The 72089-nt window shown below is 43.8% G+C and overlaps 1 protein-coding gene across 1 annotated transcript; it reads right to left on the bottom strand.

The window, feature by feature from the left end:
* Positions 1-13900: 13900 nt before the first annotated feature.
* On the bottom strand, positions 13901-48820 carry LHFPL4 (LHFPL tetraspan subfamily member 4). The gene is made up of 4 exons (XM_044755004.2): positions 48468-48820; positions 47021-47518; positions 25071-25307; positions 13901-14153 (listed from the first exon to the last, which is right to left on the bottom strand). The coding sequence occupies exons 2-4, from the start codon at positions 47424-47426 to the stop codon at positions 14053-14055; spliced, it is 744 nt and encodes a 247-aa protein (XP_044610939.1). The 5' UTR covers positions 47427-47518; positions 48468-48820; the 3' UTR covers positions 13901-14052.
* Between the last annotated feature and the right edge of the window lie 23269 nt (positions 48821-72089).

The following is a 72089-nucleotide window of genomic DNA, read 5'->3' as shown; positions in this document are numbered from 1 at the left end:
TGTCATTAAGCGACGTACAACTGTATAAGGATATTAAAGAACTTGTTTTTTAATTCCTGAGAGAGACAAGTAGTCATAAAATGCTAAGCATATTCTGTGCTGAATTTAAACAGCTGTAGTTTGCACTGTCCATATTTTAACATTTTACATACCAAAAAAGTACTGTGGAACCTTGAAACTAAAAAAACTCATCATGCCTCCCTTCTAAAAGTGCAGAACAGCTAAGTTGTACAAATATTGGTAACAGAAAGAATCAAAGTCAAATCCCAAACAGTTATAAGAAAGTAAGGAGCAGAATAATATCCCCACAAACAATAAAAGCATGCTAAAGACGTGCAGATAAACATTTAAAATGACAGATATCTTCAGAACTAGGAATTGAGGGGAACTTCATCAAGTTGATAGAGAACAGCTACAAAAAACCTATAACTAACATAATAGGGAGAAACTAGAAGATTTCCCACTAAGATCAGGACCAAGAAAAGATGTCCACTCTCATCACTCTTACAACATTGTACTGGAAGTCTTAGCTAATACAATAGGACAAGAAAAGGAAATAAAAGGTATACATATTGGGAAGGAAGACATAATACTGTCTTTGTTCATAGATGATGTCATTTATTTTGTTGGAAATCCAAAAGCGTCGACAAAACCCCCCCCAAAAACCCTCAAACTAATAACCCATTTTAGCTAGGTTGCAGGACACGAGGTTAATATACACATTGCTTTCCTATATACCAACAACAAACAATTGGAATTTGGAAATACACAAAAACATTTCTATTAACACTCAAAGAAACAAAATAGATAGAAGTCTAACAAAATATGTACAAGACCTAAATGGGAAAACCCACAAAACTCATGAGGAAAATCAAAGAAGAACTAAATAAACAGAGGGATATTCCGTGGTCATGGGCAGGAAGACTCAAGATAGCAATTCTCAGCTTGATGTATAGATTCAGAATCCCAGCAAGTTATTTTGTGGATATCAGTAAACTGATCCTAAAGTTTGTATGGAGAAGCGAAAGACTCAGAATAGCCACACAGAATTCCAACATAATGTTGAAAGAGAAGAAAAGTCAGGACTAACACTACCTGACTTCAAGACTTATTATAAAGCTACAGAAGTAAAGGCAGTATGATACTAGGGTAAGAATAGGCAAATAATAGATCAATGGAACAGAACAGAGTGCCCAGAAATAGACCCACACAAATACAGTCAACTGATATTTGACAAATGAGTAAAGACAATACAGTGGAGAAAAGATAGTCTTTTCAACAAATTGTGCTAGAGCAACTGGATATCCACATGCAAAAATGAATCTAGACACAGATACCTTCACAAAAATTAACTCAAAATGGAACATGGACCTAAATACAGAAGTATTAAACACCTATAAGATAACATAGGAGAAAAATCTAGAAAACCTTGGATTTAGCAATGACTTTATTACAACACCAAAGCCCCCATCTGTGAAAGAAATGGTGAGCTGGACTTGATAAAAAATTAACTTCTGCTCTCCAAAAGACACTACCAAGGGAATGAGAAGACAATCCACAGACTGAGAGAAAATACTTGCAAAAGACATACCTGATAAAGGACTTATCCAAAATATACAAAGAATTTTAAAAACTCAACCATTAGAAAACAACCTACAGATTCAGTGCAATCTCTATAAAAATTCCACTGGCGTTTTGCACAGAAATAGAACAATCTTAAAGTTTGTATGGAACCACAAAAGACCCTAAATAACCAAAGCAATCTTGAGAAAGAACAACAAAGCTGGAGGCATCACACTTCCTAATTTCAAACTATATCACAAAGCCATAGTGACCAAAACAGTGTGGTGTTGACCTGAAAACAGACACATAGATCAATAGAAAAGAATAGAGAGCCCAGAAATAAACCCACAGGTATATGATCAATTAATTTAAGACAGAGGAGCCAAGAATATACAATGGGGAAAGGACAGTCTCTTCACTAAACGGTGTTGGGAAAACTAGACATCATATGCTAAAGAAAACAGGACCACTTTGTTATACCTTACACAAAAATTAACTCAAATGCATTAGACTTTAATGGAAGACCTCAAACCATAAAACTCGTAGGAGAAAACAGACAGTAAGCTCCTTGCTTTGGTCTTGGCAATGATTTTTTGGATTTGACACCAAAAGCAAAGGCAACAAAAGCAAAAATAAATGAGACTACATCAAACTAAAAAGTTTCTGCGCACGAAGGAAACCATCAAAATGAAAAGGCAACCTACTGAATGGGAGAAAATATTTGTAAATCATATCTGATAAGGGGTTGATACCCAAAATATGTAAAGAACTCATACAACTCAATAGCCGAAAACCCAAACTGGTAAGAAAAAAATGGACAGAGGACTTGAATAGACATTTTTCCAAAGAAGACATGCATATGACCAACAGGTACATGAAAAGATGCTCAGCATCTTTAATCATCAGGGAAATGCAAGTCAAAACCACAATGCGATACCACCTCGCACCTGTCAGAATGGCTGTTCTCAGGAAGACAACAAAGAAGTGTTGGTGAGGATATGGAGAAAAGGAACCCCTCATACACTGTTGATGGAAATATAAATTGGTGGAGCCACTATGGAAAACAGTATGGAGATTCCTCCAAAAGTTAAAAGTAGAACTACTTTATGATCCAGTAATTCCACTTCTGGGTATATATTTATCTGAAAAGTGAAAACTAACTCCAAAAGATACTTGCATCCCCAGGTTCATAACAGCATTATTTACAGTAGCCAGTTTATGGAAACAACCTAAGTGTCCATCAATGGGTGAATAGATAAGTAAAATGTATCTATACAATGGAATATTATTCAGCCATAAAAAAGAAGAAAATCCCTCCATTTGCAACAGCATGGATGGACCTTGAAGGCTTTATGCTGAGTGAAGTAGGTCAGACAGAGAAAGACAAATACCATATGATCTAACTTATATGTGGAATTTTAAAAGAAAAAGCAAAAACAGAACAAACTCATGGATACAGACAACATATTGGTGGTTGCCAGAGGTGGGAGATTGGGGGTGGGCAAAATGGGTGAAGGTGATCAAGAGGTCAAACTTGCAGTTATAAGTCATAGGGATGTAATGTAAAGCATGGTGAGGATAGTTGATACTGTATTGTATGTTTGCAAGTTGCTAAAGGAGTAGATCTTAAAAGTTCTCATCACAAGAAAAAAATTTGGTAACTGGTGATGGATGTTACAGACGTGGTGATCATTTCACAATATATACATGTATCACATCGTTATGTTGTACACCTGAAACTAATGTTACATGTCAATTATATCTCAATTTTTAAAAACACCAGTAAGATGAGAGGAGTGCAACAGCAGACATACATAGCCTTCATGTTTTAGGTCCAGCCTACACTTCTTGCCTTATTTCCTCTATTTAAACCTTTTATGTCAGCCAATATGACTGATTTCCTTAAGGTCAGGATTTTACTATGTTTATTCTTCACAGAGTCTTGCATACAGGATGTGCTTAATTTTTTGAGGAATTGAGAGAAGAGAGGTGAGAAGAAAAAAAGAGAGACATAAGCTATTAGAGAAATAAATGGATTTTCCTAATTTCTTAGAAGACCCACTAGATGAAATTGAGGTCATAAAGTACAAGTTAAAATTTCTACCTGAAGAAACTTGCAAAACAGAAACGGTGGTGAGGAAAAGGAATAGTCTTTCATTTACTAATAAAAAGTTTAGCAAGTCAATAGGGCATTGGTTTTTAAAGGCTCTGCTTCAAGATATGCATACATTTTAAGGTCTATTGGTGTTGATACCCACCAGTAAAGCCTACTAGAACTCCTCAATTCAAATAAAGCTTTATTTGTGGTTATCTGCAGAATGCTTTCCTATCATATTTTTGGCAAAAAATGGGAAAAAAAACGACCTGATTAAAAAAATGGGCAAAAAATCTGGACACTTCATATACAGATGGCAAATAAGCATCTGAAAAGATGCTCAACATCATATGTTATTAGGGAATTGCAAATTAAAATAATGAGATGTCACTGCATACCTATTAGAGTGGCCAAAATCCAAAACACAACACCAAATGCTGATGAGAATGTAGGACAACATAAGCTTTCGTTCATTGCCAGTGGGAATACAAAATGGTACAGCCACTTTGGAAGATAGTTTGGCAGTTTCTTACAAAACTGAACAAATTCTTACCATACAATTCAGTGATCGTGCTTGATAATTACCCAAAGAAGCTGAGAACTTATATGAACACAAAAAGCTGCACATGGATGTTTATAGCAGCTTTATTGATAATTACCAAAACTTAGAAGCGACCAAGCTGTCCTTCAGTAGGTGTATGGATAAAGAAGCTGGTACATCCAGAAAGTGGAATATTATTCAGCACTAAAATGAAATGAGCTATCAAACCATGAAAAAACATGGAGGTACCTTGAATGCATATTACTAGTAGTGAAAAAAGCCAGTCTGAAAAGGCTACATACTATATGATTCCAATTATGTGACATTCTAGAAAATGCAAAACTACAGAGACAGTAAAAAGATCAGGGGTTTGGAGAGAGAATGAATGGTCAGAGCACAGGATTTTTAGGGTAGTGAAACTACTTTGTATGATACTATAATGGTAAATACATGTCATTATGCATTTGCCCAAACCCATAGAATGTACAATGCCAAGAGTGAACCCTAATGTAAACTTATGGACTAATGGACTTTGAGTGAAAGTGGTGTGTCAATATAGGTCCATCAGTTGTAACAAATGTACCACTCTTGGTGGGGGATGTTGATAATGTGGGAGGCTATGCATGTGTGGGGCAGGGAAAATAAAGAAATCTATGTACCTTCTGCTCAGTGTTGCTGTGAACATAAAACTGCTCTAAAAAATAGTCCTTTTTTTTAAGTGACAAATATGGAAGACAGGCAAAAAAAAAAAACAACATGGGTGTAATAGGGGTTCCCAAAGATGACAAAGCAAGAGAATAGAACAAATACCAAAAGTTATAATTCAAGAAAACTTTTCTGAAATATTTTAAGCTACAATTGAAAGAGTATTACATACCTAGTAAATTCAACCCAGAATGATCAATATCAAGACATTTTAGTAAAATTGCTAGAGTTTAAAGAAAAGGAAAAAATCTTGAGTATCCAGGCCCTCCAAAATTTACTGATAATGGAAAGAAAATTAAGCATAGCACGTTTTTTGACAGCACCACTTTGTGGCAAAAAAAAAAATGGAATAATATATTTAAAATACTCAAAACTTTGAGCCAAGAATATCATACCAACTGAACTGACTTTCAAGGATAATAGCAGCAACTTCTCATCAGCATGCAAGGACTTGGGAAATTTATTTCTGTTAATTCCTTCTTAGGACTCTTTAGAGACTGAGCTTCAGACAACCAAACTGTCTTGAGAAACATCAACATAAAGTCTGGTAGTGAGCTCATTATCTACAGTTAACTACATGTAGAACTGAGACTAAATGAGGGTATGAGGAAAGTGTAGTGTGAAATGGTTTATGTGACCTCAGCAATGTAAATACAGTGCAACTATCAAAAAATACTCGGAAAATAATGTTTTTAGTAATCATATTTGTGGCAGTATATCTGAGGGCTTTAATGTGGGATAAAGCAAATGGATCCAGGGCCCTTGAGGACCAGGGTTCTCAGTGTCAGGGGAAAATGAGTTAGAGATGTTAAGATAGAAGATGTTAAGCAAAAACCTTCCATGTATCCATATTAACTTATGAGGTATTTTATCACAATAGATGGATTAGATAGCTAGATCCCATATCTATATATATGTAAGTTTTGTGTCTGTGTCTTAGACATGTCAACTGGAAAGGCTTAGAAACAGGGCTTGTTAGAGAAATGGTTGATTTTGGTCTGAGAGAAAATGTACAAGATGAGTCTGGACCATCTTGTCATACCAGATAGCAGGGATGCTATCAGAGATAATTAGGTTGGGTTTAAAAGACTCACACCAACTTTAGGAGGCCTCTTCTGACCAACAATGGGACATTTTAAGCATTAATTAGAATAATAAATATAATGGAACCAAATACATCAACTGTGTTTCAATCTATGAGTTCATAGTGGTATCAAAACAATAATTGTTCGTCTCAGGAGGATGTTTGGGAAGCAACTCTATTTTTGAAAACTGGTAAATAAAGGGAAAGACTCCAGCACTGGCTAAGTAGATCGTAAATGAGGATGTTTCCCTGTATGGAAGCATTCCTACAAATAACTGATGAGAGAATGATAGAATCAGAGCGTCAATATTTTGCAACCCCTAATGACAAAAACAATTCGACATTACATGTTTCTTGATGACAAAAGCAACTATGAAGCAGTCATTCAAATGTGCAAACACACACACTGAATAAGCATCTAGATCCAATTACCAGTTTGCTGGAGATAGAACAGAGGAACTTGTTCAACTACACCACAAGGACGAAGCCCACAAAATTCCAGCTGTGAAACTACATAACAAATGGTCCGGTTTCTTCAACAAATGGCAAGAAGGGATAAAAAGACATGAAGTGGGGAAAGACACATCAAAAACAAAGTCAAAGCTAAACTATTTTGTTTAAAATGCTCACTTGGGTGAAAAAAAAATGTAAATAAAAGTTGGGAAGTGATTAACCTAAAAATCAAATAGTGGTTACTCTCAGGAGGGGAGGAAGGGCGTAGTGTTTGGGAGCATGGGAAGCGCTTCTGGGGTCGGCTAGCAAAAGCCTATCTTTGGTTATGGCTAGAAGGGTATTTTATAATAATTCTTCCGTCTACCTGTACATTTGTTTAATGCTGCAACACATTTAACAAAACGAAAAACAATCTTGCCACTATAAACAGGCAAACAACCCTGCTACTAATTGGCCTGAGATAATTTGATCCTGGCAGTACCTGACCGAACAGGCATTTGATGAAGCTTCTGTTGAATGAACTTGAAGAAGCCTCCAACCCACCTAGGTTGAGTTCCTGCACCTACTTTGGCACCTAAATGGGCTTTCCAGCACCTCCAGATCTGCTCAGGTGCCAACAGCTGGCATCACCAGTCCTTGTGATCTGCCTAAGTAGCCCTGAAAGGGGTTTCAAACTAGAGCTCTGTTTGAAACTTTGAGTCTGGTGAATTCTACCAACTTCATGTTCCTATTCCCCTTAGTCCCCTCCCAAAATGAGAGTTCTCTGTGTCATCTTGCTTCCTAATGCTCTTTACTCTTACTGTACCACGTGGTTCTCTGTCCCATCCTCCTCTCCCAACCTCTGCCATTGCTTTCTGGTCACCTCTTTTCTTTGATAGGCCACTGGCTACCTCCCCCATCTTGTCTAGTGGCCTTTACTGAAATATGGTTCTCTCCTTGGGTCACCACCTCCTTTGCAGCCCTTTTAAGTGAGGCTGCTCCTTCTCTCAAAACCTATTGCATGGATGTTCTCCCCAAATGTTTCCAGACAAATACATCTTGTCCCTCAAATAAAAATCCCCTCTCCACTGACGCACATGACATCTGGTTATTGCACTTTTTAGCCCTCTTCATTGCTTTCATCTTTTAACCTTCCAACCACTTGCTTTGATTCTTGAACAATTTTGGCTCGTCTTCTCCACCCCAATTTCTGCCATTATCCTCACCTTTGGGTGGACATCCTAAGCAGGGTACCTCACATCAGGTCACTCCACTTTCTAACTATCCTCCCAGCTCTTTCAAGTAAATTTTAGTCCCTTAGTTCTTCCATTTTCTCCATATACGCCTCATTTCAGGCTCTCCTTTCCAATTCCCAGCCTAGATCTCGTGGTGGCTCTCCTAAACACTCTTTCAGGACACTTGGCTTATCTTGCACCTACCTCTCAATCCACAGTCTCCCTTCTCTGTGCCTGCCCTCCTGTCTGTCTGTGCCACCACAAATTCATGATTATCCATCAGTTCTTTTATTTATCCTTTGACAACTCCTTTAGCAACTGTTCCAAACTTTCACCACTCTTCTCAGACCCCCAGCTCAGTTCCCTTCTCCTTGAGTAAGCAATGTTGCCTCCTGCTTAACTGAGAAAATGGATGCTATCAGGCAAGCACTCCCTAAACCTTGCACTTCCCTGTACCCCAAAAAGGCTTCCTTGCCTCTTCCATTTGTCATCTTCTCTTTATCCTTAAACTCTTACTGGCCATGGCCTACAGTCAGAACTCTTCCATATTTCACGAAAGAGAGCTTCCAGATCCTCCTCTAGATTGCATGCTGACACTTGTTCGCTGTGTACTTAATAATTCCTGAATGAATTTCAGTCACTCACTTCTCCTCCTTATTCACACTTCTCCAAAAAAGTGATCCTCGCTCAGTCACCTCCCATCTTCTCCCTGAACAGACCTCGGTGTGGCTGTCCCCTGAACACTCCTCTGGACATGCTCTTACCAAATCCAACAGTGACCTGCTTGTTCCCAGATCCAGTGGACGCATTTTTCATTCCCTAATTCTGGACCTTTCTCCATCTGGCTAGTTGACCTTCCCCTTGAACTCTGAATCCCTGGTTTCCGTAACGCCACATTCTCACGGTTCTCCTCATAGCTCTGACTCTTCTACTATACTCTCCTTTTGGATGTCCATTTCTCTGACCTTCATCTGTTGGTGTTTTCCAGCATTCCATGCTCTTTTCACACCATAAAGTCACCCTGAACAAGCTCATCTGTGCTTTGCATTTTAACCAATACCTGTATGCTCATGTTTCTGGCCCAGATCTTTCTCTGGAGCTCCCAAATCCATATAAGTCAACTGACCACTGGACAACTCCACCAGGATGTTCCACATGCATCTTAAACTTAGCATTTCTCAAATTGAACTGATCATCTTGCTCCCCTGCTATACCGACAAATCTTTCTTGTCCCCAAGCAAAATATTTAAACATTATCCTTGATGCCACTCTTTATCACTTAAGCCCACAATTAGTTACCAAGCCTCCTCAATTCTACTTCCTAAATATTAAATTTCTTACCTCTCTTAGACCCCCTGCCAGCACCTTGCTTCAGGCCAGACTTCTGCTTTCCCTTTCATTAAAATTGTCTCCCTCTAATTGAGCTCCCTAACACCACAACCGGAGAGAGTTTTCTGGAATGCAAATCTAACTGTGTCCGTCTCCTACTTAAAAACTTTCCATGGTTCCCCGCTGCTCTTACGTCCAGACTCCTGCACACAGCCTCTGAGCTCGTTCATCATCCTGCCTTTGCCTGCCCCTCCAGACTAATCTGACCCGCCCTGACTGCGCAGCTCAGCATTACTAAATTGCTCTTAGTTCTCCAAAAGGACAGTGCTGTTTCTTACCTCAGTCTCTTTCCTAAAGCTGCCTTCTCTTACACGAATGGCTTTCCTGACTCTTGCCTGCCTGACTCCTATTCACCCGTCAGAAAAACTGTCCTCTGCTCTACCCACTCCACCAAAAGCCATGTAAGGTGTCCCTACCTGGGACACCCACGATACCCTGCACCTAGCAAATTTTGCATTACTTTGTTTTTACATATTCATCTGCCCAACCAGACAGACCCTTAAGACAAGGTTTCTGTTTTTGTTCTTTAAATGTTTAGCATATACTAAGTGCTCAAAATGTGTTGAAAGAAGACTCAATTCCCAAGTGCTTAAATTATAATCAACGTAGCTGACTCACGGGACACGTTGCAATGTGCCAGAAGCTGCAAAGCAATTCATATACATTCGTTCATTGGTTCCTTACAGCTTCCCTGAGATTACTGTCATCCCCGTTTGTTCCAGGAGATTTAGAGAGAGGTGAAGGGTCTTGTCCCAGGCCAGAGGCAGCAACGGGTGGAGCCTCGTTTGCTCTAGTCAAAGTCAAAGTCCAAAGTCAAGCCTGTGCAATCAGGAGTATGCAGAGACTGCTAGCTGCCCGCTCCACCTGTTCTCTGCTTTCTCCAGTTTTATTTGGGGTGGCAGTGTGCTCAGTTAACAGATCACAGTTCAGCTAGGTGTGCTATTTGACTCAGTCTTATGGGATTTCCAGAAGTCTCCTTCAAATAAAATGTGGACCATGTGACTAGAGCCCCAGCAGCCATCTTGAGCCATGAGATGTCCTTGAAGATGGAAACCAGGATTGAAAGTGGCACTGCAGAAAGAAGAGAGGCTGGGTTCCTGAAAACACTGGGCCGTATGGATCATGGTCTGTGATGGGAAAATAAACTATCTCGTTAAACCACAGTAGTAGAGCTCTGTTTATGCAGCCAAAACTGGTACAAAGGGTCAGGTTGAATCTCACCCCTCTGGATCCCCTGGGGGCCAACTCAGAGAAGAAGCCAGCATGGGTGATATAAAGTGTTTCTTTATTTGAACGTCATTCCACCTGCACTGAAGCTCAAATCCAGCAGCAGCAGAAGGGGTCAGGACCAAAATAAATGTTACCAAATTGGACAATGAGCAGCAAGGACACATTCAGACAGAACTTACTGATGGGGTGTAGACACCACCAAGCTATCCTAACGACACACAGCACAGGCCCTCTGAGGTCTGCTGGCCAGAGCTCTGGGAAGGACTGTGGCTCCCTTGTTCCCTTCTCAGGAAACTCCAGTCCCACCCAAAGGCTAGCCCTGAGCCAGGCAGGGGCCTACAGAAGTTTCTTGTGCTGGGAAGATCCCAGCTTTTCCAAAGAGAGGGTTTCCCTTTCTCAGTTCACGCTGGAAGCTGGAGAAGGGTGATCCCCTGTGCCCAAGAGGAATCTCAAAAGAAGGCCAAGTAGGTTTCCTCCACAGCCTGGTCTGAAAGCTCTCAACATCTTGGCTAGTCCAGGCCTGGAAAGGATCTTGATCCTATCCATAGTCGTCACCCCTCAGGAAAACAATGTCTTCCTCCCTGGCCACCCGTCCCCAAAGAGGAAAGTTCTCACATCCCGGAGACCGGGAAAGACTTGACCACCCGGTGCTCCAAACCACCTCTAGGTTGTGGCTGCTTTGGCTTGTCATGAAAGAGTCCCCAGACCAAGGCAGAGAAAACCAGATAGTGCCAGAGCCCTCTGATCCAGTCAACCTGGGGGAGGAGTGCCTCGGTGGGCCACTCAAGGCTCAGCTTCTTTCAAGGACCAAGGAACAGACCATCTGTCTTCAGTCTCCTCCCGAAGGCTAGAGCCAAATCACCTGCCTACAAACTGTCCCTTGCCATGATGGCTGCCATCTGGGCCTCAGGCTTGGTGATGCTTCGGCCTCAGCCGGGGCCCCTGGCTGCAGTATGTTACGCGCTCTGCTCCTGCCTCTGCTGAAGCCTCAGGGCCAGGGCTGCGGTTTGGCATGCACTCCAACCTCTTTCCCATCCCTCTGTTACCCTAGCGTCCCTTCAGCTCATCCAACCCTGCTTACTGGACCCCAAACTCCTGGCATCGCCAGGCTGCCCCTTCTTCAGCCAGGGCAGCAGCTGGCTGGGTGAGTGGTGACATGGAAACACTGTCAGTCTGCCCCAAAGGGAATTAACCTCCCTCTTCTCGACCACTAACCCACTCCAGTTGTGCTGACCCTCTCAGCAATCACTTGGGCTCAGTTCCCCTGATGTGGCGCCCCCTCCACAAGGGGTTGGGGGTTGGCTGCCTGGGCCCCGCACGTGGGCCTCGGCCTCTGAGGGGGGTAGGGTCTAACCTCCCCACCAGGGCACAGGGATCTGGCGGCTCCCTTGGGTGGTAGGCATCCTTGGGTGACAAGCTCTCCCCTTGCACATTGCACACACAGCAGCTGCCCCCACGATGCCTCGGGTCCCGTCTCCTCTATCCTCTCCTTCCCCTTTCTTTTGACCCCCGCATCCCAGTTTGGCCTCCCACAACCCGTCTCTCTCCATTTGCCTCCTTCCTTGTCCTATTCCTTCTTCCATCTTTCCAGCCACCTCCCCTCCCCCATCCCAAGTTCTCTGTCCATCTCAGTCCCCTCTGTTCACTCTTCATCTCTCTCCATTTCTGTGTCTCTCTCGGTGCCCCCTCCTCCTCCTCCTTGCTGTCTCGGTCCCTCTCCTCTCCGTCTCTTCCTCTCCCTGTCTCTGCACCTCCCTCTTCACCCTCTTTCTCCTCCCTCTGCCTTCTCCCCATTCCTGATCACTTGCTCCCAGCCCCTCCCCCTGCAGCCTTCCAACATTGGGCTTTGGTTTGGATCTTTGAGGAAATCACTTGTGCCCCCCACTCCCTCCCACAAGGCTGCCCTCACCCTCCCATTCGGCCTGGGACCCTGGTGTGCAGCCCACCCCCCGGGCAGCTGCTGGGGAAGGCGCCAGTCATGGGGCTGCAGTGTGGGGCTTGGGAGCAGGAGAGGGGGCAGCACAGTGCCGGGCCAGAGCACTGCTGGGAAGGTGTTTGCCCAAGAGGAGAGAGTCAAGGGTGGGGTCAGGACTTGGTAATTTCCAGGTTTCAGGATCCTACCAAGACCCAGCTTCTGATTCCAGTTAGGGTCCAGATGGGGGATTCAGGCAGAGGATTTCTAGGATCTGTCTTGGGAACCGTAAGTCTCAGGTCCAAGGCCTATAGAAATGAACACAGGGTTGGCAAATACATGGCACTCTCTGCTTTTCTCCCTTCCTTTGACTGAGGCCGACATAAGGAAGTGGTGACAACACGCTTCCCCATTGATCCTGCAGGGGCCTCACGCCCCTCAACGGGACCAGGCAGCAGGTACCAAAGACAGAAGTAGGCACACGAGATGAAGCCAACCTGCTGCCCAAACGGGCCAAAAGGGGTTGTCCACACCCCAGGCCAGATGGCTGTACCGCCAGGTCCACAAGGCAGTGCGAGGGTTCAGAAACACTTGGAGGCTCCCTCACTTGCACCCTGCCAAGGGGGAAGGAGATGCCCCCCAGTGGGAGGAGGGGGGAGAGAAGACTCCTCATCTGCCCCCATACACACACACGCACACACACACCCGCTCACACACGCACACACACTCATGCCTCGGCTCCAAGCACTGCCCGTTGGGCTGCAGACCCTGGGCATATCACAAGGCGAGAGGTGGGCAAGGAGGAGGAGGAGGTGGGGACAGGGTTACAAGGCCCAGGGATGGGGACAGGGGTACCCTGTTCAGAGGTGACCTGCAAGTTCAAGTTATGCAGAAAAGTATCAAAGAGGCAAGACAGTCTCTGCCCTTGTTAGATGCCCGGGGTAGGGGGGCATGAGAAGGGGCAGAGGGGGGATGCGTCCCCTAATTGCCCACTCTCGGGCTCCCCTCCCCAACCCCCAACCCTGACAACAGGGCCAAGAAGTCTGTGCTGTACAAAACAGGCCGGGGTCAAGGGTCCAGTCACTGGTGAGACATCCCAGCAGGGAGGAGACCAGGCCAGCCCCCCAGCCGCTTCCAGCCCCCGCTGCCATGGTCAGGTGCCACCAACACAGGAGCCAGAGTGCTTCCTCCTGCTGCCTCCAGAGTCTGTCTGTCCTTTCCAGACTCTGGGCTGAACAGGGCCCCCTCCAGCAGTTGACAGAGAGGCCCTGTGTTTTCTCCCTCGGTGCAGTTCAGACTCCTTTGGGAGAGCTGGGAGCAAGCTGGAGTGGGGACAGAGAGGCCCCAGGGAGGCTGGTGGCTCCTGGAGCTCTGTGACTATGTGATGGAACCATCGTTGGCAAAAAATAAATAAATAAAGTAGGAAAGAGTCTGATCTGCCCTGGGGCAGTGTCTTGAATAAGTTTCTGCAGGAGGCAGGGACCAGAGGTGAGGATGCAGCCAGGCAGCAGCCCTCCAGACTGAGGGAGCCTGAGAATGGGACCACAGTACCTGCTTCCCCTGGAGACTCTGCAGGGCCCCCAGGCCAGGCTAGAGAGGGAGGAGAAGCCCAAGGGACCGGGGTCAGGCTCCCCTAGGTCAGTTGAGGGACCAGCAGAACCAGGCCCTCCCAGGGTCTGCAGGGCTCTCCCCTCCCCCAGGCTGCATCCCAGCCCCATCTCTTCAAAGCCTGGAGCTCACAGGCAGGTAGCAGGTGAGAAGTCATCCGAGATCAGGGTCTTCCCTCGGAGCTTGAATGGAGGGATGACGGGGCAGGCGGCAGGACAAGCTGAGGGCAGGTCAATTCCTGGGCTGTGATCCTGGCCTTCAGGGTCCCTGTGAGTGAGCGACGGGACAGGGGAGGACTCCCCATCCGGAGACATCACCCCCTGGCCGCAACACGGAGCTTACTGTGGAGCCCACAAAATCTAAGAGAGAGAGAGAATTGGAGAAAGTCAGAGGGCATTGGGGGTCCCTTCGGCCACTCTTCAGGGTAAATCTGGGCAGAGGGGCTGGCTGCACAGGCTCTGGAATCCCAAGCAGGCCTCTGACTAGCTGGACGCCTTGCGTGGGCCATCTGACCTCTCTGAGCCCCCATTTCCTCATATAAAATGGGCGTAATAGCCTACTTCACAGGGTGATTTGGAGGGGTCAAAAAGACACAAAGAACGCCAGCCAAGGACTCTGCACGGTGTTTGGCACAGAGTAAAATGCTGGAAATGACAGCAATTCAGTTTATCTTTTACTTTCGCTCCAGAGGTCTTTGGCTCAGAACTGAGCTCTGCGGCTCACTCATCTTGAGCTCCCAGTGAGGGACGGAGACCCCCAGACGCTGCAGGAAGGCAAACTGGGGCTCCCTCCTGTCACTTTTAACACTGAGCTGTTAGGCTGCTTTGGGGAGGGAGGAGAAGACAGTGAGGGGCCCATCTCACAGTCACATCTCCAAGCCCCTTCTTCAGAAAGGCCAGACGCCTCTAACTCTGGCACTTCTGGAAGCTGCCACCAGAGGGCAGGCCCTGACCTCACACCAAGACAACAGAAACCGCTGGGGTGTCAGGATCTCTAGGGGCAGGAGCTTCAGAGAGGGACAGGTTAGCAGCCTAGCAGCCCGGGAGGGCCCCGAAAAGGGGGCAGGAGTGAGGAAGAGCTTGGCCTCTAGACTTGGGCCTGGGTTCAAATCCTAGCTCCACCACTTAGATGGCCTTGGGCACCTAAGTTACTGGACCTCTCCGGACCTTGGCTTTCTCACTTGTAAATTGGTGGCCATGATGCCTCCGTGGTGGGGAGTCAGGAGGAGTGAAGCTTTTACTGAGTATTCACCATGTGCCTCTTTACAGGCATAATCTTTCTTTCTTCCTCACAGCACAGCCCTGTAAGGTGGTACTATTCTCACCATCCTCATTTTATGAAGTGCAGGAAACTTAGGCTCAAGGAAGTGAAGGCATTTCTTAGTTCAGCCTGCTTCCCACATAGACGATCTGCCTTCACAGTCCAAGGGTTCCACCACAATACGGAACTACCTCCTGCCAAATGAGATAGTGACCCTCACCGCCATTATCCCCATTTTATAGATGAGGGCTCCAAGAGACAAATGGCAAGTGCTAAACAGAGACCCGGCACCTGCTAACAGTTCGAGGAAGGGTGTGACTACGGAAATGACTCCTATTTCTCAGAGCAGAGAACACACCCCCAGACAGACGGGGTGTCTGTCCACCGATGTGATGCAGTGTTTCCCCTCGCTCCAGGGGCAGAGTGGGGCCCTGGGTCATAAGATGGACCCTCTTTTAGAGAGCAATCTGGCACTATCATTACAATTAAGTGTGCAATTCCGCTTCTGGAAGTACACCAAGAAAACACTTGCGTATAAGAAAGCACAGACAAAGATGTTGACTGCAGCGTTATCAATAAGAGTAAAAACCTGGGGACCTCCCTAATAGCCCTGAACAGGAGAATGGTTAAGAAACTACGGTTCCGTCATCTTATGTAATGCTGAGCATTGGACAAAAAGGGCAAGATGGTTCTCCATAAAATGATAAAGAAAGAGCTTTAAGATACACTCTAGAGTCAAGCACAAAAAGCAGTCTGAGGAGGGGCTGGCCCCGTGGCCGAGTGGTTAAGTTCGCGCGCTCCGCTGCAGGCGGCCCAGTGTTTCGTTGGTTCGAATCCTGGGCGCGGACATGGCACTGCTCATCAGACCACGCTGAGGCAGCGTCTCACATGCCGCAACTAGAAGGACCCACAACGAAGAATATACAACTATGTACCGGGGGGCTTTGGGGAGAAAAAGGAAAAAATAAAATCTTAAAAAAAAAAAAAAAAGCAGTCTGAGGAGGGATTTGCTGAAGATGATGCATATCCCACATCACATTAGCACATAACACTATATTTTATAAAGGGTCATATAATGTGTGTAGATACCTACATAAGCATCTGATAGACCTGGTTACCCCTGAGTATCTGGCCTTATAGGTAAATTTTTTCTTTATTGTATTTTAATGTGACTTGATACATACTATTAAAAAGAAACGACAGGCCCAAAATGGAATCCCTTGTGCTAAGCCCCACGTCAGCAAACCAAGACTTACTACCCAACCTAACGGCCATTTCAGCCGCTCCCGGGAATGTAGTCTTGACCAGTAAGCCTGGAATTTTCTGGTCAGCACCAGTGAGGTAATGTGCCACACAGACCCTTTCCATCCCACAAAGGAAAATGAGGGGATCCCCTCTTTCCTTACCCCCTCCCCCTTCTGCATGTAAAAGCCTTCCCTTTTGTACAGCTCCTTGGAGCTCCCTTCTATTTCTAGATGGGATGCTGCCTGGTTCGTGAATCACTGAACAAAACCAATTAGATCTTCAAATTTACTCAGTCGAATTTTTGTTATTTAACACACTTGGTGGCAGCATTGGGACCTGAAGTGAACTCCTGATGGCATTTGGGGACAACGAGAAACACAGGAGTGGGACCCCACAAACCCTTTGTGTTCTCTGCGTTTCTCGCTGTTTCCAAGGGCCGTGGGTGAATTCCTCTCCATTTTGAGCTCCGTTTTCTTTGCATCCACCTCCTGATCTAATTGGCTTTCCAAGACAGGGCAGGTCAGCTTGAGCTGGCAGACAGTTCTGCCCAGAGCCCAGTGGAGCTGGTAGATGGTTCTGCCTGGAGCCAAGCCCCTAGCCTTTCAGACTGCAATTCTCAGATTTTTGAGTGGAAAGCCCCAGCCCTCAATTCTGTCCCCAGGTTCCACATTGAGGAACTGCTGATAGTTCAGTCTGCAGCTCTCCATTTGTGTGGAATCAGTCCACAATCCCCATTCTTTGGGATCTCCTCGTTCAGTCCTCTCCCTAGTCTGAGGTTCCATGGGAATTGGCGGTGGTGTGCACAAGGCCTTCTTCTCTTGGCCAGGACACAGTAACATCTCTTGGTTACCGCTAATATTTTAGGGTGCACATGTTTGTTTGTCTTGTTTTGCGTAGAAAAAGGCTAATTATTAATGGGAATCTCGGAAGTAAAAAAAAGCCACAAAAATTGGTGCGCCCAAGTTGAGCATTTAAGAGCTGTTAGAGTGCTAACCACCTGACCCAAAACTCCCCCATGTTAGGATAAGTTGGTCATGGAATGGGTCAGATTGACACCAGGCCACCCACCAACCCCAAGAAAATGTCCACGCAATGAAGTACTCTAAAACACCACATCATGTCCAGCCCAGCAGCTCATCCCTCTTAGGTATTAGTTTGGCTCTAAGAAACCTAAAGTCTTAGCTAAAAGTAAATAAATAAACAATAAAATAGGATCTTTAAATTCCAATGAGTTGAGCATGCCACCTTCTGGCACACCTGCTTATTTGATGCCTAAGAACTATAGTCCCGGTAGCTGTAAATAACTACAAAAATGGCAAAATCTTACTAAAAACAACCTAGAATTATAATGGCCATTAGAAGGAATGTTCCAATTAGATAATATCATTTAAGAAGGGCACTTGAAAGAGATCTCAAGTTAAACGGAATAGGACACGTGTTTTAATTGGTATGCAGAAGTTTCCAAAAGGCTTCAAAATTCCAAAAATAGCTTCATTGAAAGTTTCATTGCAAAAAGCTAATGAAAAATTGAAAGACACAAATGGTACCTAAAACAGACACTCCAAGACTGTAGACAAAAGTCTGCCAACTTAACAGCCTTACAGACGGCCTCATATCTACCTTCTAAGGAGGGCCCCCATATGAGCCCCTCCCAGACTTGATGACACTCAGAGGGGTTTTCTGGTAATCTGCTACATTATTCCCCTAAACAGCCAAGGGGAAACTAAAATTAATGAAGAAACCCAGCCAAAGTTTAGTAAATATCAGAGCTATACCCTCCACTTTAAACCCCACTCAGGACCTGTAGACAGGATCTGGAAAAAACTGGCAGAAGCAGGCTAAGGTTGAGGATTCTGACCAGATTGCTTTCCCAGATCTCTGTCGGTAGTACCCGATAGAGAGAGGAAAATAAAATATTTTTTGCACCCTCTCTGGGGACACCTCTTAAGTCCAAGAGGTTGTTCACTATTGCCAGAAATATTCACTGCTTGTTCCAGCTAAAACCTGACAAGATATTTGAAAGGATTTAATAACTCTATGATCAGAAATTTGGCCAAATTGGAAGCTGATATTCAGAGCTTGATAGGAATTCTTTTAGGCCTACCCGCCCCTAAGTTAAATGTACCCAGAATAAGAGAAAAACCTCCTAAAGCCCTTGTAAAAGGATTGCTGGGTGGATCAACCTATGATGTCATTTAAGTTGTAACCTAACTTCCTTGAGGAATTAAAATTGACTGTCCTTATCTTACAAATCTTTGCAAAACCAGAAATGCAGCTCTAGAGGCAGTTTAAATTCCATCTATCCTTTTTACCAATCCCAAAACCTCCCCTATTTATCTCAAAAGGCTTGTAGGTACTGTGAAAATTCTGGCCTTAAGAAACCAATGTCCTTCTTGGAAGAACTTGCATTCTTCCCCTGTGCCCTTGAGATGTAGATGGTCTCCTTGACCCCTCCAGGAACGCTGATCTTGGTCATCTCTTTAAAGCACAAACTTCAGGGAGGTAATTCTTATCAGAAGGAGAACAAAAGGGAGAAAGGTCATTTGAAACTTAGGTGAATAAAAATCATGTGTCTCCTCCACAAATATTAGTAGAAAAAGCTTTAGCCATGTAAGCAGATATTTAACTTATTCCAACTGTTCTTTTATAACTAGTGAATTTTCCATTATCATACTTGCTTTGTGGCTAAAATTTTTAAAGGAACTTATAAGGTCTTTGTTTGTGTCTATCTGTATATTTATTTGTATCTATGTATGTATGTTGTAGATGTGTGGCACTTCCTACCTCCGGATGGTATTACTAAAACTAATTTGTAAAAGAGTCTATTTAGTTGGCTTAAACACACAAGCATTTATATAAACTTAGTATTCATAAAAATTCTCAAAAATATAATAGAAACTAACCAAATGCTTTTCAGTTTCACATGATCTGGGGAAATATTTGGTATCGAAGCTAGTTTAAGTTTGTTGCTTTAATTAAAATAGACATGTCTTTAGAGTTATCAGCATTAAATATGATAGTTTTATTCTACCTAGGCTGACTAAAGGTCGAATGAGTTCATGTTATCCCTTACAAAATTTGTCAGCAAGAAAAATAGCTTGAGATGATGGCTGACTTTGTGTAATATCTCATAAAATTTTTGTGGGTTTTCTACACATAGTTGTTAAGAATGACTAAATTAAATAGATGTCAGTAAGATAAAAAGGTTTTAGGTGAACTTTTAAAATAGTTTCCCCAAATCTGGTAACCTAAAACCTGAAAGTTTGGCTAAGTTAAATGATGAGTTAAGTTAAATTCATTGACTATGCAGACCATTTCCAAATAAGATAAAATGCTGAAACATTAATTACTGAACATAGGTTTATCCATTTCTTGCTTCCTTTTACAGAGGAATTAAAGATATTTGAGTCTATTAGTAAACATGTTTTGTGCCATGCTGAGAAAGTTTCTATGAGAAAACACATTTCTAGAAATGATAAAAAAAGATTTATAAATTTCCTAAGCCACAGAATGCTAATATAAAAGACAGTTCATAATTGTTTACTTCTTTATTTTCACTAAAAATTAAGGTTTTTAAGGGTTAAAAATTTTAATATATGTAATTAAAGTCACTAAGCTTTGTAGAAAAGGAATCTTTGGAAAGAAATTTTAATGTGTTGGCAAGCTGGCTAAAGGTAGAATGAATTTAATTAAGTTAAATGAGTTTTAATATGAAAAGTAAGCTGGTGCAAAATTAGAATTTGGTTTTCTCTTAAAAGGACAAAGTTTTCTTGGACTACTGGTCTCCTCTTGATAATAAGAGATTGTGAAAGGTTTTTCTTTACCAACTTCTAAGTAATCTGCCTAGAAAAAAACAAAGATCTTGTGTCTTATCAAAATAATCACGTATGTTCCATGTTGTCTATATCAAGTCTTTGATTACTTACGTAAACCTAGTCTTCTCCATATTAAAAGAACTAAGTTTTGCTCAGAACTATCTAACCTTCCCTATTTGCCTATGAAGTCTTTAATTGTCAGCATGGTTAAATGGATAACTTAGTATTGTTTCATAGTGAGCTATGATCCTATTTGACCAAATGTTTTAAAATCTTTCATATGTTTGACAGTTTCCAAAAATCAAATTCTAAATGAAGTCTTTTTGACTTTGAACTAACTTTGGGATTTCCCAGAGGGCCCCTGGATCATCTCAAAATATTTATCACTATAAAAAGGGAGTTGTTAAACTAATTAGGCTTATTTGACATGTTAAATTAGATGGGAAGCACTGTCAAATAAGAAGTAATACTAAGCCTTCTTTATGTTATGTCTGTATAGGTATATGTTCTAAGTGTTTCAGAAATTGTGTGAAATTCCTGGAAGTCTGCTATGTCCTGGTATAATGTTTTCAGTCATAGTTCCAGTTATTATCTTAAAATGTTGCATCTTACAGAAACAACCAAGTTTCCTTGTCAGTTCCATTATAATGAACCCTCATCAGATCTTTACCCATGGGCATTTTAAATCTGTGTTATTTATAGAGAGTTATTGTTTTATTCAGATGCTTTTGCAAAAGTGTTCCTGCAAAAGTGCATAATCTTCAAGAAAATTCATAGAAGGACTTTTGACAAGTACAGGTTTCTGATAACCTTAAGACATAAAACTGAACTTGGTGAGGATTTCCAGAACTGATGGAAAAACTAGATTCAAGCAGAACAATACTAATTTTTTCTTTTCTTTCTTTCTTTTTTTTTTTTTTTGCAAGGGAAGATTCACCCTAAGCTAACATCTGTCGCCAATCCTCCTCCTTTTTTCTTCCTTCCCTCAAAAGCCCCAGTACATACTTGTGTATAGTTGTAATTTCTTCTGGTTCTTTTATATGGGCCACACCACAGCATGGCTACTGACAGATGAGTGGTGCAGTTCTACACCTGGGAAGCGAACCCAGGCCACCAAAGTGGAGCATGTCGAACTTTAACCACTAGGCCATCAGGGCTGGCTCAGAAAAATACTAATTTTGTTGTTAGTGCTGTTGAGTTGATTCTGACTCCTAGTGACCCTGTATACAGCAAAGGGGAACCCTGCCCAGTCTTTTTGCACCATCTTCTCACCATCTGGTGCTATATCAGACAATGCTCCACTGATATTTATAGCACTTTCATGGCCAATTTTTCAAGAATTGGGTGGCTGGGTCCTTCTTCTTAGTCTGTCTTAGTCTGGAAGCTCTCCCGAAACCTGTCCACCATGGGTGACCCTGCTGGTATTTGAAATACCAGTGGCATAGCTTCCAGTGGCATAGCTTTCAGCATCACAGCAACATGCAGCCACCACAGTATGACAACCAACAGATGAGTGGTGTGGTTTCCTGACCAGGAAATGAACCCAGGCTACAGCAGTGAGAGTGCTAAATCTTAACCACTACACCACCAGGGCTGGCTACATATTAATTAAATGGGACTGAATGAATTGAGGAGGATGATTATAATTTTTTATGACCTCTTAGTTGAAACATTGCTGGTTCTTTAATGTTTTGATTTTCCAAATTTGACGAAACTTTTTTTCTCTTAAACTATCTATGACTTACAACAATTTGGTAAAGTATACCTTTGTAAAAAATAAGTGAAACATTTACTTTTTTCCCTCCACATGCTCCCTCCAGAATTCAGAAACTCTTAAGAATTCTTTTCATGTTAATATAGTTAGTTGCATAAGTTCAACAAGAATCTGTTCTCCTTTTAATGGGACACAATTGGAAATATTGTCTATATTACCAAGGCTTTGACTGGATTGTCATGTTTGAGAGAGATGCGCATAGACTCAGATATGACCAGAGAGTGTTAAGGAACTAAGGTTGAATTTATGGAACCAATAAAGCCCTTGGGAAAATAAACCTGGTACCTTGCTTACAAGGTTCCAGCAAAGCAATCTTTAAAAGAACTTATATGGTCAATTTTCCTGCTATACTTATATAAATAATCAAGCCAAGTTTAATACAAACAAATTAGTTTTACTGTGATCATCTTTGGTAAGAAATGAGAGTAATTGGAGAGAGAAAAACTGTGTTTGCACCTTTGTAGATATTAGATTCTAGTTCTATTAATTATCTTTGAGGTTTTGTTATATACCTTTAAACTGGACTGGATCCTGAATTCTAGTTTCCTCAAATATCTGGCTATGACTCTCCAAACTGTTTCTTGTTTTTTTTCCCCCATCCTTCTGATTTGGAATCAGTAAGAACAAATTCTGCCCCTGGATGTCCTTGGAAGGGACTACACCAAGTCCTCCTCACTGAAATTCAGGACTTGAGCCTTGAGTACACATCTCACAGCTGAGGAAGGCTCCACTTGACATCTGGTCCTGTACAAATGCTGGAGACCTTCAAATCACATGGACCTGGAAGAGAAGTAGCTGACATCAAGGCAGACTGCTTCTTCCCAAGTCTCCGGATCATGACTTCGCACTTTAACTAAACTTGAAACCCTGTCTTCTTCTCTTTCCTTCCTTTACACGGACATTAGCCTGGAAAGATAATGCCATCATCTGTATCTCCAAGTCCATTGCTAAGGGGGGTAAACTCTGGAATTTAGAACAACTTTTTATTTCAGGCCAGGAGAAAACCTAACCGGACCCCTAGCTTGAGCAAGCAAATGCAATGATCCTGTGAATGAACCCATGGACAGTGCCACCTTAGTGGAAGTGGTTTGTGCCCAACAAGATTAATTTTGTCTATGATAGTTACCACTTTCCTTGGGCCACTAAATGCCTAGATGGCTGGCGAAAAACCAGACAACGCCTCTTAGGTTAGCTAACTGTGCCCCAAACTGTTTACAAACCAACTGAGATGATTGGTTCTCACTGGTCAACTCCACTGAATCTACATCATCGAGTTAGAAAGGACCTACCAGGAGGCATTCATAATTTAGAACTTGCTTCCTTTGGCGGATTCCTGCTTCCCTGCTTAAGAGTAAATGTAAGTAAGGCTTTCTATAATCAGGAACCTCTCCTTACCTCTCGAAAGTATTGCAGAGTGCACTGCTAAAGCAATAGCCGCCCAAGAAAAATCCTTAGACTCCCTGGCCAAAGTTGTTCTTGATAACAGGACAGCCCTTGATTATCTTTTGGCTCAATAAGGAGGTGTCTTTGCTGTGGCCAATTCCACCTGCCATACCTGGATCAACCCTTCTGAGGAAGCTGAAACTCAGTTACACAGGATCACTGAGCAAGCCGCTTGGCTTAAAAAGGCGACTCGACTCCTTCAACAGGGTCTCTCTTCAACTTACTTGATTTTAATTGGTTTGAGTCTTGAGGACCATGGCTCTGAAGTGCACTCCAAACATGGGAAATGAATCCTACTTATTATAATCACAATAATTTCCCTGGTACATTATATTCTCTCTAAAGCTTTAAATGTGTGTTTGCAGCTGCTAACTAACCACCAAGCAAATGATCTCCCTAAGACTGGAATGTCAGAAAAAGAACAAAGAGAATGACTAACTTAAAGATTGGTAACCTGAAGCAATAACCTGCGAAGATCACAAGCATTAAGCAAAAACATCATGACCTGTGAGCACTATGCAAAGGATCAAGAAAAGCTGCGAGAACCACAGAGTGGTAGCTGAGAGTGGCGCTAATGCCTTAATTTTTTATCACATCTCTCAGTTCGGATGAGAGTTTGATCAAAAGAGGAGAACTGTTAAAAAGAAACAACAGCCCAAAATGGAGTCCCTTGTGCTAAGCCCCACATCAGCAAACCAAGACTTACTACCCAACCTAATGGCCGTTTCAGCCGCTCCCGGGAATGTAGTCTTGACCAGTAAGCCTGGAATTTTCTGGTCAGCACCAGTGAGGTAATGTGCCACACAGACCCTTTCCATCCCACAAAGGAAAAATGAGGGGATCCCCTCTTTCCTTATCCCCTCCCCCTTCCGCCTGTAAAAGCCTTCCCTTTTGTACAGCTCCTTGGAGCTCCCTTCTATTTCTAGATGGGATGCTGCCTGGTTCGTGAATCACTGAACAAAACCAATTAGATCTTCAAACTTACTCAGTTGAATTTTTGTTATTTAACAATACAAAAGTTTATATGTAATGTACTTGGTATAAAGCATACCGCAACAAACATCTGTGGGCTCACCATGCAAGAACTATAACTCTACCAATGATTTGTACGTACCTACATGTCCCCCATCTCATGCTCCTGGCTTCGTCCTGCCACTGCAACCACAGATAACCACCATCGTACCTTTTCTAGTTCTCATTTCTTTGCTTTTTAAAAAAACATATTACCATAAATATGTGTGTGTTTAACTGTACATTGCTTAGTGTTGCTTGGTTTTTGAGCTCAATAAAAATATCACTGTCATCTTCTGGAACTTGATTATTCCTCTCTCTCAATATTATGTTCCCAGGATACAGCTACTCTGTTACTTATAACTGAAGGTCATTCATTTTCACAGTTGCCAACTATTGCTGATGTCACCATATCTCCATTTACTTATCCATCCTCCTGTCAATGACCATTTAAGTGGGTTTTAGTTGTTTGCTATTTTGAAACTGCTGCCAAGAGCATTTTTGTACATTTCTTCTGGGTTTAACTCATAGGTGGGTTGCTGGGTCATAGGCGTGCAAATGCTCAGATTTGAGGGATAACGTCAAATTGTTTTCAAGGTGGTCGTACGGTCTGTACTGTTTCCGATTCTGGCTTCGCTTTTATGACTTTGAATTCCGCCCCCCGCCCCCGCTCCCGCCTCCACCGCAGCCGCCCACCCGGGAAAGCGGAAGTGGAAGCGCGCACTCGCCTTTGTTTTCCTGCTTGAGCTCCTCCTGCAGCAGGTCTGTTTGCCGGTTGCCCAGCACGAAGGCGAGGAAGGAGAGGATGAGGGCGTTGAGGATGCCGATGATGGCCAGGATGTACGCCCAGCGCACTGAACAGTCCCCCAGGGAGTACTTCCCGGTCTTGGCCCCGCACATGTCCCGGATCGTCTCGGCGTCCCAGCCATCGGGGAAGATCATGCAGCCCAGCACGAGGCACAGAGCTGAGGGGGCGCGAGGCCGGGCCCGCGCCACGGACAGGAAGGAAAAGAGAAGGGGATGGTTACTCCCCGGAGCCTGAGGACCACCAGAAGCCCTCCTCAGGCCGGGCCCCGCACTCCCACTCCGCCCATGAACCCAAGAGCCCGTTAACCACTTCCTGTGGGCTCCAGAAACTCTAGGATTGGGGATGGCCTCCGGCCTCGGGGAGCAGAAACTATTCCGAACCTACAATGCCCTCTCTTGCCCCATCAAGTCAGCTCCTTCTCCAGGAAGCCTTCCTGGAAATACGAGGAAATTACAAACCACAGTCACCTCCTTCAGCATCTTGGCCCTGCTTACTCTCTCCCATCCTCGTCCTTCTTTTTTATTTTTGTAATTCATTCAACAAATACTTATTGGGCGCCATTGTCCTTTCATTTCAAGATGCTGGGGATATGTTCTCATTCAAACGGGTGAGCCCTGCGCTCAGAGAACAGACTCATGGGTTTGAGGCTCGTTCTTCCACTTCCGCAGTGTATGACTTTGGGGACGCCGCCTGTTTGTGTCTGTGTGGAATCCTAGTACTTACCTCACAGGGGGTTTGTGAGGGTTAAATGAAGTACTGCTTGTAAGACACTTAGCACAGTGCCAGGCATTCTCTCACCCAAGCAGTGTCTATTGAGGGCCTACTGTGTGCTGGGCACTAGACTAGGCTGGGGGCCGGGGTACCTGCACTCGAGCCTCTTGGAGCTTGCAGTGCAGTGGGGAGCGTTCCATTAGAGCACAGTTGCTCAGAGGGCTGGGGCTCCAACCCTGGCTCAGCTATTTTCTAGATGTGTGACCTAGAGCCAGTTCCTTCACCTTTGAGCCTCAGTTTCTTCATCTGTGAAATGGGGATGATGATGGTATTCAAGTGATCGTGAAGATTACAGGAGGCAGCAAATGTAAAGTGCTTGGCTCAGTAAGTCCCAGATAAATGTTAGCTGTTATTATCAAAACTAGTCATAATGATAAAAATAATTACACAAATAAGGAAATAGTTGGCGGAGAGGCTTGGTTTCAGATGGGAGAAGGGATGATGCCAAGAAGAGCCTTCCAATGGAAATGGGCCCCCGCTGGTTCCCTCCTTTGCACCCACTCCCTCTGGGTTTAGTGACCTGCCTCTGCCAATCCCAGCCCAGCGGTCTGGCTGGGTCTGGCTGGGCTCTTCCCGGAGCTTAGTCTAGTAGGTGGGACCCAAGTCTAAGCCAATCAGCATATCTCATTCCTCTGGTGACTGATTGGCTCAGGGAGAGGCACATGCCCCATGCAGCCAATCAGAGCCAACAGGGCTCCGTAGGTGACTGGGGCTGTGACCTTCCCCTTGCCTGCAGTGGGGCAGCTGCGTGACTTGTGAGTGCGTCTGCGGCTTGACGTTGCCCTCTTAGTGTCTGACGGTCCCGCCAGCGACTGGGTTACTGTGTCTGAGACCCGAAGGTTCCTCACCAGGCCCATGGGGTGCTTAACCTGGGTTTTAGATGACAGTGATGACAAAGTGGGGGTGGTGGTCAGTTCTGCCCACTGTCCACGAGGCCCTAGGGTAGGGAGGGTGCCCTCGGCTTTGCCAGCTCCCTCCCTCATCTACCGTGCGAGGAAGTGCTCCCTTGGCCCCTAATGTCCGCCTGGCAGCGCGACGGGGCCGCTCCCATCCACCCTCCCTCCCTAGCGTTTGACCTCCTCCAGCCTCTCGGCCCTCCTGTAGTGGTCATTGCCCCCCCCCCCCAGGTTGTGCTCCTCATCCCGAAGCAGGGCGCCCTCCTCTCTCCAATGCTCGCCTCCCCCGAGACGGCTCTCAGCTCCAGTGGAACACACGGCTGCTAAGGGCTGGGAAAAGAGCCCCTCCAAAGGGAATGGCAAATGCAAAAAGCCTTGAGGCAAGAATGAACTTGATGAGTTACGGGATTCAAAAGTTCGAAGATGCCCGTTAGACACCCCGGTGGACAGGGGAGCTCAGGGGGAAATTAGGGCTGGAGATGTAAATTTGTGAGCTGTGGGCATGTAAAGCTCTGGGACCCGACGTTATGGAAACTGAAGAGAAGTCGCAGGACTGAGCCCTGCAGCGCTCCAGCATTTATTTACAGGGTGGGAAGAGAAGAGGAGCTTACGGAGAAGGCTGGACCCATCCATGTCCCCATACATCCCTGACACTTGGCAAGACTCTCCAGGCCCCTATCAGAGAGGGCAGGAGGGTCAAATGCCAGGGATGGAGGAACGGGAGACGAGTGGACTCAGCACAGCCCTTCACCCACCCCTAGGGAGCCCCAGGGCCCTTCCCCCAGCTGGTGTGCTCCCACCTCCCCATCCCTGGGGCTCTGAATCCCCAGCAAGAGGCAGGGGTGAAGAAAGATCCCAGGGCAAACCCACCCACTCTCTCGCCCTCCCCTCCCTGGTGCAGTGTTTCCTCTCTCGCCCGCCCAGAGCATCCTCGTCTCCATGGAAACCGCGCCAGTATCCAGAGTTCCCTGCGGCGGCGGGGCTCAGGCTCCTGCTGGTGGTCCTCTCCCCTCCCGCAGCCCCGCAACCCTGCAACCCTGCAACCCCGCAACCCAGTACTGGGCCTTCAGTAAGGTTTCTTCCCCGCCTCTGTGCCTGCATTTTCTCTGTCTCTGTCTCTCTGCCTCAACACTTACGTGTGTGTGTCTCTAGTCGTGTGTCTCCATTCTTTTCTCTTCTCCACCCTTTTCGTTTTTCTTTGCAAGTCTCTGCACATCCCTCCCCCCTCTCTCAGGCTAGTCTATATCGTGCTCAAGTCAGTCTCGACCCTCCCTCTTCCCTTTTCTATTTAGATCTCTCAGCATTTGACAGTCATTCAACATCCCTCCTCTTCTCTCCTTTTCTCCTTCTCTGTACCTATTCCCTCACCCTTTCCTCTCTTTGGCTCTCCCTTCATACATTCCACAAATAAATTCTGAGTGCCTATTATGTGCCAGGCACTGTGCAGGGTGCTGGGGACACTGCCAGGCATGGTTTCTGTCCTCAGGAGCAGAGGTGTATGAGGAGGAATAGAATCAAGTCGACACACAAATAGAGTAGTCCTACATGTCAAGGAGTGCTTGGAGGAAGCAGACTAGGGGCTGAGACCCAGAATAACATGGATGCTCGGGGAAGGCCGGGGCTGGAGCCTCTCTCTTCGTCTCTCGCTCACACTCTCTGCCTCTTTTGCTCTGCAGTGTTTTAGGTGGTGACTACGGGGCTCCAGAGGCTGCTGTGGGAATGAGAAACATCCAGAAGTCAGGCAAATGGAGAAAAACCAATCTGAAGGGTTTTCCTCCATCTGGGGGGAGAAAGGAAGAGACCACTAGGGACAGCCTAGGCCAGGGAAGTGACGAAGAGGCTCAAGCATCAGGAGATGGAATGACAAACAGCCAAGGCGGGCTTCAGCATCCCTCGTTGCTGGATGAGGAAACTGAGGCTGAGGTCTTTAGAGTCCAAATTCACATCTCTTTTGGCAATAATGAGCTGGCTGAAGAGCCAGCTACCCTGAGACACAGACACATGTGCAGGGTGCAGTGTGGGGTGGTTTCTGAACCACAGCATTTTTGACTCTCAGCCTGGTAATTCTTCATGGCAGGGGGTGGGGGGGAAGCGGGGCGGGAGGGGGACCATCCTGTGCATTGTGGGATGTTTAGCATCATCCCTGGCCTCCACCCACCAGATGCCAGTGGCACCACCACCCCCAGTCATAATAATAGAAATGTCTCCAGACATCACCAAATGGCCCCTGAGGGGCAAAATCGTCCCTGGTTGAGACCACTAGTATAGAGGAACAGGCCCCAGGATGGGGCATCTCTACCCAATTACCCTACCGGCCACTGACTTTCCCTGCTCCAAGCAGCCAAGAGATGTTGTGACAAAATTAAGAGTAATAATACTGACATTATTAATAATGTGATAATAATGTTAACAAACAGTATTGAGTGCTTAACTATGTGCCAGGTGCTAAGATCCTGACATTCATGATCTCACTTAATCCTTTAACAAATCTATGAGGTGGGAAAACTGACCCTCCTCATTATATGGATGAGGAAGCAGAGGCTCGGGGCACCAAGTGTCGGAGCCGGTGTCACCCAGTTAGTAAGCAGTGGGATCTATACTGAAACCTCGACTTGTCTTTACTTAATGTTTTTCTCTGAATAGACTCATTTTTTAACTTAGAGGCATTTACTTAAAAAGTAAGCTGTACATCACTAACAAAGAAAAGGAAACCAGGATCATTTGCCATAAATAGAAGGAAGCTATAAATATAAGTATAATGAAACCAAAACAATGTTCTTAGCTTCTAGCTAGATACTTTTGCCTGCCAAATGCGCCGAGCCCGAGGGCTGCTCCCTCCTTGTTTAAAAGACATATTAGTAAGTGTGAGAGGAGGTAAAGACACACCAGCACCAATCTGAGACTTTCTCCTTGAACTTATGAGTCACTGCCCACCTTTATCGCCTCCACAGGAGGCTCAGCTCCATTCTTTACTCTACAACTTCAGGCAAAGTCAGTTGCCTCTCTGGGCCTCAGTTTCTTCATCTGTAAAACAGGTCCATGACATCTGCCCTACTCATTTCATAAAGCATTTGTGAGAAGCCAATGACAGAAGAGAAGAGGTGTGGCAACTTATTAAGGGTGAAGTGGGGGCAGGTCATGGCAACTCTTGGCAGAGTAGGAAAAAATCCTCAACAAAAGAGACAAGGCTTTTTCCAGATATTTAAGAAGTGTTAACAGTGATGGCCTGGGAAAGATAATAAGCTTAATTTTTACATATAACCATGACAGAAACCAAGAGTTTACTACAATAGTTGCTCATCCTTTCTTTTTCACAATTAGAACCCCCAATTTTTAGCTGAGAACTTGCCTGTTGAAAATAAAGACTGCATTTTCCAGTCTCGCTTGCAGGTAGATGACTCGACCACAAGACTAAGTGAAAATGCATGCAGATGTGTCACATGTCTTCAAGGAAACAAGTTTATATAAACAGATCCCTAAGGATGCTAGAGTGTGCTCTTTGCCTTCTTTTTCTTCATCCATTCCTCTGTCCTGTGGCCTGGAATGCAGAGGTGATGGCTAGAGCTCTAGCAGCCATCTTCAACAATGAGGACAAGGGCCATGCCTCAAGAGTGGGGGAGCAGAGCTCTGGAAGGAACTAATGACTTCAAGAGTTCCCACACCAGCTCTGGACTGCTGAACTCTCAGCATTCGTTTTACTTAAGAGACTAGAACGGTGGGTTTTACCCCAATTATTTGGGGTTTACCTATCCATATAGCCAAACCTAGTCCTAATTGATGTAAAAATATATCATTCCATCTGAATTTTGTAGCACGTGTATGTATTAGGAAAAAAACTTTTTTAACTGCGTGTTCTTGGGCAAGTCATTTCACCTTTCTGAACCTCTGTTTGTCATCAGGGGAATGGTGATATCTACTTCTCAGGGCCATGGCATGGACTGGGTGGTCGCCATCATCACTGGAATGCTGACATGCCTCATTGTGGGGTGTGAAGGCGGTGCCTGCTCTGTGCTTGGAGAATGACGTGGTGGTATCCATAAAAATCATAAAGGCCCTTACCCCCTGACTCAGGGATGTACCCTAAGGCTAAACTTGTGCGCGGATGCAAAGGATGTATCCAGGGTGCTCACCGCACTACCATCCTCATAACAAAGGACTGAAATGTCCGTTAAGAGGGAAATGGTTAGATAAAGAACGGTATAGCCATGCCTTGGAATACTACAAAGACCTTAAAACGAATGGGGTACAATTGTGTATGTTGTCATGGAAAATCTTCTAAGATATATTAAGAAATGTAAAAATCAAGGTACAGAATACTGTATATAGGGTAGCCCCATCTATGGTTTTTAAAAAGGGTGTGCATACTCTGGAATGCACTGCAATGGTTAGAAAGAACGGGCAGTCCACAGGACTGACGCAGCAAGCTTTCGGAGACACGATGTCTGCTGAAGAAAGCAACTGTAATTTTTAAAAACTCAACATGTAGACAGTGTTTTCTATGTGCTGGGCATTGTTCTAACTGCTTTATGGGCATGAATTTATTATTATCCCCATTTTATAGATGAAGAAACAGGCCCAGAAAGGTTAAGGGATGTGCCCAAGATCACACAGCTAGAGATATAAGAGTCAGATCCAGCCCACCGGGCCCAGAGCGCGTGCTCCAAACCACTTCTCTCTGACAGGACAAGCAGGTAGAAAGACCATATACAGGCATGATCCCTCTTGTTTCAAAAAAGTAGGAGGTGCTCTATCGCTCCAGTGGGTTGTTATTCAGCCTTAAAAAGGAAAGGAATTCTGACACCTGCTACAACATGGGTGAGCCTTGAGGACATTGTGCTAAGTGAAATAAGCCAGTCAGGAAAGGACAAATATTGTATGATTCCACTTATACGAGGTCCCTGGGGGAGTAGTCAGACCCATAGAGACAGAGAGTAGAACGGCGGAGCCAGGGGCCCGGGAGGGCAGACGGGGAGCTGTTGGTTAAGGGGGACAGAGTCACCGTTTCGCAAGATGAAGAGTCCTGGAGAGGGATGGTGGTGACGGTGGACAACAATGTGAGTGTGCTTAATGCCACTGAATTATACACCTAAAAGTGGTTAAAATGGTAACTTCCATGATGTGTGTATTTTGCAAAAAAGAAAGAAGGAGAAAGAAAGAAAGTAGGGGGCACACAGAAAATGACATATTTTCCTTGTGGATGTGTATGTATGTGTGTATTTAGCCTTTTTGTAATGTTTCAGCTTTTCACAGAGTAAATGTATTCATATATTATTACGCATGAAATTAAAAAACATGATTTAAAATACAGATTTTTTTCAGAGAATATATATATATCCATATATAAGCTTGCATGTTTATAAACGTTTCTGGAAGGACACAGAAGCAACTTAATGATGGTTACCTCTGAGACGTAGCCCGAGGTGGGGAGCAGGAGAGGGGACACCTACTTTTCGTCCTATACCCTCCTGTGCTGTCGACAGTGTTTAACATCTGTGTGTATCATTTTTATAGTAAAAATGATATTATGTCCAGTCCTTTTCCACCCGTGTCAAGTCATGAAATCCTCTTAAGCTTTTAAGAAACAATAAAGAAACTAAAGGAGAGTTAAAAGGAAGACCAATGCTTGAGTTTGAGGATAAAACTAGGATGAGATCAAGAAGTGCTGAAGAATTAGTAAGAGGAAATATACTATATACTCAAGGTTTTTTTTTCTTTAACGCTTGTGCTATAAATGTGCTTTCATACAAAGCTTTTTAACGATGCATTTATGCTCAGCTATTTTAGCGGAGTTTCATTATAACACCGTCACACCATCCTCCAGGGACATCCGCTGAGCTGGGCACTCCTAGACAGAGCCCTCTGATTTTGCTCAGCTATCCCCTCCATGCCTGACATGCCACAGCTGCTCCCCATTACTGGGGAGTCAGACTGGATGTCCCCCAGGGCTCTCTGCCCTGAGAACACTCCGAGGAGGCTTGCTGTGGACTGAACTGTGTGCCCACAGAATTCCTATGCTGAAGCCCCGCCGCCCCCACCCCCATCCCCACCCCCCCCCCCCCCCCCCCCCCCCCCCCCCCCCGATGGTATTTAGAGGCGGGGCCCTGGGGAGGTGACTAGGGTTAGGCGAGGTCATGAGGGTGGGGCCTCAACATGGGATGAGTGGCCCTGCAAGAAGGGACACCAAGAGCTTGCTCTCTCTCCTCCTGCTATGTGAGCAGCAAGAAGACAGCTTCCGCAAGCCAGGAAGACGGCTCTCATCAGAACCCGACACGCTGCCACCTTGATCTGGGACTCCAGGCCCCCAGGACTTTGAGAAAAGAAACGTCTGTTGTTTATACTCAGGCCAAGCTCAGACAAGGCTCCAGGCCTCTGTCCCCTGATGTGCGTCTCTGTTGTGCCACCTACTGCTTTTTCGCCGTGGCCCCTCCCACTCAGGCCCTGCAGATGGAAGCTCGGCAGGACGTGAGGAACTGGTCTCAGTGAGGCAGAGCTGGGCTGCTGCAGGCCGCCTGGAGGACAGCAGGGGGCTGCACAAGCCACCAAGACGAGCCTTCGGTCCCCTCACCCCCTACAAGTCCCCAAAGGCTCTGTGTGGTAGGTCTCTCTTCAGCAAGAGAAGGGAAAAGCCTACCAATTCAAAGGGGGCAGGTGCCAGAGAGCAGTCCCGCACAGTGGATCACAAGCCTCAAAAAGCTGCTTGCCATAGTGTCTGTGGGAGCCGAGCCTTCTCCATCACCCCCAGAACCCCACCCTCTCCCCAGGGTACTCCCAGCGGAAATGTGCAGATATTTCCCCCAAAGACAGTTACTAGAAGGTTCCCAGGAGCTTGGCTCATAGCCCCAAACTAGAAGCAACCAAATGTCTATTCCCACTATAGTGGGTAGATAAACCATGCCTTCTCATACAGTAGAAGATTCCTCATCCACGAGGAAGAACAAACTGATGCTAGTGCAACAACCTGGATGCATCTCAGAGTCACAACCTTGTGAAAAAGCGCGATTCCATTTACAAAGCTCAAAGACAGGCAAAACTAATCTACAGGATTTTACAAGTCAAGACAGTGGTTACCACTGGGGGTAGCGATTGGACGGGGGCCGAGCTTCCTGATCTGGACGCTGTTTACATGGGCATGTTCACTTTGCGGAAATCGTTCAAGCTGTACACATATGATTCTTGTGCTTTTCTGTAAGTATGTTATACTTCAATAAAAGTTAACTTTAAAAAAGAAAAGGCTGCGGGGGCTGGCCCCGTGGCCGAGTGGTTAAGTTCGCGCGCTCCGCTGCAGGCGGCCCAGTGTTTCGTTGGTTCGAATCCTGGGCGCGGACATGGCACTGCTCGTCAGACCACGCTGAGGCAGCGTCCCACATGCCACAACTAGAAGAACCCACAACGAAGAATACACAACTATGTACCGGGGGGCTTTGGGGAGAAAAAGGAAAAAATTAAAATCTTTAAAAAAAAAAAAAAAAGAAAGAAAAGGCTGCGTGTATGTAATAGGTAAACATAGGAAATAACCTAAATGCCCACCAACAGGTCACTGGGCAGCACAGGCCCGTGTGAGGGCGCACTCTGCAGTCCGGAAACCGAGGGGGACGCTCTGTGCTGCTGGAACGGCTCTGGATGCCCCGCTAAGGGAAGGGCATGTCCACAGCAACAGGCACGGTGCAACGAGCATTCTGTAAGACGAGGGAAAGCAGGTGTGTGTGTGTTTTCTTGCATGTACATAAAATGGTTCTGGAAGGATTTATAAGACACTGATAACCCTGGTTACTTCTAAGGAGGGGAACTGAGCAGCGGCGGGACAGAGGTAGGAGGGAGGCGTTGAGCGCATAACCTGAAGCGCCGTTTGCATTCTCAACCTTGGGAGTAAGTGACCTGTTGAAGGCGTGAGGTGGGGGGGCGCCGACTGTAGTAAGTGACTATTGCCAGAGATTTTCATTCACTTAGAATGAAATAATAAAAGCAGCAACGAATGGCAAGACGCAAGCCAAATGTAACTCACAGAAATAATGGATTAATCACAACAACATAAAGATGAAAATCTCTAAGCCCCTTTTGACTGAGCTCACCAATTTCCAAGAATTTATCCTAAGAAAACACTCATGGATATGCTCTAGGATTTAGCTATGAGGATGTCCGTCACGTTGTTATTTACAGGAGAGAGATGATGAGAAAGAAGAGGAAGACGAGGAGAAGGGAGGAGAAATAACAAAGGAAGGAAGGAAAGAAAGAAGAACTTACTATCCAACAATTCCGGAATATTCTTTCATACCCTGGAACACCGCTCAGCTATTAAAATTATATTTAGGAAGATTTAATAATACAGAAAATATTCGTGAAATGTTAGGTTTCAAAAGGCTATAAAAATAATATACAATAAAATTTCATTTGTGGGGAAAAATACACAGTTCTAGCAAACAGTTATACAGAGTTACCATGAGAGGCACTATACAAGTACTTTACACACATTACTTCATTTAATCCCCACAACACTGTCTGGAGCAGGTACTGTTATCATCTTTTTATGGACGAAGACACTGAGGCACAGAGAGGTTATCCAAGTTATCCAAGGTCACACAGCTGGTAACCAGGATTTGAACCCAGACAGTCTGGCTCCGGGGCCTGCTTATAACCAGTACTCTATACTGTTTTGAGTGTAAACCAAGCAGTTAAGAATGACTGTTTCTGGGAGAACGATATTATGGATGTAATTTTGCTCTTCTATATTCTCCAATTTTTCTACAAAGAACAGTGATAATTTTACAAAGCAGTAAAAGTCTTAGAAAAGATGAAAGACACAGAGAAGCAGTACAGTTGTGTGTCGTTAAATGACAGGGACATGTTCTGAGAAATGTGTCGTCAGGCGATTTCGTCGTTGTATGAACATTGTAGAGTGCGCTTACACAAACCCAGATGACACAGCCTCCTGCACACATAGGCTGCATGGCACTAATCTTATGGGACCACCGTCACACGTGAGGTCCGTCCTTGACCGACACATCATCTCGCAGCACGTGGCTGTAAGTACAGAATGCACAACCAGCTGCTTGCACCCTGCGAGTCCCTCCTTCAAGTTTAGGAAAGCACCGGGCTGAGTTTGGAGCTGAGCGGAGCCCAGCAAAGGGTTTGCATCTGCTCTGGGACCACAGCTTTCCAAGGGAACACTTCCCCAGGCCCCGTGCACTAGGGGGCTGTAGGGAGAACCTCTGACAGAGAGAGCCCCCCAAGGGAAGGAGGTTGTCCACATGCCCCTCCCTACCAGGTCTGAGCCCGGGTTCTCTCCCGGTCCCCCACACGCCAGGGCAGGGGCTTATCTTGCATGAGAGACTGGGCCTCTCCTAACAGTCAACCCCGACTTGCTGGCTTTGTAGATCAGGTCCCATCTCAGTGCCTTTATCAGCCAGGGATGCTGGGGGTTGGGACTCCTGCGCATGGGCTCCCCACCCTCCATCCAGCACCCAAGTGCTAGGAGGCACCCTGATCCCTCCGCTTCCCTCACCCCACACATCCAATCCATTCCTAAGGCCAACTGGCTCACCCTCCAAAAGGCCAAGAGGCTGACCTCTTCTCTCCATCTCTACTGCCACTACCTTGTCCCAGCTGCCATCATCTCCCTCCCGGATGACCGCAGTGGCCTCCTAACTAGTTTCTCTGCTCCCACCCTTGCCCCATCATTTTATCCTCCACTCACCATCCAGAGTGAACTTGCAAAAACGGATGGTGTCACTCCCCTGCTTAATGCCCTTCAAAAGCTCCCTGTTGCACTCGGACTAAAACCCTGACACCTGGTCCTGCCCTACGAGGCCCATAGGCTCGCTCTACCTTCCCCTCGAGCCATTTGGTCTCTCAGTCCCTACAAGCCTCCTTTCTGTCCCTTAAAACATGTCAAGTTCATTCCCACCCGGATGCCCTTGAACTGACTGTTCCCTCTCCCTCGGACACTCTTCCTCTGAGTCACTCAGTCCCCAGCTCATGGATCCTGATCTTGAGGAGCTCATAGTCGAGTAAGGAGACTGTTAACACAAATAATCGTATCTGGTGTCACAGCCGCTGTTACAAAGAGATGGGACACCCATGACTTAGTGAGTTGAGGATTTGGCAACAGTATTTACTCCTACCCCCCACCCCCCACCCACCCTGCATGGAGCTCGCGGCCTCTTAAATAACCTTTGCAGCCCCCATTGCCCTGGCTCAGCTCTGCCACACTCGTCAGCAGGATTTGCTCTCCCCGCATCCTGTCACACTCCCCCCAGCTCTGGACAAGGCCCTTCCAGGTGGCTCCTTCGCTTCCCAGTCCCCCTCTGGCTCCTCCCCAAGATGTCCTTCCTCAAGGCTGACCTTCTTCGCTTCTCAGTTGCTAATTTGAGCAGCTGCTCTGGCTCCTCTCTCCAAGCCTCCTTTTCTGGCTCCTCCTCCACCTGCCTCTTAAAGGTTGGTGTTTCTGGGCTGTCTCCTCTTCTCCCTCCACACATTCTCCAGGGCAGTTTCACCCACACTCAGACTCATGATGACGCCTCACACCTACATCTCCAGCTGAGACCTCTCTCCTCGGCTCCAGATCCCAACAGCCAACTGCTTGCTGGACCTTTCCTCTTGCATATCCCACAGGGACCTCAAATTTAACGTTTCCCGACTGAACTGATCTTCCTCCTACATCCGTTGGGAATGTCACTCCAGAGACCTAATCATCCAAGGAGGAAACCTGGAGTCATCTGCAACACTTGCCTGTCCTCACCCCAGCACACCAGCTGGTCTCCTAAACAGCTCTCCCCTCTGTCTCCTTCTGTCCCTCCCCAGCCTTAGCACTTCTCACCTGGACCACTGCCACCACCTTCTCCCTGGGCTTCCCACCTCCCCCCAGCGCTCCATCCAGTCCATTCCCTGCAGCGGCCACCCAAGTCATCTTTCTAAACCCACATCTGGCCCTGGTTTTCTCCCATGCCTAAAAGTGATTGCCCATCACCCAGGGATAGGAACCAAACTCCTAGGCCTGACTGTCAATGCTCTCCATAAGCCAGCCCTGCCTACTTCTCCAGGCTTGTCTCCCAATTCTTCCCACTTTTCAACATTTCCTCCCTTGGCCTAGCTCAAACTATGGAATGTTGGAGCCAAAGTGATTTGACCAAGTGATTTGACCAAGAGCAGCTAATGAAAATCACTAACAGTTATTTAGGGTCTCCTTTGTGCCAGGGCCTAGACACATATTCACAATCAATCCTTCAACAGTCCCATGAGGCAGTTTACTATTATTATCCCCATTTTATAGATGAGGAAACTGAGATTCAGAAATTGCATAACCTTCCTAAGGACATTTAGTTGGTAATGCCACACTCAGGATTCAAACTCAGGTCGTCTGACCACTGAATATGCTGCCTCAAAGGAGTAGGCAGTGGAGCTAGGACTTAAATCAGATATCATCATTCATTCATTCAATAAACACTCATTAAGCGCCTACTATGTGTCAGGCACAGACTCCTGATCCAGGGCTCTCATTATGCCATTAAACTGCTCTGGGATTAAAGTCACGTTGATGATGATGAATAACATGAAACTGGGAATGAAGAGAAAAAGATAAAAATAAGAGGCTTTCAGAATAAAAATAGTCTGGCCCTTGTCCTCTTGACACCTCCAACCCATCCTCTCCACCAACAACCAGACCCGGCATGTTTCTCCCTGCTCAAAATACTTCAAAGCTTTCCAGGTATTATACTAAGCCTGGGAGCCATAAAGGAGGGAACTGATGATTTGTTTGTGTTGAGAAAACACTAATTTCACCGTGGGGAAAATATCCATAGACAATGTGAGAAGGTAAACTGGGAAACAACGTTTGTAACTCATGTCACAGACAAAGGGCTAACTTTCGTAACATATAAAGAATTCTTACGAATCAAAGAGCAAAAATACCACTAACCTGATAGAAAAATATGTATGAACTGAAAGTTGACAGAAAAAAATATATAAAAGGTGCTCGGCCTCATTCATAATAAGAGAAAGGCAAATTACTACTATAGGAGTATTTTTTACCCATTAGGTTGGCAAAAATAAAATATTTGATAACACATTCAGCTGGCAAGGATGTGGGGAAACAGGGACTTTCACACCTTGCTGCTGGGACTGTGAGTTTGTACAATTTCTACGGAGGGTCTATGGCTGGATCTGTAAGACTGTAAATATACAGACCATTTAATCCAGCAACTGTGCTCTAGGTCTTTATTCTACCCCTGTGCTTACATAGGTACCAAATTATTTGTAAGCAACATCATCCATTGAAATATTGTTATAGCAAAATATTGTAAAGAATTTAAATATTGATTAAATAAATGACGACACGTCTACACAAAAGTATATTATGCAGCTCTTTATACACTGATACGGAACAGTCTCCAAGATGTATTATTGAATGAAAAAAGCAAGACAAACCAAGTGTTTAATATGCTACCATTTGTGGTGGTTTTTAAATATATCCACAAGTTCTTTGATATCCTTCCCTTCAAGAGGAGGAGCTGAGTTCTCCTCTCCTTAAATATGGATGAGATTTAGTAGCTCACTTTTAATAATAGCGTGTGGCAGAAGTGATGGTAGGTGATGTCTGAGATTAGGACAGAAAAGGCAGTGTAATGGCCAAAACAATCTTGAAAAAGAAGAACAATTTGGAAGACTCACACTTTCTGATCTGAAAACTCACTCAATACAACAGTAATCAAGACGATCTGGTACTGGCATAAGGTAGACATATAGATCAACGGAATAGAATTGAGAGTCCAGAAATTAACCAATGTATCTACAGTCAACTGACTTTTGACAAGAGTGCCAAGACCATTCAATTGAAAAAGAATAATCTTTTCAATAGATGGTGCTGGGATAACTGGATAGCCACATGTAAAAACATGAAGTGAGACCTTTACCTTACACCATATAAAAATTAACTCAAATGGATCAGAGACCTAAATATAAGAGCCAAAGCTATAAAACTCTTAAATGAGAACGTAGAGGTAAATTTTTGTGACTTTGGGTTTGTCAACAGAGTCTCACATATGACATAAAAAACACAAGCAACAAAAGAAAAGATAGATAAATTGGACTTTGTACAAATTGAAAACTTTTGGGCTTCAAAGGACACTATCAAGAAAGTGAAAAGACAGCCATAGAATAGAAGAAAATACTTGCAAATCATATCTGATAAGGACTTAAATCTAGAGTATATAAAGAACTCTTACAACTCAACAATAAAAAGAAAAGTAACCCAATTAAAAAATGGGCAAAAGATCTGAATAGATATTTCTCTAAAGAAGATATACAAATGGCCAAAAAGCACAGGAAAAGATGCTCAACACCACTAATCATAGGGAAATGCAAATCAAAACCACAATGAGACACCAGTTCACACCCAGTAGGATGGCTAGAATCTAAAGTCAGATAATAACAAATGCTGATGAGGCTGTGAAGAAACAGGAGCCCTCATACACTGCCGGTGGGAATGTACAATGGTGCAGCCACTTTGGAAAACAATCTGGTGTTTCCTCAAAATGTTAAATATAGAGTTGCCATTTAAGCTAGTAATTCCACTCCTAAGTATGTATCCAAGAGAAATGAAAATGTGTCCATACAAAAACTCGTACACAAATGTTCACAGCAGCATTATTCACAATGGCCAAAAGGCTGAAACAACCCAAGTGTCCATCAACTGATGAATAGATAAACAATATCCATACAATGCAATATTATTCGGCTCTAAAACAGAATGAAGTATGGACACATGCTACAAAATGAATGAACCTTGAAAACATTATGCTAAGTGAAAGAAGCCAGTCACAAAGACCACATATTGGATGATTCCATTTATGTGAAATGTCCAAAACACGCTAATACCGACAGACAGGAAGCAGATTAGTGGTAGCTTAGAGGCTGAAGTTTAGGGGGTGATAGCTAAAGGGTACTGAGGCCTCTTTTTGAGGTGATGAAAACATCCTAAAATTGATTGTAGTAATGCTTGCACAACTCCATGAATATGCTAAAAAGTATTGAATTGTATACTTTATATGAATGAATTATATGAATGATATCTCAAAAAAGCTGTTACCAAAAAAAGGGGAGTGGCCAGCGTAGCTTCTTCCTTTTTCTTTTCTCTCTCTCTCAGATCACTCTTTCTGAGGTCTCCCGTCAACACATGAGTGCACTTAGACGCGGATCCAACCAGCCCTAGTCAACCTTCAGATGACCACAATCCCCACGGAGGTCTAGGCTGCAACTTCATGAGAGACTTCGAACCAGAACTATCTATCTAAGCTGCCCCCAAATTCCTGTGACTCAAAGAAATAGAGATAAGAAAAGTTTGTTGCTTTAAGCCACTAAGTTTGGGGTAATTTGTTGTGCAGCAATAAATAACTAATACGCCATTTATATAAAAGAAATATTGTTTGCTTTTGCTTGTGTATTTATGGGATTTCTTGGAGAGGATACTCAAGAAATGGTAACAGTGGTTGCCTCTGAGAGAACTCTGGGAGGATCATTGAGGGGTTAGGGGAAGAAAGGAGACTTACATCTGATTGCACACCCTTATTACCTTTTGAATTTTGTATCATGTGCACGTATTAACTTTTCCAAAAAGTAAATAAAAGCTTGGAAAATACTTAAACAATTTTTTAAAAGTCAACAACTGTTGGCTGCCTACAAATAAAGTCTGAACCCCCCACCACGCCTTAGAAGGCCTCCAAGATCTGGCTCCCCACTCTCTACTCTCACCCCGCCTTGCCCTAAGTGCTTGTAATCCCCAAACACACCAGGCTATTTCCCACCTCCATGCCTTTGATCATCCTGCTTCTGCCTGGTTGCCCTTCTCCCTCCTTCCCATCCTTTAAAACTCAGCTCAAATGCTGTTACTTTTTGGAAGACTTCCCTGGGTGTCCTTAACTGTATCAGAAGTCCCGTTCATGCCCCCAGAATACCCTGTGTGTGATTCAATCACTTCATAGTGTGATGATCTGATTTCTCTCTGGTATCTCCCATTACACTATGAGCTCCCTGGGAGCAAGGACACTTGCTCAGGGTTCCCAGAGCCTAGCACAGTGCCTGACACACAGAGGAGACCATTAGTGAAGGATTGATGTGAGAAAGAAAGGAAGGGAGTAGGGAGAGAGGGGGAAAGGCAAAAATGAAAGAAGGGAGGGAAGGAAAGTGGAAGAAAGGACAGAAGGAAGGAAGTGAGAGTTGAGAGAGGAAGAAAGAAAATGAGGGAGGGAGGAAAGAAATTCCCCCAATGTGCTCAGCAGTGTCATAAACGTACAAGACTTATCGGATGATTAAAATCCCAAACCAAATCTAAAACAAACCCCAGGGAAATGGGGAGGAGTGTGGATGCCCATTCTAAGCTGCAGGGACAAGAGCTCCTGTCATTGCTGCTCCTAGCCCAGGGAACCCCACCGATTAGGAAACACATCTGGAAGGCTGGAAGACGCCCACCTCTGGATCACCAGCCAGCCCAGCTGCTGCCTCCAGCTCAGTCCCCCCCAGCTCCCACTCCATCGCACACATTCTGTTCTCTGCTGTGACTCCAGCACCAGGGCAGTGCCTAGCACACAGTAGGCACTCAATATTGAATGAATTGTGGTCACAATCATCTCCTTTCTGTGGAAGGAGGAGTCTCACTTTGTCATTGTAACCTTGTCTCTTCCTTTCTCTGGGACTCAGTTTTTTCATCTATAAAATGAGGGAGTTGGGCCAGCTTATTGGTCACACCCTTTCCAGCTGACAGTTTATGACCCTCAAGGCCTTTGACCATCCCAGTAAGTCCAAACCCTTCCACCTGAGCATCAAGGGCTCCTCACAAGCTGCTCTTCACCTGGACTATGCCACAGGAATAACGGTGACCATTTATTGAGTGCTTACTGTACACTAGGAATCACACGCGGCATTTACACCCATCATTTTGCTTATTTCTTTCTACCACCTCTGAGGTAAACACTATAATAATCTCCATTTTATAGATAAGGAAACTGAGACTCAGAAAGGAAAACCCACTTATCCAAGGCCACACAGCTGGGAAGAGGCAGAGCGGGAATTTTAAATCCTCTGCTCTTAAACCTCTACCCCACGCTGCCCCCTCAAACCATCAACCAGGCTTCCAGCCTGAGTTTCTACTCCATCCAGGAACCTCCCTCTGGCTAAGCTCACCTGGCCCGCAGGTAAACATTGAGTACAGAGAGCTTACAGTTGTAACTTGTAATCTGTAAACTCATGTCCTGGGTTCCAGTTTAGTGGTAAGAACAGGTTCTAGATCCATTCATATTTGCATTGTTTCAGTTCCACCTTTCACCAGATGTGTGACCTTTGGGCAAGTCATTTTAACAGATAAAGATTAAATGACACAACGAATGTGAAAGTGCCTAGCATAGAAGCTGGCACATTGTATGTTCTCAGTAAATGGAAAGACCAGGTAAAGAATAGCAGAGGTGTCCTGAGAAGCCCTGAAAAGCTGACCCTAACTCCATAAAGAGCCACCTGGATCTTCCCGCCTCTTTACTTAGCATTTGACAAAAACATCCTGCCACCATCCCCACCATTAATGCTGCTTTATAAATCCTTGGGCTTTAGATTCAGACAGACCAAGTTACAATCCTGTCTCCACTACTTGCCACTTGTATGACCTTGGACAAATGACTCTTTCCTCTTTGAGCCTCAGTGTTCTTATCTATAAAATATTAATAATGGTACCTACTCCATCGAATTGTTGTGAGGATTAAATAATACTATGCATGTAAATGGTTAGCACATGGTCGAGCATAGAGTAGAGGCTCAGAAAACGTTAACTATTTTTCCTGAATGATAATGACAGTCATAGTAGCTCCCAACTGCCTGCTGACTAATGTCCAAATTCCTTGACCCAGTATTCAGAGCATCGCGCTGTGGCCCATCATTCCCTCCTGGCCTCCCCTATGTGAATACCACTCAAGCCAGATGTGGCTTTCTCACGTCTGTGTCTCTGCCCGTGATCTTCCTCTCCATTCAGAATGCTCTCCCACACCTGTCCACACCCTGCCCAACTCAAGCCTCACCTCCCAGCTAAGCCAGCAGCCTCCTCAGTTGCCCTGGGTTTCCTCAGCACTTACAGGCCAGAGCATACCAGTGCTCAGACCATCCAGGGTGAGGCTTCTGTCTGCACTTGTCTTACCTACCCTCTTTCAGGGTTCATCCTTGATTTCCATTTTGGGGAACTGACCTTTCTCCATTATCAATCCATGTGTTGGCAGGGATGGGCATGTGGCCGAGGGCTTAGAAAAAGTTGCAATTATTAATTAAGAGGTAGACACTTGACCAAAGCTGAGCCAATGAGACTCAGCCCTGGAACTTTTACTGGAGCCATGGAGTAACAAGCATTCATAAGCTGAAGCAATGTAAATTCAGAGCCGCTAGTAGCCTTATTTATCACCTTCAAGAGAGAAGTAGACTTAAAAATGAGACCAAGAAATGGAGAGAAACATGTTCTTAATGAGCATCTGGATCCATGCATGCCTGCAGCAAGATACTCTTGAGTTTAAAGTTGTGTGAGACAAAAACCTTACCCTCTTTATTTTTATTTATTTAGGCCAGTTTGAGTTGCGTTTTAAGCCACTGAGAGATTGCTGATCAATATTGTGATCCAACTAGATGGTAAGCTTCCTGAGAGCAGGAATTGTGTCTTACAGGCCTAAGATCCTTGGGGACAGGGATGATCTCAGCCTTACAGCACAGGGACGATCATGGAGCAAGTGAGGAGTAAACAAAGGGATAAGTATCTCTTTGCATCTTCCCAGTGGTCCAGTGCAGTGTGCTTAGAAGACTCCAAAATACTTGAACAAAATTTCACTTGAACAAGAGCCATACAACAGACATTCGATTCTTATCTGATACAAACAAGGCCTTTTGCTTCTCTGCAGTTCCTCTGAGGATGACTGATTTCTCACTTTCTGGATGGAATGATCTTGGTGAAAGAGTTGTTCTAGGAGCCCCATGGGCTGAAAAAGATACTTTAAATCCACTAATCTAATTGATTAGTTTCCCACTGTATAGAGGAGAAAACTGAGATCTAAGATAAAAACAATCACTTAACACTGCACGGTGAGTCACAAGCAGAGCCAGCCAAGATCCCCCATCCCATGACTCGTAGTGCAGTGCTCTGGCCCCTGTCCTGGTGTCACTTTATTAAGCAAAGTGAATCAGTCCCTTACCCTGAGAACTCAGAAATCTCTATGCAAAATGGAATAAACTGCTCCACTCTGCTCACTGGACCCCCTCAACCCTCAGCGGTGGGGCAGGAACACAAGGGAAAAAGCACTGGGCCAGGAGTCAAGACCTAGTTTACTCCCTTCTGGCTGTGTGACTGTGGGTAAGACCTTTTCCATAGTATCAGTCTCCTCTCTCTAAGATGGAGGGGGGGAAAGTGAGATTTGAAGGAGCTGATCGCTAAGACCCCTGAAATTCTATAATTACATGGGGATAGTTGGACAGTTCATCAAATCCCCAAGATTAAACCCACATGGATTACAGAGAATTGGAAGGCTAGAGGTCAGCATCCCATCTGCAGACTCAAAATCAAGGTTGAGGAATTAGGGATCCGAGCTGAGCATATATTCTTTCCAGCTTGCTTTTGGAAGAAGAACAGAATGGAGATATATAAAATCACCTTCTGGGTACCACTGGAAATATGGAGAGAAAACCCCACATCCTACAATTCTCCTTTCTCATCTTCTTCAAAGATCCTAAAAGACCCACATCTAAGTTGAACGGAGTGAGACGTATTTGAAACAAGCCCATTAGAATGTCTGCATCTGAATAAATGCTGCCTTCTTCAATGCCGCCCTTTTGGGAATTTGGGCATTTCTTCCAGTGGGCAGTAATCCCTCCCTGCATTTGTTAAAGTCCTCTTGGGGAAGGAAACCACCTCAGGATTTTGCCCTCACACCTTGGCTCTCATCCCAAGTGACAATTCTCAACATGATCACCCATCGTACTTTCTACACTTGGCTCAGTGACTTCCAGCCATTTCCAAAAATCATATTCCTCCTTCAAGAGATGGAGTTTCCTCTCAATGATGATGTTCAAGAGAATACACTCCATGCTCCGAAGACAATTCCCTACAATGTTTTGAGCGGTGGAATCATCAACAAATAATATAACACCTCCTCCTGGGGGTCTCTTTTGAAGGGGCCCACACTTGTTGAATGCCCTGAGGTGCTTATTTTGAAAAACCATCTCTGCTGCATGGTCATCACATTTTTCCTTCTCTTCCTCATCCTTTCAGAGCTCCAGACTTTTTCCTAGTTTCACTAGCCCTCCTTGCCCATCCCTACCATCCCATGGCCCCACTTTCCTGAGCCAAACTCTCTTTCCTGCCTGCAATTAGGCAAATGTCCAAGTTGCTGAATCTTAAAAATCTGTCTTCGATTGAAAGGTGGGTGAGGGTAGAGACGCTAATGGATCCTTGAAAAGTGTCTCAGCAGTTCTCATTCCCAAAAGGCCTTTCTCTGGTTCTTAGGGCAAGATGTCTGTCTTAGCCAAACATTCAGAGGCTCCCAAGGACTCATTCCCCTTGGGCACCAGAACTCTTCCTGCATTGGGTGGGGGTCGGGGGTGGAGATCTGCCCTCTAGAGACTCATGTTGCCAGGTGCTGTCAACCACCCACATTTGAAACATTGAATAGACATTATAGACAGCCTCCTCCTACCCCCTCATGTTATCATAGCACTTTAAAGTTTACAAGTTCTTGGAATCCTCTCCACTGTTTTACAGATGAGGAAACCAAGTCTCAAAGAAGTAAAGTGGAACACTCAAGTTGATAATGTCAGCAAGTTAAAGGTCAAAGTCAGATTTCTTGATACCCCACCTCACACTTTGTTCAATACAACAGAAATTGTTCACACCTAGAATAACTCTTCGTTCATTTAACTATTTCCCCAAGACAGCCAACAGAGACTCTCAGAGACCCTCAAGAGACTCTAGCATAATGCTAACCCATCGATGCCCATATCCACAGACCCAAAGACCCAATCCTGCCCCAAGATGTCTCTCTCATAGAATCCCCTCCCCAGTGGCTGCTTAGGGACAGCCAAGGAGGTGTGTCTTTAGACAGAGGAGCAGAATCTAGCTCTGACTCCTCCAAGAAACGGAAGGAAGGAGGCCCCATCCCTAGCGCCTGTTCTAGGGGTCACGCCCCCGCCCCTCCCCTACCTGCCAAGAGCTGCATCCAGGCGCAGATCTTGTAGACCGTGGCGGTGTTGCAGAAGAAGAAAAGCGCAAAGCAGGTGATGCAGCCGAGGATCAGCACCATGGAGAGCAGCACGAAGAAGGCGGCCGCCTTGAAGGCGCCGGACGGGATGGTGCTGAAGTCGGTGAACGAGCCGCGGCAGGTGAGCTCGCGGCCCGCCAGCCCGCTGCCCACACAGTAGTGGAAGAGGCCGAAGTAGCCAGGCTTGGGGGTGCTCACGCTGTCGCCCACCCAGTAGGGCTGGATGAAGACCACCACGTTGATGATGGCGAAGCAGATGGTGAAGATGGCCCATAGCACGCCGATGGCCCGCGAGTTCCGCATGTAGTGCTCGTGGTAGAGCTTGGAGGCCTCCTGCGAGGGCAGCATGGTGCCCGGGGGCGGGGCCGGCGGCGGCGGCGGCGGCGGGGGCTGGCGGGGGCCGCCGGCCCGGGACAGACCGCCGGGCTGCCGGGCGGGAGCTGGGGACGCACGTGAGAAGCTGCCCTGAGCCGAGGAACTCGCGAGGGTGGGGCCTGGGGCGGAGCCGGGGGAACCTGGGGGCTGGTATGGGGGAGCTAGGAAGAGGTCATGAGAGTGTTGGGGTGGTGTCTATGGTGGGGACTGGCAAAGATCTCCAGCTGGAGAGCTAGGAAGGGGCCATGTGAAAGTTGGGGGGCTGGGATGAGGGGGCTGGGATAAGGATATGGGAGCTGGAAGTGGGGGGGGGGTGGGAGCTAGAAAGTGGCCATGGGAGAGTTAGGGAGGGGGCTTGGGGGCTGGTATTGGGGGAGTGAGAGGGGACCAGGGGGAGATGGAATTGGAGGCTGGAGACCGATGTTGGAGGATGAGCAGAGGGACTGTATAAGGGAGCACGGGAGGGAATGTAGGGGTTGGTATTAGGGATAGAAGGAGGTCTGCTATTAGGTGTCTATAAAGGGGCTATGGAGAGGGAAGTGGGCGCTTCTATGAGGGGGTAAGAAGGGAATATAAGAGGCGAGGGTACTGGGGGATTGGGAAGGTGATATGGGGGCTGGGACAGGGAGTGGGGGCTGGTACGAGGGTCTAAGAGGGAGAAGTAGAGAAATCAGGATGAGGGTAGAGGGGAGTCGGGAGCTAGGACTGCAGAGTCTGGACACGGGGCAGCGGGGTTGGGGGTCCCTCAGAAGCCAGGGCTGGATGTAAGCTGGGAGGAAGCCTAGGATTGGCGGGCCAGGGCTGGGGAAAGAGGGTTTCCAGGCCAAGGGGGCAAGGGACCGGGGCCGGCAGGCAGCCGGGCCGCGAAGAGTGGGCGGTGGGCAGGAGCTGTCTTCGGGGCGCTGGGGAGCGGCCGGGCCCGGGTAGGGCCGGGGGTAGGAGGGATGCTGCCCCGCGCCCAGGCCGGACGCGCGCGGAGGCTGCCGCCGCGGGGAGGGGATGGGGGAGACCAACCTGGGCCCGCTCGGGGGCAGCAGGTCCGAGACTGGCACGGCCTAGGCACCACGGCTCGACGCTCGTAGCAGCGGCTGCCTCGGCCCAGGCGGCGGCCTCGGCGCGGCCTCCATCTTGCTCGGGTTCTCCCCGGGGCGCGCTCCGGCGCCGAAGCGCGCGCTCTCGTGCACCCGCGCAGCCCGGCGGAGGCGCGCTCCCGCCGCGGGCGGGCGTGCGGGGCGGGGCGGGGCGGAACGCGGAGGGGCGCTTCTGGTTCTGGCAGTCTGAGAAAGCGCGGTCCCCGGCGTACCCCAGCTGGAGCAATAAGCTCCGTCCACAGTAGGGCCCTCTGGTTTGGGGGACCTCCTCCTTCCAGCCTGAGCTGTGGGGCTGTAGGTCTCCTGCAAAGCCCAGGGGAATGGGGGAGGGGCCAAACAGGGTATTATTTGATAGGGTTTGAGCTGATCTCTTGCTCCCAAATTACCTTCCCTACAGACTCTCACAGTGCCTCAAATTGCACCATTACGCTTCCAGTCCTTTGAGTCTTGGAGGCGTTGAAGGTTCCCAGAGTCTCCTAGGAAACTGCCAGCACCGTTGGGAGAAGGAACCCCATAAACTGTTAGCAGCCCACGTCCGCGGTGGGGATTTGTTGGCCGCCAGCACAAGGAGCGGGCCCCGGGGAACAGGACCCAGGGTGAGTATCGGGACGGAGACAAGGAGGCTGGGAACGTGTTCGTTTCCCTCCCTGCACTCTGCCCAGGGCCTGGCATGAAGTGCGCATATCATAAAGATGTTAAAGAACAAAGCGGCCAAGCCCAGGCTCAAGGTTGGGCCAGAACACCCGGGGCACTCCTAGGGAGCCAGTGTGGGTCATTTCTTTCCCTGCAGGGAAGTAGCTTTTGGCTTAGGATCTGCTTTTGGCTTGGGATCCTCCAAGATGATCTGGGTTGGTACCCAGACGAATTCTGTTACTTAGTGTCTCTGCGACCTTGCACTTGCTCTGTCTGAACCTCTGTTTCCCCATCTTCAAAGTGGGCAGATTAAGCCCCACTTCACAGGCAGTGGATGTGGGGGTCAAAAAATAATCTGTTAGTGGGTTCCAAACACTGGACTCCACACAGGGGTCAGGCTGATGTAATTTACATTTATCTGCAGAAAATATTCATGTAAGGTTGCCAACTTTTTTTTTCCAGGAGGGAGAAAGACTATTCTTTTTTTTCTGAGATTATGTGCTTCCTGCTTTCTGAGAGTAAAAATTGCTCTTTTTAAAGAAATGGTGATGATACTTAAGGGAAGCTTGGGTTTTTTTAGTGCCCTTCTTTGGCAAAATAAAAATTAAACAGTTATCTCCACCTCAGAGTTTTAAAAAATTTCATGGGTCCATGAAATCCCACATGTTGGGGACCTCAGACCTATGGTGGTCATCTCACCTGAGCACAGAGTGCTCAATAAATTTGGTTTCCCCTTGCATCGGTTCCTTGCAGAACACATCCTGGCTGGCTCCTGAGACTCCTAAGATCCTAGAATCTGGAGCTGGAAGGGGCTGTGGAAAAAGTCTCCCTCTATACCTTCTCCCACCCGACAGATGGAGAAAAAAGGCCAAAGAGGGAGATTGACTTCTACAAAGAGGGCGATGGATCCTGCAGATCGGACTCATCAACCTGATTCGTGAATTTATTTGTCCATGCAATAAGAGTGTGATAGGCCCGTGTTATGTGCCAGGCACAGCAGTATGCTACGCCCTGGGGAGAAGATGGAGAGTGAAGAGATGTGGTCCCTGCTTTCCAGGAGCTCACAGTGTTGCGGGGTAAATAGGAGATGCTGGGAGGCGGGAGCCGGCGAGTGGTCATCCTCAAAGAGCACCTCACAGTCTCCTGTGAGTGCTCCTGGTTTGCTTCTGTTCTGAACAGAACAAGTTACTGGAGCCGGAAGCTCCATCTTTTCTACTAACTCTGCCATGAATTATTGCCTTTTTTTCTATCCTGCGGAGCCAACCTAGGCAGTCCAGGTTAAAAACCGCAGAAGTCCACTTACTACTCTCTCTCAAGGTAGGACCTGGGATTTCTTGCTAAGATGGGCTTCCAGTTCCTCACCGATTGCTCTATTCTAGTTCTGCAGAGCAAAGACGCCCTGTAGAGATCTGCCTACTAACCACACCACTTCTGACATCAATACATTTTCTTTAAAGAAACTCTTTTCCCCCCTCACTCAATCCCTGGGTTTGGTGAGACTCACCCCCAACCGCCACCATACTCTTCTCCAGAGGGGGAAAATGATCAGGGCTGGACAATGAGAATACTCCGTTGTTCTAGACACAATGCTTGGTTCAGGGGTGGCTCCATAAGCTAGCCAAACAGTTGAGAATGGTATCCAGGTCATTTGTTGCAGTTTACAATAAAGAGGTATTCTTTTCTACTGAGTTTGTTGAGCTGAGGGAATTATAAGCTTCAGCTACTGGGAGCCATCTTTGACACCTCAAGCTTGTCTGAGAATAAGGAGAGCATAGAGGGAAGCTACGAAATGGAGAGAGACAGTCCTGATGACATAGTTTGAGCACCTCGATCCATCCATGCCTGAAGATCTGCTTCTGGACTGTTCTGTTAGGTAAGCCAACAAATTCAGATTTGCTTAAGCCAGTTTGAGTTGGCTTTTTGTCACTTTCAATAAAAATAGTCCCAAATAACTTACCTACATCCCCCAAAAGAGAGCAGGGCTGGTATATCTGATTATTTATATTGTAGAAGAATACCTGAATAGGTGAGCTATGCTGACATATTAGAACCAAAAGACCAGGATTTGAGACCCATCTCTGCCACTGATTAACTGTGTATGACCAGGACAATGGTGCTACTCCGCAGAGCCTTATTTTCTTCACTTATAAAATGGAGAAAAACATACATCCTTCCTACAGATGTTGTGAGGATAAAAAGAGATGATGAATGGAAAAAAGCTTTGTACACTGAAAAAGGCTTTATCAATGTAGGTGATTGTCGTTAAATTTTAATAAGTGGCTTGCCCAAGCAGTAGAAATAGCAGTCTTATTGGAAAGGCACTTGCAGAGCTGTGAGCAGCTGGGACAGAATGTCTTCTCATTTTAAAATAAAGACTAACCTTGGAATAATTACAGAAAGAAGGTGAGAACTCTCTACGGGAAGAAATTCTTTTTGACCCCAGGGAGTGGCCAGACCAGAATGGAACAGTTGTGAGATCAAGATGGGGAGTTGTGGGACCGAGATAGATCCTAAGGCAAGGATGATGCTGGACTGAGCCCCTGGATGAGAAGAGAAGGCCCCCTTCCAGCCAATATCCTAGTGAAGAAAGATTTGTAACCCACGGGGTACCCTTGTGCCTGAGTTAAGTGTTCAGTTGCGTTGAGCAGTTATTAAACTCTTACAGCATTCTAGGTCTCCTGATCTTTGCTTTCATGTAGTGTCTCATTTAATCTTCACAATAACCCTATGAAACAGTGTTATGGGCTGAATTGTAGCCCCCACCCCCCCCACCCCAATTCATATGTTGAAGTACTAAACTCCAGTACCTCAGAATGTGACTGTCTTTGGAGATAGGGCCTGTAAAGAGGTAACTAAAGTAAAATGTAGCCATATGGGTGTGCCTTAATCCAGCGTGACTGATGTCCTTATAAGAAGATGTTAGGACACAGACAACACACAGACCAAGGCATGACTATGGAGGACACAACGAGAAAATGGCCATAGGAGAGAGGCCTCAGAAGAAACCAAATTTGCCACAAGTTCATCTTAGACTTGCACCCTCCAGCACTGTGAGAAAAGAAATTTCTGTTGTTCAAGCCACCCTGTCTGTAGTATTTTATTATGGTAGCTCTAGCAAACTAATACAGGTAGGTACTACTGTATGCCCATTTCACAGATGAGGACACTGAGGTTAAATCACTGGCCCAAAGTCACACCTATAACAAGTGGAAGAGCTGTAATTTATCCCCAGGTAGCCTGCTCCAGAGCCCACATTCTTAATTACCATGTCACATGGATCATTCTATAGAGTGGATTCAGTTCTTCTCAACTACCTTTGTTTCCTTTTTGTGTCCATATCATTTGGTTATGAGCACAGGCACTGGCATCGGATCGTCTGTGTTGAGGTTTCTGCTCATAACTGCTCTTAAGCCTCAGTTTCCTCATCTGTAAGGTGGGGATGATGATAATAGTAACATCTCCCTCTGAGAGTTTTCAGGAAGGCTGAATGAGATATCGTGTATATAAAGTGCTGAGCACTGGGAAAACATTCAAGAACTTTTTGCTCTTACTATCGCAGGGCTAGAAAGTGGGAGTTCCAGGGTTCAAGCCTGGGGCTGGTTTGATCAAAGCCAGTGCGCATAACCCTTACAGTGACCTGTCCAACGTTCCTGAGCCCTGCAGAAAGGCACGGAGCTGTGGAGTCAGGAAAATGGTATTTGTATTCTAACCCCGATACCCAAGAGCTGTGCGTGTTTGAGTAAGTTATTCAAATTCTCTGAACCTCATTTTTCTTATCTATAAAATTGAACTAACAACTCCTTAACCTCACATGGTTTAAATGAAGTAAAATGTGTAAGATATTGGTCACACAGTAGATGCTTAGCAAACATTAGTAGAGAGGATTTCGTCTTTTGTAGGAGGTTAGGCTCTAAAGACAAATGCAATAGGGGAGGAATGTGGTGTAAATTACCCTTAAGAAAATCCCTTAATTGTCCATAAAGTACAATAAGCAAGGTTTCATCTATGCCACCCTACCCTGTAATTGTAGTGTACTAAAGTTACAGAAAACTGAGAGAGACTAAAGAAAGAAACAAAAGGAAACTCCATTTTCAGATGTAGAGACATTCAAACCATTCTGCCTTTAAAATACTATTAGTCCTTAGAAAATGGAGGATAGGTGGAAAATTCTAAAAGATCCATATTTACCTGTATAATTTATTCTTTACTTATCTGTAAAGTCTCCAAAACGTTAACACACAAAATAGATGAATTTGTGCTTGTGAGGATTAAAATAAATAGCATAGTCACCTCTTAAGGGATCAATCCTTAAATGTCTGTATGAAACTGTAATAGAAAATCTGTGGGGTTGGTCTGTCCAGATTTCCTTTTCCTTTTCTTCCGATAATAGTATCCAGCTTTTTTTAATTTTTATTTTTTAAAGATTGGCACCTGAGCTAACATCTTTTGCCAATCTTCTTTTTTTTTCCTTCTTCTCCCCAAAGCCCCCCAGTACATAGTTGTATATTCTATTTGTAGGTCCTTCTAGTTCTGCTATGTGGGACACCACCACAACATGGCTTAATGAGCAGTGCTAGGTCCACACCCAGGATCCAAATCAGCAAAACCCTGGGCTGCTGAAGCGGAGCATGCGAACTTAACCACTCAGCCATGGGGCTGGCCCCTGTATCCAGCTTCTTTTAGGGAACTGCCCCTTCTACCTCTCTGGGCAGGAGTGGATATGGGTCCCAGGCCAGCCCATCGTACTGCCTGTCTTAGCCAGCCCAGGCTGCTATTACAAGATACTGTAGACTATGTGGCTTAAACAACAAGCAAATTCCTTTCTCACAGTTCTGGAGGCTGGAGATCAGGGTGCCAGCATGGCAAGCTCTGGTGAGAGCTCTCTTCCTGATTTACAAATGGCCACCTTCTTGCTGAGACCTCACAGGGCAGAGAGAGAAAGAGACAGCTCTGGTCTCTTCCTCTTTTTATACAGACACTAATCCCATCGTGGGGGCTCCACCATCATGACCTCATCTAAACCTAATTACCTCCCAAAGGCACCACCTCCTAATACCGTCACATTCAGGGTTAGGGTTTTACCATATGAATTTTGGGGTTACACGGACGTGCAGTCCACAACATTGTCCCACACATTGGCTTTAGTGATTTGTCCTCAAGGAAGAGTGGGGATAGAAAGAGAGACAGAGAGGCAGAGAGAGAGATACGCAGTTCTTCCTTCCTTGGATCATAGCTGTAAGGATGGTTGTAGGTGGTCGTCTTCACCATTCCGTGGCAAAGCCTGAGAAAATAAGGCCAACATGTGCTCAGAAGCTGGTTTGAGAGATGGAGAGATTCTTAATACTGTTCAAAACCCTATGGTCAAAGTTATACCTGTCTTTCCATGGTTTTCTGAAATCCTCCTTTTTTGTTGACAGTGGTTTGAATTAGCTTCCTGTCGCATATTCCTGAAAGAGTCCTAATGAATACCATATCTCTTGCCTCTCTCAATCTCACAGGTTATCTCTTGCTCTTTGGCTTGAGAATCAAGTTATTCTTTCCTTCAGCCACACAGCCAATAAGTATCAGTGGCACCTCATATTTAACAGGCCCTGGGCCAGGCAGTGGGGACACAAAGGTGAAGACCGGTCCCTGCCCTTGAGGAACTCATTGTCTAGTGGAGAAACAAGGAAACAGATGAAGCACAATTAGAATGACAGAGGGTCACTCAGTGATTGTGAGAACCACATGAAGGGGCTCACTGGAGCTGTGATCTTGAGTGAGTCACCTAAACTTTTGAAATCTTGGTGGCTTCATCTGTAAAGAGGCCATCATAAAAAATAAAGGATTAAATAAAATAGTGTGCTTTATACTTGAAGCAAACTAAAATGTGAAGAATTGTTCATGTAATAACAAGATGTCTGTGTAGCTGCACCATGCCTTTCCTTGTAAGCATCTGTATTATTTAGGACTCTTGGGTTGCAAATGACAAACACCCAGCAAAAACTGGCATGAGCAGAAATAGGTTCCAGCAGGATCCAGTTGCTCATGCAAGAGGATCATACGTCAATCTCTGCCCATAGACCCTGCTTTCCTGTCCATGGTTGGCTCCATGTCCACGTAAGATCTTCCCAAGCCATGGCTTTGCTGGCTTTGTGGTCAGAAGAAGTGGTCTCTGTGATACTCGTATTTTGGACTTTGTGGATTATCCCTTTGAGGCCTAGTACGTGGTCCATTTTTCGTAAATGTTCCCTGTGTGCTTTCAAAGAATGTGCATTCTCTATTAATGGAAGAAAGTTCTTTCTATGTTTATTAGCTCAGCCTGTTAATTGTGCTGTTCACGTTTTGTAGATCATTACTAATTTTTTTGTCTGCTTGATCCTGTAACCACAGGACCAGACACAGAATTTGCCACCCCAAAATATGCCTCTTTGGCATAAGGGCTATTTTGGGCTGATTATTATTGAGAAAAAAAAAACACAGCAGACACAGGAAAAACTCTGAAATTTACGCTTTAAGGGAAAATTCACATTTATAAGAGAAATCTCCATTTGTGAGGGTGCCTCCCTCTCTGTGCCAGGAAGGGGAGGATGACTCTAATCTCTAGAAACTCTCATCAATAGAGAAGGCAATGTCTTAAATATGCGTAACAACTTTATCCTTAATTATTGTGCTTTTCCCCGGAAACCTCTCGTAACTGACCCCATCTTAGAAACAGTGTTAAAGCTATTTTTCAGGGGTGGCAAGCCAGCCAGAAGCATGTGCAGAATAGAAAATCTTGATCTGCCAATTGAAACTCGTCCTGCCGGCACTTCCACTTACCAGCCGGCCCTCCCTAACCCCTTAAACCTTACCCCATACTTTGCATGAGCAAGACTGATTTGCGAGCCTGGCCTCCTGTCCCCTTGCTGATTGATTGTGCAATAAAGCCTTTCCTCCCTCAAAGACCAATGCACCACAGTGTCAGCTTCTGTGCACATCAGGTGGTGAGCCCTTGTTCAGTAACAATCCATCAGTTTCTGAGAAAAGTGTGTTAAAATGTCCCATTATGATTGACTGCGAGGGGACCTGAGAGAACTTTATGAAGTGATGACTGTGTTCCCTATCTTGCCAGGAGTTTAGGTTACACAGGTGTATGCATTGTCAAAACTTGACAAATGTACTCTTAAGATTTGTGCATTTCATTGTATGCAAATTTATTTCAACAGAAAAAATTGCAGTCAACTTTAGGTAATGACGTTTCTAAGGGAAAAGGAACTGATTCTGCAATTTACTTTAAAAGGCATAGAAAATAAGATGGGTTAATAAATGCTCAGAAAGATGGATATGTGAAAAAGCAAATATAGAGTAAAATGTTGCTGGTGGAATCAGGCAGTAAGTATTTGGGTGTACACTGTAAGATTCTTTCAACTTGCGGTACAATTTGAAGTTTTTCACAAAAATATGTTGGGGAAAAATCTCCCATTATGATTGCTGTTTTGCCAATATCTCCTTGTGAGTCCATCAATTTTTGTACATACGTCGAGACTAAGTTATTAGATGCCTACCAGGATTATTTTGGCTAGTATTTCCCTGGTATCTATTCTTTTTCCTTTAATCTTTGTGTATCATTATGTTTTTGGAGTGTCTTTTGTAAAAATCAAAAAGCTTCACAAAAGGAATACAATATGAGAGTCTCTGTCTTTTTTTTTTTTTTGAGGAAGATTAGTCCTGAGCTAACATTTGCTGCCAATCCTCCTCTTTTTTCTGAGGAAGACTGGCCCTGTGCTAACATCCGTGCCCATCTTCCTCCACTTTATATGTGGGATGCCTGCCACAGCATGGCTTGCCAAGCGGTGCCATGTCCACACCTGGGATCCAAACTGGCAAACCCTAGGCCGCCAAAGTGGAACATGCGCACTTAACCACTGCGCCACCAGGCCGGCCCCGAGTCTCTGTCTTATAATGGGTAAAAATTAATCAGTTTATGGGCTGGCCCAATGGTGTAATGGTTAGGTTTGTGCTCTCTGCTTTGGCAGCCCTGAGTTTGTGGTTTCAGATCCTGAGCAGTAAGCCATTGTATAGATGAACCATACTTTGTTTATCTACTCACCACTTGAGGGCCATTGGGGTCATTTGGATTGTTTCCACATTTTGACAATTATAAACAAGGCCGCTATAAACATTCATGGATAGGTTTTTGTATGAATATAAGAAGTCATTTCTCTAGGGTAAACATGTAGGAGTGAGATGGCTGAATCATATGGTAATATACGTCTAACTTTATAAGAAATTGCCAGTTTTCCAGCACGGCTGGACCATATTGTATCCCACCAGCAATGGGTAAGTGTTCTAGCTGCTCCACGTCGTCACTAGAATTTGGTATTGTCTTTTTGTCATTTTCTTCTTTTTTTAATTTGAGCCATTTGAGTGGGTATCTCATTGTGGTTTTAATTTACATTTCCATAGTGACTAATGACATTAAGCATATTTTTGTGTGCTTATTAACTTCATTGGTAAAATGTCTGTTTAAATCTTTTGCCCATTTTCTATTAGACTGTTGGTTAACTCATTATAAAATTTTGAGAGTTCTTCATATATTATGAATACAATTCCTTTATTATATGTATGTTTTCTAAATATATTTCCTCTTAATTTTTGGCTCATCCTTTCATTCTCTTAACAGTATTTTTTGAAGAGCAGAAGCTCTTAATTTTGATGAAGGCCAGCTTATCACTTTTTTATTTTATAGATTATATTTTTTATATAGTATCTAAGAAATTTTTGCCTGATCTAGGTAAAAAAAATTTTCCTCTATGTTTCCTTTGAGAAGTTTTATAATTTTAGCCTTTACGTGTAAGTCTATAATCCATTTTGTGTTATTTTTTGTTTATGATGAGAGGTTAGGTTGAGATTTATCTTTTCTGTATGGATATCCAATTGTTCTGGCACTATTTGTTGAAAAGACTATGTTTTCTCCTTTGAATGGCATTTGTACCATTGTCAAAAACCAATAAATCATGGGGCCAGCCCCGTGGCCGAGTGGTTAAGTTCTCACACTCCACTTTGGCAGCCCAGGGTTTCGCTGGTTCGGATCCTGGGCACGGACATGGCACCACTCATTGGGCCATGCTGAGGTGGCATCCCACATGCCACAACTAGAAGGACCCACAACTTAAAATATACACCTATGTACCGGGGGGTTTGGGGGAGAAAAAGGAAAAATAAAATCTTTAAAAAAGATTCAGTAAATCACATTAAGATACCTCTTTACACCCACTAGGGTAGCTAAAATTAAAAAGACAGATAATAACAAGTGTTGACAAGGATGTGGAGAAATTGGAACTGTCATACATTGATGGTGGGAATGTAAAATGGAGTAGCTACTTTGAAAAACAATTTGGAAGATTCTCAAAATGCTAAACATAGTATTACCGTATGACCCAGCAATACATCTCCTAGCATAAGAGAACAGTAACTAGGCTACAACCTCAGATCTGGGGCATAGGAAGGCTATAAGAAGCAGAAGTGATTGCTCCTAGGAAACTTCAAAGACTAACAGATGCCGTAGAAACGAATTCCCACGTTGGTTCTAACCTGACCATCTGGAGCTTTACACACACATAGTTCAACTTGGTTTGGGTACAACTGCATGCTCTCCATATTTTCCAACCTCAACGTCTTCCAAAGAGAAATGAAAACATATATACATACAAAAACTTGTGCATGGGGGCCAGCCCTGTGGCCGAGTGGTTAAGTTCATGCACTCTGCTTCAGCGGCCCGGGGTTTCAGTGGTTCAGATCCCAGGTGCAGACATGGCTGCACTCATTAAGCCATGCTGAAGTGGTGTCCCCATAGCACAACTAGAAGGACCTACAACTAGAATATAAAACTATGTACTGGGGGGCTTTGGGGAGAAGAAGAAGAAGAAAAAAAATTGGCAACAATTGTTAGTTCAGGTGCCAATCTTAAAAAAATAAAAATTAGGGACTGGCCCCGTGGCCGAGTGGTTGGATTTGTGTGCTCCACTTCGGTAGCCCAGGGTTTCGTCAGTTCGAATCCCAGGCACAGACATGGCACTGCTTATCAAGCCATGCTGAGGCAGCATCCCACATGCCACAACTAGAAGGAGCCACAACTAAAAATGCACAATTATGTACCGGGGGCTTTGGGGAGAAAAAAGAAAAAATAAAATATTTAAAAAATTAATAAATAAAAATAAAAATTAAAAAAAACTTGTGCATGAATGTTCATAGCAGCATTATTCATAACAGCCAAAAAGTGAAAACAACCCAAATGTCCATCAACTGATGACTAGATACATAAAATGTGGTATAGCCATACTATGAAATATTATTCGGCCATAAAAGGAATGAAGTACTAATACATGCTACAACATGGATGGATCTTGAAAACAGTGTACTAAATGAAAGAAGCCAGTCACCAAAGACCACATATTGTATGATTCCTTTTATATGTAATGTCCAGAATAGGCAAATCTACAGAGACAGAAAGTAGATTGGTTATTGTCTAAGGCTAGAGGAGTGAGGGAGTGAGATGTGACTACTTATAAGTATAGAGTTTCTGTTGGAGATGATGAAAACATTCTTAACTTAGATTTGGATGATATTTGCACAACTCTGTGAATAGACTACAGCCATTGAATTGTATACTTTAAATAGATGAATTTTATGGCATGTGAATTATATAACAATAAAATACTTAAAAAATAAATTGGTCATATATGTTTCAATCTTTTTCTGCATTCTATTTTGTTCCATCAATCTGTGTCTATCCTTTTACCAATACCAGTTTACCTTGACTACTGTAGCTTTACAAAAGTCTTGAAATTGGGAGTACAAGTTGTCCAACTTTGTTCTTCCTTTTCAAAATTATTGTGAGTATTTTAGTTCCTTTGCTTTTCAACATAATTCTTAGAATCAGCTTGTTGATATCTACCAAAGTTCCAGCTGGAATTTTGAAATAAATTGATTGAATCTATAGATCTATTTAGGGATAATTGATGTCTTAACAATATTGAGTCTTCTAACCTGTGAACAAGGTATATATCTTTGCCATTTGTCTCAGTTTTCTTTGATTTCTTTCATCAGTGTTTTGTAGTGTTCAGTATATCAATCTTGCACAACTTTTATTACATTTATACCTCTTTCATGGTTTTTTTCAGTGCTATTGGAAATGGTACTGTTTTTTACATTTTAATTTCTGATTGCTCACTGATATGATATAGAAATGCAATTGATTTTTATATATTGACCATATATCCAGTGATCTTGCTAAATTGCTTATTAGTTCTAGTAAATTTTTTGTAGATTTTTTGGAATTTCAACAACCAATGAGTCAAAGATGAAATCAAAAGGGAAATATCTTGAAACAAATGAAAATGGAAGAACAACATACCAAAATTTGTGGGATTCAGCAAAAGCAGTCCTAAGGGAGGTTACAGGGTAAGTGGCTACATTAAAAATAAAGATCTAAAATAAAAAATCTAACTTTGCACTTCAAGGAACTAGAAAAACAAGAACAAACTAAGCCCAAGGTTGGCAGAAAGAAGGAGATAACAAAGATAAAATGGAAATAAATTAAATAGATAATAGAAAAACAATTAAAAAATCAATGAAACTGAGAGTTGGTTTTTTGAAAAGATAAACAAAGTTGACAAACTATTAGTTAGATTTACCAAGAAAAAGAGAGAGAGGACTCAAATAAATAAAATTAGAAATGAGAGATGTTACAACTAATACCACAGAAGAACAAAGAATCATAAGAGACTATTATGAACAATTATATGCAAACAAATTGGACAACCTAGGAAAAATGGGTGAATTCCTAGAAACATTCAACCTGCCAGGACTGAATCATGAAGAGATAACAAATCTGAACAGACCTACAATGAATAAGGAGATTGAAATAGTAACCAAAGATGTCCCAACAAAGAAAAGTCCATGACCAGATGGCTTCATGGGTAAATTCCACCAAACATTTAGAGAAGAATTAATGCCAATTCTTCTCAAACTCTTCCAAAAAGTTGAAGAGGAGGGAACACTCCCAAACTCATTTTATGAGGCCAGCACTACCCGGAAACCAAAGCCAGATAAGGATACTACAGGAAAATAAATTACAGGCCAATAGCCCTGATGAATATAGATGTAAACATTCTAAATAAAATACCAGCAAACTGAGTTTAACAGCACATTTAAAGAATCACATAGCATGATCACATGGCTTTTATCCCTTGGATGCAAATCAATAAATATAATACACCACATTAACAGAATGAAAGATAAAAATCATGTGATCATCTCAATAGATGCAGAAAAAAGGATTTGACAAAATTCAACATCCTTTCATGACAAAATCTCTCAACAAATTGGGTATAGAAGGAATATACCTCAAGATAATAAGGCCATATATGACAAACCCAAAGCTAACATCAGACTCAATGGTGAAAGGTTGAAAGCTGTCCCCCTGAGATCAGAACAAGACAAGGGTGCCCACTTCCACTACTCCTGTTCCACATAGTACTGGAAGTTATAGCCAGAGCAATCAGGCAAGAAAAATAAGTAAAAGCCATCCAAATCAGGAAAGAAGAAGTAAAATTTTCTCTGTTTGCTGATGACATGATGTTGTATACAGAAAAATCCTAAACCCCACCAAAAAACTGTTAGAACTAATAAACAAATTCAGTAAAGTTTCAGGATACAAAATAAACATATAAAAATTGGTTGAGGGGCCGTCCCCGTGGCCGAGTGGTTAAGTTTGTGCACTCCGCTGCAGCGTCCCAGGGGTTCACCAGTTCAAACGAATCCTGGGTGCGGACATGGCACCACTCATTGGGCCATGCTGAAGCGGCATCCCACATGCCACAACTAGAAGGACCCACAACTAAAATATACAACTATGTACCAGAGGGCTTTGGGGAGAAAAAGGAAAAAAATAAAATCTTTAAAAATTGTTTGAATTTCTATATTAACAATGAATTATCTGAAAAAGAAATAAATGATCCCATTTAGCATCAAAAGCAACAAAATACTTAAGAATAAATTTAATCAAGGAAGTGAAAGATCTATACACCAAAAACTGTAAGACATTGATGAAAGAAATTGAAGGAGACACATATGAATGGAAAGATATTTCATGTTCATGGATCAAAAGAGTTAATATCATTAAAATGTCCGTACAACCCAAAGCCATTTATAGATTCAATGCAATCTCTATCAAAATTCTGGTGAAGATGCAGAGAAACAGGAACTCTCATTCATTGCTGGTGGGAACGCAAAATGGTACAGCCACTTTGGAAGACAATTTGGTAGTTTCACGCAAAATGAACCTGCTCTTACCATATAATCCAGCAATTGCACTCTTTGGTATTTACCCAAAGGCGCTGGAAACACATGTCCACACAAAAACATACACACAGATAATTATAGCAGCTTTATTCATAATTTCCAAAATTTGGAAGCAACCAAGATGTCCTTCAGTAGGGGAATACCTATATTAACTGGTACATTTAGACAACAGAATATTATGCAGTGCTAAAAAAGAGATGTGCTATCAGGCCATGAAAAGACATAGAGTAAACTTCAATGCATATTACTAGCAATGAAAGAAGCCCATCTGAAAAGTCTACACTCTGTATGACTCCAACTGTGTGACATTTGGAAAAGGCAAAACTATGGAGAAAGTGGATCATAGAAACATTCTACAAGGATAGGTTACATTTTCCCTGGCAGTGCCTGTGGATATCATCAATGCTAGACCAACTTAAAATTATTTCTCACAACTAGAAGGACCTGCAACTAAGATATACAACTATGTAAGGGGGGTTTGGGAAGATAAAGCAGAAAAAAAAAAAAGAAGAAGATTGGCAACAGTTGTTAGTTCAGGTGCCAATCTTTAAAAAAAAAACAAAAATTATTTCTTTGCTTTGGATGCTCATCCTAAGGGGATGGAATGGATCCTGACCCTCTTTGCATCTTTGTTTTTATAGCAATGATTAAGGATTCTCAGGTTAACTGAGAACTGTTGACTCAACAATGACATCCAGAACCCAAGAACTTTCCATCTTTCCATTCTACAGTCCATCTGTAATATTCTTTTTTAAGTAAATACATTTTTTTCCACCTGACATGCTATACTTCATTATTTTTTTATTGAGATAACATTGGTTTATAACATTATATAAATTTCAGGTGGACATCATTATATTTCAACTTCTATATAGACTGCATCGTGTTCATCACCAAAAGTCTAGTCGCCATCTGTCACCGTACACATGTGCCTCTTTACCACTTTCACCCTCCCCCCACCCCCTTTCCCTCTGGTAACCCCCAATCTGTTCTCTGTATCTACGCATTTGCTTGTTTATCTTCCACACGTTGGTAAAGTCGTCCAGTAATTGACTTTCTCCATCTGACTTATTTCAATTAGCATCATACCCTCAAGGGCCATCCATGTTGTTGCAAATGGCAAGATTTTGTCTTTTGTATGACTGAGTAGTATTCTACTATATGTATATACCACATCTTATTTATTCCTTCATTGATGGGCACCTAGGTTGCTTCCAAGTCTTGGCTATTGAGAATAATGCTGCAATGAACATAGGGGTACATGTGTCTTTTTGAATTAGTGTTTTCAATTTTCTTTGGGTAAATACCCAAAAGTGGAATAGCTAGATCATATGGGATTTCTCCTTTTAATTTTTTGAGGAATCTCCATACTGTTTTCATCTGTAATATTCTTCCTCATGGTCACAAGATGGCTGTAGCAGACATGGCCATGCCCAGAGAAGAGGAAGGGGCATTTCTTCCCATGCATCTCTTTCTGTTAGGGAGGAGACCCTTTCCCAGAGTCCCTTTGAAAACTTTCCTTCAAATTCCACTGGTCAGGACTCAGTAACCTGCCTATATCCTATCCACAAAAGAGACCGGGAAAGCGAATCTGAGCATTCCCCAGTCTCTGTAGTGAGTGGTGGGCTCTTCCAATGGTGAAAAAGAACAGGTAGGAGTTGAAAATGGCCTTTTTGGTAGGCAACATTTCCAAACATTTCTATGAGTGTGGACCAGAATAAAAGATATTTTGTCGCCAACTCAATCCACCATAATGTGTAAAATTCAGTATTACTTCTTTTTTTTTTTTTGAGGAAGATCAGGCCTGAGCTAACATCTGCAGCCAATCCTCCTCTTTTTGCTGAGGAAGACTGGCCCTGAGCTAACATCCATGCCCATCTTCCTCTACTTTATATGTGGGATGCCTACCACAGCATGGCTTGCCAAGCGGTGCCATGTCCACACCCAGGATCCAAACCGGCAAACCCCAGGACACCGAAGTGGAATGTGCGCGCTTAACCACTGCGCCACCAGCCAGTCCCAGTATTACTTCTATAATTAGAATGAAATAGGGCTAATTTATTTTTTCAAGTCTCTCCCAAGAATCCCTAGCCATTTTAACTAACCTCTTAGCAATCACCTCCAGCAAGAAATTCAGCCTATTTAGAAAGCCCAACTTATTTGAATGTCATTTTGTGAAACAAGAAAGAAACAAAGAAAACAACGTTTGTATTCCATGTGTTGGTTCTTTCCAGTACATTATTGTCTTTAATCCTTTCAATGACCCGATGACATAGATGCCAATGTCCCTATTTTACAGATGAGAAAACTGAGGCTTAGAGAACAGAGGTGCCTTACTCAAGGTCACACAGCCTGGAAACCCAGCACAACCAGGTCTGCCTGGCTCTAAAGTCCATGCACTTTTCTTTGGGCCATTCTTCCTCCTGTCTCTCCATCCCAGTTATTTGTAAAGATCAGACCTGAGGATCAAGAACATAATTTCCTGGACTTCAACTTGGCCTAAAACATTTATCTTTAAGTCAGAAATCATCAGAGGGGGGCTTGTTGTTAAGTAATCCATCAGACAGGCTCTTGATTAGCGGTAGAAATGAAATTTCACCAGACTCTCTGGGGATGCCACTTAGCAATATTAAATTGAGGGCGTAAATTAGTCTGGCCAGAGAGTTAATTCCCTCTCTGATTCAGGCAACTGCCTGAGAGAGACGTCCGCTGGGAACTCAGCCTCCTGGTTCAGATTTTCTGTAGACGAGATTCCAGAAGAACCAAACTTTCCCACAGTGCTTAAACTGCTCTTCCTCAGAACTCCACCCTCTGGATTTCCTGTTTACCCTCTGCCTTCCCCGCAAGGTGGTGAACAGCAAAGCTCAAAGATCTCCCCCGCCTTGCTCACCACTGACTTCCAGGCCCTGCACTGTGCCTGGCACATAGTGGCACTCCATACAAGCTTGTCTAATTCGTTATTGATTAACAAATCATTGAAAATACTAGCATTCGGTTGCCCTCAAATTGAGTTGAATTGTGTGTGCCAGGGTTTGCAAAACTCCCAGTGGTCTGGTTAGAACCAGTGAGGCAACGTGCCTCAATGGCGCCTGCTCCTTCAAGAGTTTCCCAAGGACTATCACTGCTGCTCCTTATGTGCTTTCTGTGTCCTGGGTCTGTGACTTAGTCACCGTTTCCTTCTGCTAGACTTCAGACTTCCTTCCTTCCAGCTGTCACGTGAGTGACCAACAAAGTCTTCTGAATGGCAGTACCTCCTTAGAACCAGGAAAGAGAGACCCTTGCTCTTGGCCCATGTTTTAGAGGGCTCCATATATACAAACACATGACATTTGGGGAAAGAACACACAAGCACTTCTGTTATTTGGGAGCTGGCACTCAGGCCTGGCACTGTTCAATCTATGACCCTAAACGTCCACTCTCGCAACTCAGGCAACGCTTGTCCGTATCTCTAGAGAAACGACAATGGCGTCCGAATGGTTTTTGGCGGGTTGTGCCACTCCTTGTGTTCAAGACAGACACTGTTTCAGAGAGTGGGGAGGATTTAAGTGGTGGAATCACTTGGATTAGAGAAAAGAAATCAATGTCTTTGTCAAATCCTTCCCCTCAGACAGCATGAATGCAGTAGATTCTTGCACTACGAAACGTTGTTTCCCGGTGGTGCTGAAAGTATAGCATCTTGCTGCTTTCCGTGTTCCAATCTGTGGTTCTGGAAGTGCTCACAAATTAGTTCTATATTCACAAGAGTTACACGCGGAGGCTAGGGAACATTTTGCAATATTGACGATTACTCTTAACTTTGGATGCGTGTTTGTCTGGATGTAGCAGGAGTGGTATGTGATACCAGCGCTTTACACAGGCAATGAGATGGACACTGGTGTTGCAGCTGGAGCTGCAAACGTTTTTACTTTTATTAAAATATTCAATGATATTTAATTAAATTTTCAAAAACTAATTTCAGATTTATCTAAAAAAATTTGTTTTAAAATTTAATATTCATTCATTATAATCACTATTTTTGCCTTTTAACTTTAATGATTTTACATATTTTAGGAGAAAAATAACTTTTGGGAAAACATATGTGAACAATTTTTTCATTTTCATTTTAATATTTTATTTTTGCTTTAATTACATTACATACTGGATGAAAATATATTCAAGTTTTATACAGTTTGAATATAACTTTTAACTCTAGAATCATTACTTTCAATAGGACACAGATTATGTGAAAAACTTGAGTTAAACAAAATAATTAGTGGTATTTCTGAAAGGACAGAAAGAAAAATAAATTCATTAGAATAAATACAAAATTATTTATAAATTATATATCATTTTATTATTCTTCAAAACATCACAAGTCTATGAAAAAAACACTCATACTAGTCATAATAATTAAATTCAGTCATCTTTAATACTGTATTGACTTTCAGTCATCTAAACTGTGGCTTTACACATATTTCTCAAATTCGACGTCACAAAGGTGTAATGTCACGGTGGGAGGATACGTGTTTGATTTAACAGTTTGTTTTCCTGAGATAATCATTCAACACTCAAACACGTGCTACAGGGCCTCCATTTGTACTCTCGTCCCAGGTTCTGCAATGTTATGGGTAAAGCTTCTAGCTGGTCTCTGATTTGCCTCATCCCAAATCCATCCTCCACAAGGAAGCAGGACGCAAATTGTTTTTTCCATAAAGGTATCAGATCGTGTCACTCCCCTGCTGGGAACTCTCCAGCAGCTCCCCTTTGTCCCTAAAACAAAATCTGATTCCTGAGGGCTGCAAGCCCTTCACGACCTGGCCCCTGTCTGCCTCTCCTACCACTAATTTGCCCTCCTCACTCTCAGTCTCCTACCTCCAGCTCCCCACGAGCGTCCCTTCTCCTCCTCAAACCCACCAAGTGCCCTCCTGCCTCAGGGCCTTTTCTCTTGCTGTTTCCCATTTGGAAGGCTCCTCACAAATCTTTATGCAGCTAGTTCTTTCTCATCCTTTGTTTAGATCTCAGCTCAAAAGTCGCCTCTTTTGAAAGGCTTTGCTTTCTTCTTCCCACGTCTACTGAGCAATTACTACATGCCTGGCACTGCACCAAGGGCTCTAGATCTGTTAACCTATTTAATACTTCCAACAGCCCAATGAGGTGGGTACTTTATGAGCTCAGAGAGATCAAGTGACTTCCTCAAGTTCACACAGCTGAGAAATGGTGGCACTGGGATTTGAACCCAGGCTCCAGAGCCCCATTCTTAATCCTAGGCTAGGTTTCTGTTCCAGTCACCCAAACTAAGATGGCGCGCTCCCTGCCCCAGTCATCATCACATTACCCTGTCTTATTTCCTCATCTTGTTTATCACTCTCTGAATTAACTTGTTCACTATGTTTCCTAGTGTGAAGATGGAGATTTTTATCTTCCTTGTTTACCACAATAACAGCAGAGCTGAGACAGGGCCTGGCACACAGTAGGAACTTGCAAATATTTATTATATAAGTTAATATACCTGTGGATTTGGCTTTTAAAAACAAAAATCTAGCCATGTTGGTTGACATTTTTTTAAACATTGATTTATTAGTTAAAAGTGTATACTGAGATATTAATGGGTGAAATTATATGATACCTAAGATTGTTACTGGCCACAAATACAGGTTCTTTACCTGCCACATGAGAGAGACCAAAATAAAAACAGGGACACCAGGCTTATGGCAAGGAAAGAGTTTTATTGAAAGGCAGCCAGACAAGGAGATGGGAGTTCATAAGAACTCAGATCCACCTCCTCAAAGGAAAAAAGATAGAGGTTTTTATTTGAGGTTTTAGGAATGGGAGGGGGAGCATGTGGCTTTGCAGGTCAGTGCTTTTACTCCAGCCTGTGTTTGGCCTTGTGAGGCTGCTTGAAGAAAGAGGGGTGGCATGATAAGGGACTCCACAGTGGGTGTCCTTGGTTGTCTGCCTCCATGGTGGATGGTGGATTCTGGTTATCAGGAAGCTGTGGAGTTGGAATCTGGGAAGCTTCAGCTTCTTGCTATTCTCTGTATATCAGCTTCCCTGTAATAAAGCTTCACAGGACCCGTAACTAGCCAAAATGTTAGCTTGAGGCCACCTGGGCTCTCACAATTTGTAACTTCCATTTGCCTTGTGAAGTTCAGGGATACAAAGGTTTAAAAAAATGATATTTACATATGAATGTAACTTAGAGAAGCAGGGGAAAGGGATGGGTGCTTTTGGTTTTAACCCCATATATACTGGGTTTAATATAGAGGAATTGATATTGTGGCCAGTATCAATTTCCCCCCTATTTTATGTTCATTCCTCAATCTTGAGGGATTCAGGACAATGACTGATTTAGCTACTTCCTGCTTAATCAGGGCATACATCTAGGTTAGAGGAATGAAACTGTTTAGCACTCATTTGGAATTTTTTTGTTGTTGTTCCCAGCTTCGGGTTGACATTTTGTATCATTAGAACTTTTGTACCTTGTTCAACAATTTGGAACAACATCTAAAGGCACATTAAGTATCTGACCAGAAGGATAAGAAGTATAGACAACCCAAATTTTAACAGTCCCTGAAAAATAGACGTATTCCTTTGGGGAATCCAAGAAAACAGTCCTGAAAATCAGTCTGGACCTGGTACCTCTAGGGTGACCTGCTGATAAGGGGTGAAGGTTGTTCTATCTCATTGAACCAATCTTTTAATAAGGTGCTGGTGCAGGTGGGCTCCCAAAATTAGGTGTGTATTGTGTAAAAAGCAACCAGGTACTTAATAAGGTGTATTTCTAGAGAAACAAAAAGGAAAAATAAGATTAATGGTTGGAGCAAATTATAAACCAGTTTCTGAGCCAAGAGGGCAGCCAATCAAGAAAATTTCTAGAAGTCAGGGTCAAAGCATCTTTTGCAGTTTGAAATGTCTCTGATGGTGTCATTGGCCACTCAGGTATCTTCCTGAGTGGCTTACACAGCAACAGGCATGAATCTTTCTTAAGTTTATATCAAGATGTCTAGCTTCAGTGCAGGGCTTCAGGAAAAAGAGTAGTTTCAGTTCTCAATGATTCCAAATGAAAATGATGGAAAAAATGGAAAGTGTTAGTTTGGAGATTTGTTATTTCAGATATTTCAGGAGAGTAGAAGAATTCAGGATCTAGTTCAGTTTACAGGTAGAAAACAAAACCTCAAAGACAATTGACAGAACTAAAATCCAACATCCACAAATGTGTATTATACAGTTTCTATTGAAACATATTTTTCCCGCTAAAATCACCCTCATTTTTACCAAAGATAGCCAAATTAAGACCCACTGGTTTAAAAAAGAAATCTAGTTTCAATTAACTTAGCCCAATTATTTACATAAGTACAGGAAGAATAGCAATAGATGATATAGGCTCTTTTAAACCTGCTTTGCTGGAACTTTTTATAAGAACCTCAGATTGAACTTTAAAGGCCTCTTGAGGCCAGGAAAGCCAGCCCAAGAACTTGTCATCAGACTCTACCTGTAATACCTATAGATTTGGGTGAATTCCTCTCTTCTCAAGGTCCCCAAAATATCCTGGGGTTCTTTGCATCTGCCAGAGGGAGTTACCTTCTTTACTAACCTAATAAGGTTACTGGAAACCCTGTAAACAAGATATCAGGCCAATATTTCCAAGCAAGTTTATTTTATAAAGTCAAGCTTTGTTCCTCAAAAACTGTCTGTTCATGCCTGAGTCTGTATATTTTTCTCAAATGTGACATTCTAGTCAAAGCCTTGGTGAGATAACCAGTGTTTCCAATTGTGTCCTGCTATAAGAAGATCAGATTTTTATTGAACTTATGCAAATAACTATATAGTCATGAAAATAAGAATACTTACTCATCAGGAGTTTCCACATTTTGGAGGGATTAGATAGGGAGAAAAAGATAAATGCTTCAATTTTGCTTACAAATTGCTATAAATCATGGTTCCTTAAGAGAAAAGAGAAAAAAAGGCTTTCTTAAATCTGAAAAAACAAAACATCAAAAAAATCAGGATTATTTCAAAGTCATAAAAACTATAACCATCTCTATCAATTTATTTAGTTTCATATAAGCAACTCTTGATCTTTGTTAGCAGTTTCATGAGGCCATCAGTTTTTTAGTTACACTTCTATAGTTTCTTACCCAGCTAAGTTTCATAACCCAAAAGTTTATAAGAAACCTGTATTCTAGAGCAAGTGTCAGAGTCCTTTCCATGAATCTCTCTGAAGATCAAACATATCTGCAAAAGTGTCAGAGTAAAGCAACTGTCTGTAAACAACAAAAGACCTAACAGTGGCAACTGACAAAGAAACTTGGCTATTTCTGTAACATACAACACTTTGAGATAATAACCAGAATTATGGCTGACAATCAGAACAGATCAGAATTTTAGGAATGTTATATAATTTTTAAACATTTGTATCAATAACATTTACCCATATAATATCATAGGTGCCTATGAAATAATGTTTAGTTATCCATCCAGTCAAAGTGACAACAGGAACAGTCAGAGACAGACTTAAAACAGCCCAAAAAAACTTTCATAGTCTTTTTATCAAGAGAAGACAAAAAGTTCAACAAAAATTATCCTTTTAAGAGAGAAGACCAAATTTTAATTTTGTACTAGTTTACTTTTGACATTTAAATTCATTTACTTAATTGGATTTATTTTCATTTTAGCCATCTTGACCATGTATAAAACTCTTTTCTCAGGGTTTACTTCCACAAACCTTTTGTCCCTTACTAAACGTTCAGAATGTGTCCCATGTCTTATTCTTTTTTTTTCCCTAATACTTTAGGGTAAATTTATCTTTTTTAATAAAAGAAACAAAAATATCTCTATTTTTTATACCTTCTTTTCTGAAAACATACATTTTACTTTCCCTGTATACAAACTTTTTAGAAATATTTGCTTTCTCATAGAAAATTTATCAGCATGTACAAAACGTTTATCAATAAGCTTAAGCATCTTTTAGTTTCTCTGAGATAAGAAACCAAAGGCAGACAAATCTATGCTCAGTAATCAATTTCAATATTTTATCTTGTTTGGAAAATGACCTAGATAATAAATTTCTATCATTTAACTTAATTTAGCAAAACTCTAAAGTTTTAAGTTACCAAAAAAGATTTTGGAAGCTGTTTTTCAAGCGTATATACCATAAAACATAATTATTGCTCCCAAAAACTCTTACCCATTTTTATCTGGCTAAGTTATTTGTTTCCAGCAATTATGTTTAGATTAGTCTCAAAAACTTCGTGTGAGATTAAAGCGTTAGCCATTATCTTGAGGTGTTTTAAGTACATATACCATAACACATAATTATTATTTATAAGTTTCTCCAAAAACATTTAGCCTTTTTTTACATCTACTCAGTTTACCTGTCCTCAACAATTATATTTGGATCATCTACAGAAACCTCATGAGACATCAAACAAAATCAGCTATTATTCTAAGTTGTTACTCTTGCTGACAAATTTTGTAACCGAGATCACATGTCTGCATTGTATCCAATATTGATAACTCTGGAAACATATTTATTTTAATCAATCCAACAAACTTAAATAGGCTTTTGTTTACTAAAGATCATTTTAAATCATGTTAAATAACTGTG

This window comes from Equus asinus, chromosome 21, assembly GCF_041296235.1.
Source record: "Equus asinus isolate D_3611 breed Donkey chromosome 21, EquAss-T2T_v2, whole genome shotgun sequence".
NCBI classification, from domain to species: Eukaryota; Metazoa; Chordata; class Mammalia; order Perissodactyla; family Equidae; genus Equus; species Equus asinus.
This window is presented reverse-complemented; position numbering and strand designations above follow the sequence as displayed.

Coding starts and splice junctions, on each gene's coding strand:
- LHFPL4 (XM_044755004.2), bottom strand. CDS start 47,426: ATGCTGCCCTCGCAGGAGGCCTCCAAGCTCTACCACGAGCACTACATG. Junction 25,308..47,020: donor CTGGATGCAGCTCTTGGCAG/GTAGGGGAGGGG, acceptor GCGCCCCCTCAG/CTCTGTGCCTCGTGCTGGGC. Junction 14,154..25,070: donor GCTCAAGCAGGAAAACAAAG/GCGAGTGCGCGC, acceptor TCTCTCTCTTAG/ATTTTGTGGGCTCCACAGTA.